At 38.8% G+C, this 57,912-nt stretch overlaps 1 protein-coding gene across 1 annotated transcript; it reads left to right on the top strand.

Moving 5' to 3' along the window:
- Positions 1-15,115: 15,115 nt before the first annotated feature.
- LOC104405108 (actin filament-associated protein 1) lies at positions 15,116-55,515 on the top strand (the record flags this gene model as incomplete). Its single annotated transcript, XM_010013709.1, has 8 exons — positions 15,116-15,242; positions 20,278-20,375; positions 31,960-32,068; positions 37,286-37,497; positions 40,475-40,654; positions 50,107-50,199; positions 51,718-51,802; positions 55,366-55,515. Coding segments are annotated over exons 1-8 (1,054 nt in total), but the record flags the coding sequence as incomplete, so codon positions are not given.
- Between the last annotated feature and the right edge of the window lie 2,397 nt (positions 55,516-57,912).

The following is a 57,912-nucleotide window of genomic DNA, read 5'->3' on the forward strand; positions in this document are numbered from 1 at the left end:
TATATTTTATTATTAGTTATTCCTCATAATTAATTTCTTGATTTGGCTATTAGTCAGTTTTCCTCAGTTTACCATTTGGAATGAAAAGAATGTGCAGACTGATTTTGCCTTTCTTTATATATTTTCTAAGAAAAATTGATGGCAAAAAGTGTAACCAGGGAAAGACAGATTAAAGAAGCATAGAAGAGAACTCTTTACCAGAAGTGCAAGTTTGAACCTTTCCTGTAAAAAAATGTTTAACTGAGATAAACCTTTTTGTTTTCCTTCAACTAATACTGTTAAGGTTCGTGGATGCCAAATGACCCATCTCTTTCTTGTTTTCCTTCTCATGCTCCTCCCTATTCACGGGACAGCCTGGCCTTTCTGAAGCACCTTTCTGCCATTCTCAAATGCTCCAAAACAAAGCCTTATTTAAATAGTTTCCATTTTTCCACTGGCCTTTTCTGCCTTTTTCCAATTGTCTGTCCTTTTTTTGCTGCCAGGAGGTGAAGAAGGTTATCTTGCATTATCTTATTATTATAGTGTGTATATGTCATGACCTTCTGCAAATATGGGGGATAGCACTGGAAAGGACTAGGACGTGATGGAGCATTTTATCCTTTCCTACATGCAGCTTCTTTGCTATAACCATGGTGCTCAAACTATAGTTTGTGAAAAGAATGGTTGCAAACTGTCTTCTTAGAAGTTTCTTCAATGCATTTTCAAACTGCTTTGAATAGGACAGAATGTGTATTTCTTAGATGCATACACTTCTCTAGAATCCCCGTAAAACCTATCAAAGTAGATTTTCCTGCTTGCTTTCTAAATTTTCTAACTTGAATGATGAAAAGTGCATGTAGGGTAAAAATATTTTTACCAAGAGGATTTTAAAAATACTCAATTTGATAATGTTCCTACAAGCAGTTTCCAGCATGTCTTACATGGGAAACAAGAGAACAGATTTCTATCTCAGTTTTTCCTCTTGAAGCCTGTGAAATTAGTTCTTCTCTAAAATCAGTATGTTGCAATTTATATATAGGGGAGAGACTTTCTCTGGATTAAAGGCCACAGACCAAAGATTTGTATGCGTATGCTAACCTCAAGGATTTTATGGCAGTGTATATTTGATTCTTCTCACATTTCTGCTTTTCTTCATGCAGTGCAAATCAGATGCAAATAGGAAACTATTAGGAATAAATGACTGAGAAGATAAAATGCAATTATAGTTTCATTAATGTCCATGATTGGCGAACAGCCCCTAGAAATTGGGCTAGGAGATGTAATTTATACAAGCAATACCAGTCCTGAGTTTTCTGTACATTTGCTTGTGAAAGACCTTTTTATGTTCTTTGAAAGAGATTTACACTTTATTGATTTACTTTTTAGGTCTGATGAAAGTGTATGGGGGAAGAAGAATAAAGGAAAGTAAGGAAACACAGACTAGGAGGAGGAAGATTCAGTCCAATTTGTTTTCAGAGTCTGCAATTGCAAATGAAGTATTTTGATCTCTCTTGGTGAAGGACAGATCCTGTCAGATTACAGGCCACTGTCACCCCATTTGAGTTGCAAAAAGGGTTGCATGTGTAATCTAATAATCTATAATGCTGAGCAAGACAGACATAGCATTAGCTTCTAATTCAAGCAAGCATTGTATTTATTTTCAAGTGAGCAGCAGCAGAAGCAGATGGTGGGGTGAGGCAAGGATGCAAATGTTTGCCACCCATAGCTTTTACCTTTGTGTAATAGCTGTGGCGGATGCTGGCTTGAGCTGGTGGGGCCCCATCGCTGCCCCATTGCTGCTCAGCCACACCAGCTGGTCCTTCCCCAGCCTGGCAGCGGAGCGATGCTGCACAGGGCTTGTCTGCACACGGCTGCAGGCGTGACACGGGCTTTCTGTGCTATGATGCAATGGGATAACTTTTATATAGAGTCAGCACATTTTTGATAATAACTGAGACCAACAGATGCAGCAGTCTGTGGTTTCCTAGTTAGGTTATACGTCTGTGAAAAACAAAGCAAATAAACCTGGGAAAATATGCAAACTTGCTATAAACCAAAATCCTTGCTGTGGTTTTTTTTTCTGGCGGGGGAGAGTGCTGGGGGTTTGCCTGAGTTGGAGAACACTTGGCAGTGCATCTTCTTTGTTACTCAGGAATACAGGAAGAACTGGGAAGCACCTTTTGGCAAATATTGTTAAAGCAGCCATCCAGGACCTTACCCAGCAATGCAAGGCAAAAGATCTATGGCACACCCAACCCTTGGTGAAGTTCATGTTGATCAGCATATTCCCTCAGCTATGACAGAAGTCTGGTGAGGACAAATGGAGTCACAGTGACCCTTCTAGTTATAAAATGTGGCTTCCTTGCCCAATTGATATTGCTGAAGTATGCTCAGAGGTGTAATTTGAATAGAGGGGTTTGTTCTGGGTCCAATGGGCCATTTTTATCTTCATGGTACCCATCAGCTGACACAAGTGGGCAATCATGGGGAGAATACCCTGAGGGATATGTATAAAGAGAATTTTATTCTTTCCTGTAGCCAGATACGAAGTATCTGTAACAGTGAGAAGCTGGGGTTGCTTATACTTACTATTCAGTTCTGTGACAGCACATTTTATGAATGGTAAATTAGCTCATTGACCTCAAAAATGCACCCAGACCCAGGGTGAGAACCTCGGGTAATGGTAACATTTTGGACATACATCCTCTGAAATACTTTTGTATGGAATAACTATTATTATTATCATTGTTATTGTTATTACTGTAAACATCACCTCCCTGTTGGAAAGGGCCAGCTGGGAGAGCGGAGGATGGAGCAAGTGCAACTGGCTGGGCAGTTGCCTTTGCTGGTGCCAGGGTATGTCCCAACAGCTGCCCTGTTCTGTCCTCAGTGCTGCATCCTCCTGTGGCTGGCAGGAGGAACAGATGTCTGACTGTTTGTCGCCTTTTCTGCTGTTGCATAGGAGTGAAATTACTGTCTTTTAGATGTTAATAACTAAAACATGGACTTTTTCTTTTTCTCTGGACTCATCCTCGTGTTGTGAAACCGATCAGAAGGATTGGGACTTTTTTTTTTACCATGGGAAAATGCTTGCAAGGTCTGGCCTAAAGGTAGATAAAAAAACCAGCTGCATGATGAGACACGGCACAACTGTGAGGCGAGGGGGAATGTGAGGATTATTGTTGAACAGACTGCTGAAAGAAAGAGGGATTTCATGGGAGAGAGGGAGGTTGCTTGGCAGGGAGAAGGGAGGCTGTTCCAAACATATGGGGCAGCATAACCAGATGTAGAAAAACTGGATAATGTGCAGAAAGCAGAAAGTGGGGAGGGAAAACCATTGAGGTAATTTTTCCCTGAGATCTTGTAGGTAAGCCTATCTAGCACAGTCTGTACTCCAAAGAGGTGTGAGGGTGATGGGATAAAAGAGGAAAGGTGGCTGGAGCAGCTGAGGAAAAGGTGTTGGCAGCAGTTTATTGCTGTTTGTTAAACACACGTTTTCCAGTCTCATGGTAAATTCAGAGCACATCCATAATTAAAATGAAATCTCTGTAACATACAAGTATTAGCTGTAAACCCTAGGTTGCAATGAATTAGTTAGGCATCAGTGAAACCATGAGAATTACACCATATAAGGACCCAAAGATTTTAATAAGGTTTTTTTCTCCTATTCTGTTGTGAGGAGAGTTTGCTTATTCATTTATTTTTCTCTGTGTCCTTAGAATATGAATATAGATTAATGTTTATTATGTTTGATGAGGGAAATTCAATTTTAAGTCCAATTCTTTGGACATAAATATACAATTTATTTAATATTGATATACAATTCAGGCAGATTATATATTAAAAAAACAAAAAAACCCCTACAAACAGTAGTTAAATAAATTTGTCAGAATCTACATTTTTTCAGGCAAAGGTTTGTGCTGGAATTTTGTACTCTAAAGAAACATCCCAGCAAACAGAACTAAGAGTGCTGTAGTCCACTTCAGTGTCCAGCCTTGCATTTCATCTTTCTGCAGGTCCAGCTCATCCTAAGTCTTCAGAAAAACTGTTGATAGTATGAGAAAGGTGGAGTTTTCTTTGAAACCTTGTACAGTACCCAGTATTTAATGTTTTCAGGATCAGACTGTGCACTTTGAAGGTTACCATAAAGAAATAACTTCAATGGTTTCAGTGGTTCTGTCCATCTTATGACACACTATACAGTCAGCAGTTAAAATGATGTATCACTTACTGGTGATTATAGGAGAAGTTGATGGTTTCTATTTCATGCCATGAAATGCGCAAGTCTTTTGAAATGTAATCGTCTAATACCTTGTTTTGTGCCTGGTCAGTGCTGGAGACAAAACCCACCATATCCGTACTCTGGTTATTGAAGTCCTTTGGCTTTACGGTTAGTGTATTTCATATGGGTCACTGGGTGGCTGTTGGTGACATGATGACAACTTCTTACACCAGATTTGTGGGGTCCAAATTTGTTCATGAAAATTGTTCGAGAGCATTTGTGATCCTTTCTGTATAGCATGCTATGTTTAGGCTCCATCACGATAATACCGCCCGTGTTTTACCAAGGCAGTGAACCTTAGATGAGGAAGTTTCTTCATATTTTTAAAGGCGGCAGTATGAGATTTTGTGACAAGATAGCATTTCGAATTCCAGCACGGTCCTTAGCTCAACTGGCAAAATTCTGTTACTTAAGGAACCAGCTAATTACTAGTGTATTCTTTAGCACCTCTTCTAATATGTAAAAATAACTTTTTTGATTTCTAATTTTCTCAGTTTAAGGAAATAAAACTTAGTTGCTGGGACTTCAATTTTCATGGATTTCTAAAAGGCACTTGGTAAGTTGATCTACTTTTAGAGAGAAAGTATAACCTTCACATTATAAACACATTCATGGAGACAAAAATGGGGCTTTGAAGGTTGCTCTGTGGAGCTGCATTAGCAAGTGTGAATTCCACTCCTGGGCTGATCCCTTACCTCCAGTTAGTGTGTTTGCTGTGGCCCTCCTTTGGAGCAGTCTCTGTCCAAGCCCAGAGGCATCTGGACCTAATCCAGGCTTTCAGCCAGTTGGCACAGCAGGGTTACATAGAGAATCTGTTACATAGAGAATCTTTGGTCAGTCTTGTTTTGCATGCTGTAGGTGAGCTTAGAGGAATAAGGTGCCTCTGGGTGGCTGAGCTTGACTTTTTCTTTTGTCAGAAACTAAAAAATTAAAAGTTTATTTAATTTTCCTGTCTATGTAGTAATGAAGGAGGACCAGAAAACAGAGAAATCAGAGAGACATGGGTAGTTGAGAGAACTAACCTGAGGGCCGAAAGGGGCAAAGGGAATTGTAATTCCCCATTTTAGAATTAGAACATTCCTACATTATCACAACTAGCTAAATCCACTGCTGAAATGCATTTATTTGTTTTCAATAGAGAATATATTTCATGGTTACATTTACAGATCATGTGTGTCAGAGACAGGTCCTAGTAAATGGTATACCAAAGAAGTTCAGCAAAGTGATAGAAATCGTGTGTGTGCATTCTGAATCTACAGATTTATTTTGCTTTAATAAGATCTTGATTTTTATGTTTCTTTACCTATGGGGCTTTACTTTCAAATCTACCTTAAGATCTATTATTTTTTTTTTCTACAATCTACCTCTCACATAAGGAACTGCTCCAAAATAAGAGTAATGGGTGACACTAAAGGAGACAGAAGTTTCTTGGTAAGGTGGGAAATTACATGTTTTCCACATTGAGATTTCAGTTCTCACCATTCTACTGTCTATCAGTGTAAGGTATTTTTCTTTGGTCTTACTTTCTTAACATAAATCTATATCAATGTGTACATCTATTTAAAGAAATTTTCAAAAGCCTGACATAAAAAGCAGAACGTTCTTCTCTCCTTGTGAAGAGCAAGAGAGAGTAAGCAATGTATGGTAGAAGTTACTCATTGCATGATAGAATCATAAAATCATGGTATGGTTTGGTTTGGAAGGGATCTTAAGATCATCTAGTTCTCCATGCAGCCTTCTCCAGGCTGAACAGCCCCAACTTTCCCAGTCTGTCTTCATACAGGAGGTGCTCCAGCCCCTTTACCGTCCTCGTGGCCCTCCTCTGGACTTGCTCCAACAGTTCCATGTCTTTCTTATGTTGAGGACACCAGAACTGTACACAGTACTCCAAGTAGACCCAGAATGAGAACTGTGTCATAGAAGTGTTGTAGGATACAAGAAAAAATTATTTTTTCCATCTTCACATAAAAATGTGAGGACTTCTGAATCTGTTTATACAAAACACAGTATTACCTCATTTCCAGCTTTAAATCAGCTGCAAACTGGAAGCCTAGAGCACCAGATTCACAGAGTGCAATCTGTTCTTGGATTGCACTGCACGTATGGCTGACATGATCAGACTCAGGACTCCTCGAACAGTTTTTAAATTTGGTATTTGGCATGTATAATAAAAATCGTATTGCTAAATAGAAAAAATAACAAATTATGTGCAGTTCCTACCATTGCCATATTTGTATTTCTTTGTCATTGTTTCGCTATTCCGTTTCTCCATTCCCTTAACTTCATTAATTTACCGCCTCACATTTCTGCTGGATATGTAATTATTCGTAACTTTGAAAGAAATCCTAACCTAAAAAGGAATCTGTGTGCACCTGAGGACCTGAGCAAAGAACTCACAAGGTGTAGTGCAACTCTTTGCTTTCTTTTTACTACCGCAGGTTATCTACTTCTGTGTTTCTCAGCCTTAACTGTGCCTCATCTCCTCCTGGGACTTGGAGCCTGGGGCAGACTTTCACCTCCTACCACAGATTTTCTGTCTCCTTTTTACACCATGAGGGAGCTACTTTTCTTCTGTGGAATCAGAGCCCATTTTTAGTTCTGTAGTGGCTGCTTATCTTTTGTGGTTTGGAGTAATGGAGGAGTTGAGCTAATGCAGGAGCCAGCAAGCAAGACCTGGAATGTCTTGTCCTGACGAGATGATGTCAGCTGACACATTTGGAGATGGTTAAATGCAAGAAATTTCCATTTTCTGCCCTAGTAGGGTAATGGGAGCCTGAAAAGAAAACCCAACCTGAATGCCCACAGTGAGCAGAGGCGGGAGGGTGAAACGCTTGCAGGGCATGCAGTTGGAGTGAAATCCGTGTTCCTTTGCTTTACAAGGTATGTTACATTTGCTTTGGAAACAAAAGAAACCTCATGTGGAAAATATATTTTTAGAGAAAGCCTTAAGCCATTTGATAAAGTCCACTGTAAGTTTCTGTAGTTAGTTATCATCTTTTGGATTTTTTGGTGGGATTTGTTTTGGCTAATATGAGTTCAGTGTAGATAAATAGTACTCAAATAAAAAGAAGTGATTTAATACTATTTTTTCCCCTTTTTATTTTCTTCTTTCTTTGTTCTTTTGTTTCTATTTTCTTTCTGATATCTTTTAATTTTTTCTTTTTTCTTTTTGCTTTTATCTTTTTTCTCTTTTTTCTTTTTTTTTCTTGTTTTACAATTTTCCCTTTTAATGTTTTTCTTTTTATCTTTTTCCTTTCTTTTCCTATATTTTTTCTCCTTTTTGTCCCCTTTTTTCCCCCTTTTTTTCTTTTTTTTTTTTTTTTTTTTTTTTTTTTTTTTTTTTTTTTTTTTTTTTTTGTTTTTGTTCTGAGTTTGTGAACTTGGTTAAAAGGAGACATTCCTCCTCTCCAGTCTGTGGCAGTGCTTAAGCACTCGTCTGGCCTTTAAAAAATAAACTCTTTATCCATCTACCTTATGCTAACGGATTACACTCCTGCATTGCTGTCACTCATTGTATGGCTGTAGCTGATTGAGTAGGATTTTTGGCAGCTTGTTTCTTGTCCAAACATTCCTTAATGCTTTCTCACCTCTTGTTTTATCACCCAAGTATTGCTACAGCAGCATTTGGAGCTCTGATAGTTTTTTGGAAAGCTGGTTTTGTAGAAGCCAATTCCTTGAAAACTGAAGCAGAGGGAAGAAAGAAAAAGAGGAATACATGTGGGCTGTGGCCGAAATGATCCCTTGACACTCATTGAGGTTGATCATAAATATGCATGAGACAGGAGGAGTTTTTAGTAGCTGTGTTTTGCTGCTCTTGCCCCAAACCGTCTGGAAACAGAGTTTGTGACAGCCTGGGGAGCTCCAGATTTTAAACAAAAGATGATTGTTATGATTTTTAGAGAGGCTTGAATAGCTTTATTTTTATGTTAAAATACTGATGGCGATCCTTGTATGTATTTTACTTGCTCCATGCTAATTCTTCATCTTCAGGGCTTCATCTACTATTTAGGGTTCACCCCTTTTTCCTACACTTTACCATTCTTAATTAATTAATTAGTTCTGTAATTCCATGTACCCCCAAGATGAGAATCTCTACTTTCTGGAGCAGGTTTTTAGCATACTTAACAGGTAGAGTTCATCACACCTTGTACAATATTATTATTAGGTAAAGAAGGACCAGTGCAACCAACAGAAAACTTGCCTAGTGAAGAGTCTTTTCTTCTCACTCTGTGTTCTTCAGACAGCAAGCCTTTTCATTTCTTGGTGGATAGGATTTAGATACAGTTTTCAAATATGTCATCTAATTTCTGGTAGCATATTGAAAAAGTGAATTTTTTCCTAGTGATAAATACACTATCAGTGTCTGTTTCCAGATTTGATGTATTTCTGTGTGAAATCTTCTTTCCTGGGTAATGATAACATAGTCATGAAAAGAACTTTTTCATTAATTACTGGATTTTTGTTACTACATTATAGGATTGAGTGGAAGTGAGTCAAAGTGATCTTGTGTTTTTCTTCATAAAAACTTTTGTCTCCTTGCAGCTCTGTATTCTTCGTAGTGTCTCTGATATTTATATCTTTATGAAATACAGACATGGTTTCCCCAGTGGTGTTCTGTTATGAGCTTTTAAATAAAATATTCAAATGACGACATCCAAAATTGAGATGATGACACTGTTTCAATAGAAATGGGTACAAACATGCAGTTCACACTCTGTTTTTGATTCAGAACTAGGTCGTCTGTCTGATTTCTCCACTGTTGCTTGTGTACCCAAATGCCAGTAAGGCCTTTTTGGCAGGGTGGGAGAGTCTGTATGTTTCAAAAAGTTTTTATACATTGCATCTTAGTAGGCTTTAATCAGATTTTGAACCAGAATTATTTTTAATCATTCAGCCAACCAGCCATCACTAGCTTTAAGTTTTTTCTGAAGAAAGTCCTAATACTGCTAACAGAATATGGAGGCTTAGATTTTTAAGAGGTGAGAACATAATATGCCTTGAAATTGGCCCATGTGGTTTATGAGTTAGAAGACATCTTTATGTAGTACAAAACTGCAGCATGAACATTTTCAGAGGATAAATTCTATTATAGGCTTAGGTATGTATTTTATTGCAATGCTATATTAAATGAATGACCATAAAGGCAAGGTTGAGGCTGAGACATCAACTTTGAAAACCTCTTCGTGGTTACCAAATATAGTGCTTGTGTGTGTGCGTGTGTGCATGCTTGTATTGGGTTGTAGTTGGATTCAAGCACAGCTATTCTCAATACCTGATATTCATACATAACTAAATTTGTTACAGGAAGTTAAATGGGATCTCCCTCCCCCATGAAGGTAGAGTTGAAAATGCTGACGTAGACTTTTTGCTTTCATGGGAGATGTGCTTTAGGTAAATACAAATCTCTCCACTAACAGAGGAGCAGATGGACGTCTCTGGGCTGTATTGTAGAGAAAGTCAGATTAGATGATTTTTTCTGGTGGATCTCATTGATGTGGTCTGTTCTGGCCTTTAACATCTGTAAATGACAAACTAAACAGAGAACAGAAAATATAAGCCCAGAGAAGTTTGATTCAGCAATGTGCAAGGACCTAATCAAGAAGATCTAAAAATTAGAAGCTCAATTTTAATTCATATTTCTATGATAGATTTGCATACTGACATATTTGCCTACATGCATTTATAGTTGACACTCAAACATGGAAGAGTATTTACTTTGTGTGGGTTCATATTGTATGAACAAGACAATAATTAATAAAAATCCTTCTTGTGAGGTATCCTCACAAGATACCTCACAAGAAATCCTTCCCAGATTTCTTTTACTTTAAAACTTCTTCAGCATATATTAGTCAACTGGAAAACACTTTCGGGTCATTTGTGGTATGGGAAGGTTAAGAGATACTGTAATTGCTGTGAGTGACCAAAAAACAATCTGACCATTCTTTTAATAAGCTCATCCTTGTCTTTTCTTCTAGTTTAAGCAACCTCGAAATCACGTGTGCGATACAGCACTGCTCCTATGGGTTTTTTTTAAATCAATTGGAAGTGAAAACTTTATATTCTTTAAAAAATGGTTATAGGCTAGTACCCATAAATGTAGATTTGGAATAATTGCATCATCATGCTTTTTCAGTCCCAGTTGGTTTTAGTTCTGGTTTGGAACAAAAACTATAGTGTGATGTAATTGCCTTCCTCTAATTATTTTTACCTTGGTGTATTCTGTTGCTGGCTTGTGTATATAGTTTTTATGTGCTGTCATCTGAAAAACTTTAAAACTCTTGAGAGCCAGTCTTGGAAACCCTTCTGGATGTATCATTGTTTTTTTATTTGTGCATGGCAATTGCAGCAGCCCATTAGGGGCCTATAATTCCTGTTGAGCATAGAACGGACTTCTCATCATTTAATATGGAATGTGATTTTGCTCCTCAGTCCAACTAAAATCTGCTTACTGTTGTGATTACCATCCCTGGGCTCCACCCTGCCTTTCACCACCTGCCACTTACAAGTAATTCCTTTGGCAATGAGAATACAACCAAAACTGTCAGATAAATTGGCCCCTTTTTGAGAGCCTTCTGATTATTATTCTTATTTTGTGGTGATGTCAGATTTCCAAGGGTAATCTCTCACTGGAGGAGTATGTTTTTCTTTGGGACTTGCATCACCCTCTCGTTTTTAGTCTCCATTTCAGATGTAATGATTGCTTACTGAAAATATGCATGATGTGGATTTTTTGTTATTCAGATCCATTACTTTTTGTAAGCACATCATTACATTTCTAGGAAGGAGAAAAGGAGACTCTTCAATCCAGAAAATAAGCCAAGGATTCACAACAGGCAAACTTATTTTGTCTCCAAGTACATACAAGTTCATTTGTTGCCATCTTCTTAGAAAAAAAAAGGTTTTAGTTCCTATTTTAAATACTTTAAACACACTTCATGGCAGTGTTTCCAGAGAGATGGAGAGGGACATTTTACAAGGGCATGTAGTGATAGGACAACGGGTAATGGCTTTAACTGGAAGAGAGGAGATTTAGAATGGATATTAGGAAGAAATTCTTTACTGTGAGGTTGATGAGACACTGGCACAGGGTGCCCAGAGAAGCTGTGGCTGCCCCATCCCTGGCATTGTTCAAGGCCAAGCTGGATGGAACTTTGAGCAACCTGGTCTAGTGGAAGGTATCCCTGCCTGTGGCAGGAGAGTTGGAATGAGATGATCTTTAGGGTCCCTTCCAACCCAAAAGGTTCTACAATTCTATGATTTCTGTTCTCTGCTTAAGCAGCAAGCATATTAAAAACAAGTGCGCTTTTAAGACACATGGGAAGAATCACAGAATCAGTGAATGGTTTGGGTTGGAAAGGACCTCAAGATCATCTAGTTCCAACCTCCCTGCCATGGGCAGGGACACCTTGCACTAAGCCATGTCACCCAAGACTCCATCCAACCTGGCCTTGAAGAATGTTTCTCGCTACCTCTGAATAGTGTTTTCCTTCTTTGCTTTTGCATGTTTGATACTGCATATGTACAAAGTTAAATTCAGAGCTTCCTTCACACTTTGATGTTTGTGATGCTATTATCTCTAGAAAAGAAAATACAACCCCAGTTTAATCCTGATGGAAAAATAAGAGAAGTGGTGTATAAGTGTTCGTAACTAGTATTTTACAATACCTGCTGACAATTTTATTCTGTTATCATACTGAAGTTTTAAACTAAGATTTACAACTGCTTGCTTGAAGTCAGTGTCATATACCTGCAAGCTTACAATGTCAGGAAGAGCAATTCTTCTCATGCCCTGGATTAGGATGCACTATCAGATACTTGAACACCAGGTCAAATGTAAATGCAGTTGCAGTGAATGTGTCACAAAGGCAGTGGTTTTGGGATGTTTTAAGCATTGTCTCACTGCTATCAGCTTCATCTTGTCATCCTCTCTCGGTCTTAACCAAGGCTTGTTTTTTAATCCTCAGTTGGGGGCAGTTAAACTGGTTCCAGTAACTTAGGTGGCTTAGTCATTGCAGGTCAGTGGGCTGTGGTCACCAGTGACTGCAATACAGTTTTCCTCCAAAGACATAAAGGAGGCCACACGTTTATGAGATGAAGCCTCAGGAGAAATTTGGGCTGATGCTAGCTTGCAGAAGTCTCTCCAGCAGTGGTTTCCTATCTCCTCTTTTCTTGCTTCCCTGTCTCTTCGCCTCATAACTCCCCATTGCTGTTTTTGCTTCTCATTTTACAATCTATCTGTTTATGTTAGATTATAAACTCCTGAGCACAAGGATCTTATAATTTTTAATAACTGAAAAGTTATGTACACTGTGCACGTCAATGGTATCTGATGCTTTCATCTTTTTCTCTCTTCCTTCTCAGAAGTGAAGGTTCTCATCAAAGAAATTATTGTGGCACAGGGTATTCTTTGGTGAAAGGGAAAGCTCCCTTTCATCCTGCTTACAGTCCCTTGCTTTAAAGGATCCAGAAAGCATGCCATTGCAATGAAATTTTAGTGCAGTAATGCATGCAGTTCCTGATAGTAATTTATATGGCTGTAGAACTACTTAAAAAATAGACATTTCTTGTACCATATACTGATTACGTTTCACAATGACTGCCTAGATTCTATGGTAATGGTAGCTTTTGAGATGCATGTATTATAATAAATATTACAATAAATATAATAAATAATTCCATAATTAAAATAAAACTCATAATAATAGTAATACATCTTATATTCAAAGCATACTTAAAAGCAAGATACCACTATACACTTACTGAAATATACATCTAATTTGAGTATAGTTTTTAAGAAAATTGATATAATGGGGTTTTTTTGGTCATAAGTCCTCCTTCCTTGAGTCTTGTGATCACTTCCCACTTTGCAAACTTGAACCCAAACCTTTTTGCTTCAGGAAGATGTATGCCAGAGGTAAATATGTGGTTGTTCCATAATGTGGATGACTCTGGGAGTAATAGGGTGTTGTGAAATACTTTGGTTTTCTGACAGGTTTCTAGACAGCTTAGACAGCTATAAGCATGATGGCAAAAAAATTTACCTGTAGCCATGGGTCGTGTTTCATGAGCTACATTATGAAGTGATGTTGACAGTTTTGCTGTCATTTTGGATACCTTCTTTCTGCCTATGTATTGTAAAAATCTCTGAGAAACATATTTCCTGAAAATGTGGACAGTTTATATAATGGCAGTGCTGCAGCTCAGTTAAATAGAATAACACATTCACCAAGAAAAATCTTGTGCAGGATGGATGTAAACATACCAATTAAAGGTGTCTTTCAGAAAGCCCAAATGTACTTCTTCAGGGATTTCTTTGTTAAGATGGTATTACAATCTGGCATGTCTTCTCTGCCTGCTAGGCGTATGTTGGGTTTCCCAGAGCAGCCTGAGTGTACTTGCAGGTACAACCAACAAATAAATGGGAAAATCTTCATCCATTGGAGACAAGAAGGGGCCAACAGACGCACCTAGGAGTGTAGCTGACATCTACAGGTTTCCTTGCATGGTGCTCTTTTCAAGCATAGGATAAAACAAATACGTCTTGTCCAAGGGTTGTTTAAACATTCAGACGCATTTTTGGGAATGCAAGAAAGGATTCCAGGCTCACTTGGGTAAACAACTGTATCAGAAAATGTTTTAGGAGTAGGGAAGAGCTGGTAAGGGAGTAAGCAGCAAAGAATGTAGTTTGTTGAGGTCTGAAGAGGCTTAGCAGAAGTCACCCTACTAAGCCTTGAAAAGACTATCAAAACAAATATGATTAAGTAGAGAAAAAATTAAGTAGAGGCATTTTGGAATGAGGATAGGACTAAAACTAATCCTAGCTGTGGCTGAAACTAAATGGATGTTTCTCCTCATCTTTTTATGAGGATAATGTCATCAGATACAGAGAGTATGGAAATGTGAACTGTTCTATCCAAGATGAAAACAAAACTAAGAAGCCCACTTAAGCAGTGGGACCAGAGAATCTCAGAATAATGAGAGAACAGAAGCATGAAAGTGAGGTTCAATACTATGGGCTTCTCATAAACCTGCTGCATAGGTGTCATATGATTAGGCTGTAATGAATGTGTTTACACACATGGTCTGAGCTACTGCAGATATTAAGACAATGCAAGAATTTGCCTAATTTGAAAGGAAAAAAGTAGAAATGTGCCGTATATCAATAAAGTTTATGGATTAAAATTTGAAAAGCGTTTGGAATACAGAGAAGGAATGTAATTTCTTTTCTAGGATTGACTTGGAAATCCTTGAGATCTAGAATAATAGGATGAAATATGAAGTGCATCATCAGGAATCTGGAGAGTAGAAAGAAATTGTGTGGTGGGCTGGGTGCTTGCTTGTCTTTGGAAATTATAAGAAAGACAAATCACTGTAAAAAAGAAATACCTGCTCTTTTTTGCCACAGCAAATAGAACAAATAAGATGAGGGAAAGAAAAAAAGAGACTTTCCCTAAACATTTATGAAAGTATCAATGTGTCTAGAAGCTTTACCAAGCTTGTTTTGCAGCTAGAAACTGTTTGTTAATGAGAGAGGAACCCAAGTGACACTGATAAAAAAGCAGATGACCACCACTCCTGCACTCGCTTTTGCCTAGTGCTGGCTTGATGATGTGCTATGTGAAAAGAACTGTCTTCTCTGCACTAATTTTGGGGTAGCTACTACAAATGCTGGTGGTGCTCACTAATGGGCTATTCTATTGGGTTTACTAGTGAATAGTCCATTTCTAGCAAGGAGGACCATATAGTTTTAAAGAAATACTAGAAAATAACAATGAACATGAATAAATGAGAATTAACTCTGTCTTTTTTCTAATGGGGCTTTTCAGAAAAAGTAATTATGTCTGTCTTTCAGCCATGGAAGAGTTAATAGTTGAGCTGCGCCTGTTTCTTGAACTTCTGGACCATGAATATCTAACTTCGACTGTCAGGGAGAAGAAGGCAGTAATAACTAACATTCTCCTGAGGATACAGTCGTCAAAAGGTCAGTGTCAGGGGTGGGTGTTCTTGCTTGCAGAATGAACAGAATAAGTGAAATAGGTTTAAGGGCTAAAGACAAGCCCTAAATTGAAGCAAAACAGAAAGACAGGGTGAAGCCAAAGTATAATTTTCCTGAACGCTTTCCTTCATGCTCAGCGGTAAAATATAGCACAAGGCATACTGGAAGTATCTTGGGTGCACATGGGTGAATCCAGCCACAGAATTATGTGCTATGTGGAATGTTTTCACTTCTACTGATAGAGTGGTTACTTCATTTTATTTGTGGCAACAATGCTATTTATGAGTTTTGATGGAAAAGTAATACTGTATCAGGGAGTGCTGGCCACAGTACCATTTTGTAGATGTATGGGTGCTGCATCACTGTCAAATGACCCAAATCCATCAAGCGGCTTGATATTAAGGTTCCAAATATGTTTGGTTTGCATTTTGCAATTAGAGTTATACTCACTTTCCCCTTTTCTTCCTCTCTAAAACCATTTTGATTGCGCAATTGCTTTTGTCTTCATGAGGATTATAGAACTGAATGCAATATAAATGATTCGCTGTGTACAGTGACCTTTCCACAGAGCTTATGTGAAGAATATTCCTCAGTATTTTTTTTCTAACAGTACTTTTACTTTTCCTTACAGCACCTTTCCATATGAAAGTGGCATCAGGGTTATAAGATGTCTGACTCTGCTATATTTGACAGAAATACTGTCAGTGTAAACTCTCAGTGCTTAGACATTTGAAAAATACCAGGATGTGTTGAAGAAAAATACCACATTGTGAGCAGCTGCATTTCTCATGATTTGTTTCTTCTCCAGTCGTAAAAAAGTATGGTCTTGTTTGGTGCAGTTTCCCCCCTTCAGTAAAGAAATCACTTTTGCCACAGGATTCAAGTCCAAGAACATCAACTTGAAAATATGATTATCCTCCTTTCTGTTTTGACATTCTTAAAGACCCATCGCTATTTTTGTGTTACTACTGAGAGAAGGAAGCAGATACTGATTTCACGTGTTGCAGAAGGAGGCTTCATGCTCCAAAAGCTAATCACAATATAACAAAGTCCCCCAAACCAAAATCTGTAAATGAGAACCTGCAATTATTTGCTATGTTTAGGAACAGCTATATTTTACAGGAGTTCAGATAACCTCAGTAATCCTGATCTGACACTGCATGTTCTTCTTGTAGTCTTTTCAACTGGATTTATTAAGAAAAACACTAAGACTTCCTCAAGAAGTCAAATGACATTCTGTTGCCAACTTTGCAAACGCAAGGAATGGTTGTCATATCCTTTCCTTCTGGATTGTGGATGGTGTTGTAGGACACAAACAATGCTGGGTATGTTTTTGAACCCTAGAACTCAATTATTTATGCTGGTAAATTATGGAGTGGTCGTTGGCATGGATTTGGCCTGAGCTGACTTGTCTTCTCCATCAGTTCCTAGGCATGATGTGGGAGTTAGCATGGGCAAAGATCTGTTCCCAACAAACGGTTCAAAATCATCACCCTCCACCTTGGTTTTGGGGGGGTGAGATATTTTAACCCTGTGGATAGCAATTTATCCATACCAGAGCACCTTCACAGGCATGTTTAGTTTATGACTCTGGATGTGGCCAAGGATAAAAAGACCCAAAGTCCATAGCTTTCCACCTTTCAGAACCTACCATTCTGTTTTTGAAATATATTAAAGGATATATAACAAGATCCACTGCATTCTATTACAGGATCCATCCATTAGCGAGATCCATATATTAAGTGGTAGGGTTTAGCATAGTGCACTTGTTACTGGAACATTTTACCCACTTCTAGAGCCTGCATTCAAGGAGATGAAATTTAGACATTTCAAAGAAAAGTCATAAAAGTGTTTAAAGGATTCAGAAATATGCCTTCAAATTACCAAAATGAGGTATAATAATTAATCTTAATTCAGAAAAGGAGTGATTGAGAACGAGCTCTTACACAGCAGTAAGTGCAATGGCTGAATGTTTCAAAGTGGAAATAAAGCACGTTTTGAGCACTGAAGCTATGAACTAATGGAAGAACTTTGTAAGCTCTGCATGCCATTGCTGGCATTTTATCAAGATGGAATATTTTACTAAAATATATGCTCTGGTTCAAACAATTAATTCAAGGAAATCCCATAGTTCAGTTAAGCAAGAGGTCACAGAACTGCGCTTTATATGTCTATAAACTCTAGTTTATGGAACTGCAGTTTACACAGTGTTTGAGCCAGCATGGCCTATAAAAAAGCATCCTGTTTCTCTCCCCAGGCTACTCATTCTTGCTCATCATGTATTGCATCTTCCCTTCTGCTAGCACAAGCATTATTTGCCTTTTGTTTTTTTGCTGGTTTAGTTCTAACCAGTGTCACATCCCTGGTCTGGTTCAACCTGAGGCTACACACATGCTTACGCTGGCACGAAGGAGAGGTTAGTGCAAGGACAGGAACAAGGCAGGGAAGGAGAGGAAATGCCTTCTTGGGAGCTCTGCCTTCCCATACCGGCTTCAAGTGTGTGTGAAACTACCCAGGGAGTCATGTACTTTACTGGAGCTGACCCTGCTGCTTTTTTTATCAGTTATAACATTCATTACTCCCATCCCTTTGAAACTATTCATCTCTTCATTAAAATTAAAAGCAATAAAAGATGCATAAACCCACAGTTCTCTGTAACTAAGTTGACCTGTCATTTGCAGTCTGTTTTTCAAAACGTTTTACTCCACCCACGTAACTCCACAAGAACTCTTGAGTCGTTGGCATAGTTTAAGAGGACTGAGGAGTATGCTGAGTTCAGGCTCTTCATATGTATTTGCAAAAATCAACTATGTGAATCCAACAGAGTATTTCAATTGCTGGAGCAAACCATGGGGAATGGTAATGGAGGATCTGGGCAACTGGGAACTGGCTGGGCTCTTCAAAACATCTGGAAATGTACAATTATGCTTTTCTTTGTAAAGGTGTGGAAATTACTATAATGGGCTGGTTGTTTTTTTGTAAAACACTTATAACTCAGTAATTTCTTACTTGGGGAATTCTTCAGAAATCTTTTACCTTGTTTTGTTCCGTCTCCCAAGTGCACGCTGTTTCTTTCATTTTATATCTTATGAGCAGAGAGAACTGGGCCAGGCAGATGTGTTCTTCGGGTCATCGATGCCTGGCCTCAACATGCCCCATGTCCAACTCAGTGGTTACTCTGAATAGTTGGCAAAACTATAAACTTTATTTTTCTTCCTGAGTCTTGGCATGCCCAGTGGATTATAGGTCTGAAGAAAACACTTGGCATTTCCTTCTGAAACTTAGACTTTCTTCTAAAAACAAAGACACAAATAGTTTATTTTGGAGTAAGAACTGTTGCTGGATTTAGTCATTTAATATGACTGTCAATTTTGCCTGTTTTCCTTAAAGGGACCTGATGCTGTAAACCTGTAGTGCACACTTTACTGTATAACTTGATAGAAGAAAATCGGTGTTAGAGCAGGTTCTTGCTTAAATGCACATGGTTTAACCTTGGGGAAAACTAGTTTCCTTCATATTTGACTTCTGTTTGCTATGTAAAGCATGGGAGACTTGGCTATGGATAGCAGTCATTATATGGATTCATCCTACTTAAAGAGTAACAAGTGAAAGTTAGACTGGGGGAAAAAAAAGAAGAAAAGATTGGAATGTTTCCCAAGACTAATCCCCCTTTTGATTTCTAAGAAGAAAGGAGAATCTGTAGCCCTTGGAGGTAGTTTATTTTATCAGTGTTGGTTTTCAATCCATGACTTCACAGCCAGTGGGACTGGTGTATTATGACAAGAAACATTTAATCATTGATTACATTTTCAAGAATTATATGATCTTGACCAAAAGACATCCATTTGACTACATAAATATATATTTTAAAAACTAAACTAAACACTAGGAGCTAAATTCAGTCTAGGGGCAAGCAGGGTACAATCCATTGACCAAATTTTTGCCAGAACATTACGGAGATGCATCTTAATCTGCCTTTTAATATTTAGAAAAATAAACAACATCATGTTCCTATGAAGTGAGTTCAACTGTGATTTAAATTAGTGTGCCAAAACCTCAGAATGAGTGGGTGACTCCTCTTTTCCCCTGGGAGGGAGATGTAATAGTGATACAAAGGACCCTCAAAGCAGCTTTTATGTTAGCTTCCTTTTCCCTTTTCAAATTCACCTGGAAAGCTATAGATTATTTACAAGAAATGAGAGGTAAGTTAATGATGAGTTGGTTAGGGCAGTGTTCCCACCAGCAGCAGCATGCTCCAGGTTGGCGTGTCACACCATCCTGCATCTCCCAGGACTTGTGCAGACTCACACCATGGCTTCATGATCAGACATGGTCATGGCAGCAGGATCATGCCCAGGGAACATGGGCACTGTAAGCTTGGCCATACAGCTGTCACCATCGCTGCCAGGAAGGCAGGCAGGCAGGGTCTCTTTTTCTGCCCTTTTCCTCACTCTTTTGGCATGAAAGGTAGTTTTGGACTTCTTTCTGCTTGATGGCTTTGCCCGTCCAAAATGTGCCATGGGAACAACTGTTGCTCGTCTCCTCTGGTAAAAGGCAGCCAGCCACATACTGCCCACAGGCTGATTGTGTTTTATTCACTGTACAGTGCCTTTGGGGTGTTCACAAGTGTTGTATCTTACCCCCATAAATGATTTTATCTATATGGTAGACGCCTGGCAACGTGTTTGAATTTTAGCTGTTTAAATCTTTCAGTTCCAGATGGATAGGCAGTTCAGAATGATTTCCTGTAATTTTTTTCTGTGTCTGGTATTTGTTGATCCAAATAGCATATATGTCATTGTCATATAGAGCAAGTATGTGTTTGTTCTGCTTGATTAAATTCCTGAATTCCCAGCATTCTTCCAGTCCTGCCTCAGTCACCACACTTGGGAGGTAGGCTATGAGCAGCAGTGCATGGCAGATTTCGGTGTGTGACAGTCAGACATGGTGTCCACATGTGGAAAAAATGTCCTGTTTGCATCCACCAAAGTGTTAAGTGATGCCTGTTGCTCTTCCACAGGTTTAGAAATAAAAGAACATGTACAGAAGCAAGAAGTCACCAACAGTTTGCCAGCGCCTCCTCAAATGCCCCTGCCAGAAATACCTCAGCAGTGGCTGGTGAGTGTTAATCTAAATACATAAATATATTTGGGAGAAAATATATTTGTGATAAGCACTAACAAATTTTTACAAGGGGAAGGAGCCTGCAGGTCCAGGGAAATTATAATTCCTATCACTTCCACTCTGGTTGAAAGAACTGGGTTCAACTTGCAGAAGAGAAGGCAAAAAATGTCCTATGGTGAAATAAGCCTTGGAACAGATCACCTGCAAAGGCTTTGGAAGCACAGACTTTCGCAAAAGTCTGAGCAACTTAATCTTAACTTCAAAGATTGACCTGCCTTATATTGGAGTTTGGCCTAGCTCACAGGTCCCATCAGGTTTCTTATGATTTCAGCTTTTCCTGGAGCAGGCCTTATGAGAAGACTTCCTCTTGATAGCTGAAAAATGAAGGTGCAGAGGTTTAAAATGAAGGAAAAATACTTCTCTCTTAAAAAAAGAAGTCTGTAGTGCCCTTCTATGCTCAGTCTCTGGGTAGGAAATTCCCTGTAGAACAAGTAGAAGTGCATGTTCCTGGAGATGTTTATAGCAAAGATACTGATTGAGATCTGTAATTCAATCCTTCCAGCTGGGAGCAGCTGTCTAGTTATAGAATAAACTATAAACCTATTTTAATGCTTCTCTATTACTGACTTCACAGGAGATTGGAAAAAAACATTTTCAACTTCTTTTTAGAGAAGCATAAGCAAATCATGGGTTAAACCATTGAAAGGTGAACATGGTCTAGCCCTAATACTGAAAAATTATCCATGTTTTTATTCATTTGTAGAAAATCTTGTGCATGGTGACAAAGACAATCCATGGAGACTCTCATTCATTGTCTGAACCAGGAAGTACAAATGCAGCTTACAGGGGCAGAACAACTAGATGGCTGGCATTCTGCTTCATTTTAATGTATTACTCTGTTACCACATTTCTGCCTAGTTCTAAGAGATATATAAGCCAGTAGCAGCTTATGAACTTAACTAATTTATCAGATCAAACTCTTGGCTAGCCTTTCATAATACTTTTGTAATTACCTTTATTTGGTGGTGAATAATGCTGTGTATTGCAGAACAAAGTGAAAAAAAACCCAAAACATATATTATATAGGATACCTTAATCATAGTTTATCCCTCAGCACTGTCAGCTTTTGGTTTGTGATCTGAACAAGATTTTTGATATGCTGAAATTGTTATAGGAAGAGAATGTTTGTGCTAGAAACATTCACATCTAGAGTTGGTATATCTACTGTAGGAAAATTCAACTAAAAGGGATGCATGAAAATAAGTATGCATAGGTTTGAATGGATGCAAAAGTGGTGTTATTAACATGCAGTGAAACCTGGAGAATCCATTTCATGGTTAACAGTGCCTGAAAATGATTATTTTTCTTTGATTCAAGATGCATATAGCATTAATTACAAGGGAATAGGTTGATGAGAGGCAGGAAAATTATGCAAAATGCACGTCTTTGAAATGTAGACTTCAGGTGCTGGCTTCATGAACTGAAGCCAGTTGAGATTCTTCTTCTTTCATGTTTATGTAGGTTCAGTTTAATAAATTGGCTCTGAAGATTCAAGTTGTTTTTCTGAAGACAACTGACCTACTTTTCCTTTCTCATACACTAATGTGTAAATTCCCTTAAAGCTGGTACAGCTGCAGTGAGTGAAATAGTGTGAAATATGAAATAGGTCCAGGAGGTCAACACTGTTTTTTGCAGTAGTTCAGTTTGGATTTTTGAATAACAAAAATACTTCTCTGAGATCCAGTGGGAATTACCATGGAAGTTGACACAGAGCTGGTTGGTCTGGAGCACGGTCTTCCCATGTTAAGCCTGGCAAAGTGGAGCTTGAACACAGCCCTCCCCTCTGACCTGCTCGTAACGCTGCGGACACTTTCATTTCAGTGAAGTCACCAAGCTGAGCTGGTTTTTCCATAGTGGTGGAAGCTGATTTTTGCCAGTTTTTCTGGAATTCTGTTGCTGCTGCTGCCAGGCGGTGGCGGTTTCCACCCCCCTTTCTGGTGTCAGTGTCACTTTGAGATCAGCCATGAAATGTCCCACAGCTCTCATTGTCTTGCATTATCCAAATACAGGTTATGATCTATTTTAAGATGGTAGCACATTGTAATTTGTGAAAAAGATGAGAGACTGCTGCTGTCCTGCAAAAGACCAGGTGCAGTCAGAAGGGAAGGACAAAACCATCAGCTTTTTGACCTTTGAACACTGGGGCGAGCTCAAACCCCAGTCTGACTGTTTAAAAACGTCTCCTGAAGTCATGTTGAACTAATGGAATTGATCATTATCTGTTTATTTGAAACCTTTCTCTAAGAGATGCCTCTTTGTTAGCCCCTCATTATTATTATGATCAGAGCCTCTCATATTGTCTTCCTTTTTATAGCAGGCTGGACATCAGTGGCAGTGGCCAAGACCTAATTTTCTGTTCCATTAATGCTCCTGTGACACAAATAGTGAGTTACCTTTCCTAGCCGCTTTTCATGGACCATGCTTTCATAGTTGAGTGGAAGAAATCTCCTGGACCCAATAGAGGACAGGAAATTCTGCTCCAGATTGCCCTTCTTTGCACAGGAAGTTGGAAGTCATGTTGTATAGCATCTTTTTCCCAGCCATTTAGGACAGAAACATTTTCCACTTGCTGAATAACACCTAGTGGTGGTCTTAGCCTCCAGTGGAAACACAGTGGGCTGGTGAAACATAAGAAATTACTGGAAGTGGGAATCAATAACTTTAAATGCACTATGCACTGTTATTGAGCATAATGAAAGTTAAAGTTTCATTTACACCAGTGTTTCCCTTTACGGCACTCAAGGGATTCTGCATTCAAAAATGTTTAGTTTGAATTGATGTTTAAGCTTTTACTTATGTAAAGATGTGTGGGTGGGAAGGAATTCAATACCCCTTAAAGTAGTGCCAGGAGACAGAATTATGTGTGGGCAGGTGCTGTGCAAGGTTTCCTTTGTAAATCTGTAAATAGACCTGCATATTTGCTCAGGCCAAATCTTGTATCAGTTTTGTTATTCATCAGCCCATGAACAAAGAGTATAAATTTAATTTGATTTAGGAACATGCTGTTAATAGTTTAAATGAAGTCTCGAGTTATTAAAACACATTAAACCCTGGAGAGTTTTCCTGGACTCAGTGGGCTTTAGACTAGGTCTTAAAATTGAGGGACAAAGTTGGACCTTGCATGGACTTGAATGAAGTGAATCACTAAACACACATTCTTTTAGTAATTCTCTTTTTCTCTGCACACATCTTGCCTACATCTGGTCTACCAGACTTTCTGTCAGGCTTAGAAAGCACAAACCCTCACTTGCTTTAGCTTTTGCATACAGCTCCTTCAGATGGCTGGCAAAGTAAAAGCTGCAGATAAAGAATGTGAGCTTAAGGGCAACCTCGGAGTCTTGCTGCAGAACTGAGAGGCCACTTGCCTGGGTGCATTAAGTTGTGCTTGTTAGCATGCATGCAGTGCCAGCAGCTAGGGAAGCTTTGCTAGCTCAGCAGCAGAGGAGATCACCCTGTTTGAAATAGAGTTGTACTGGTTCTCCCCTCTTGACCCTGCTTTACTGTGAGGGCTTGTGTCTCTTAGCCTGCTTTCTCCCTCTCCACACCAGCAGGTGCTGTTATGGTATTTCCTTGCTCTTGACAGGCAAGTAACAGTAGTAGATGATGGGTTTGGAGGAATAACAGAGCCGAGGCCCTGTGTGTACCTCGAAGTGCTGCTGGTGGTTTAACACCTGGGATCTCATCTTTGCACTATCACCAAGTTGCCTTGAAGTACATTTTCCACTGAGGCGGTAGGGTAACATCCGGTGTGTCCTGCTGCTCGGTTGCACCCGGGGATTACTGGCATGAATTATCCTCAGCATGACAGTGACAGAATACTTCTAGCCTCCAAGCATTTGGTTGTCATATTACATCTGACAGTTCGGGATTTCAGTGCACTGTGCAGTCCAACAAAATCAAATACAAACAGCACGCTTAGCTATTTTTCATGATTTTCACAGTAAAATTGAGTATAGGTTTTGTTTTTCCTGGAATATTGTCAATTTAATAATTATTTAACCACAACAAGTGTCCAGCAAGATGCCAGAACCCCTGTAGGTATAAATCAGAAGGATAAGTCCTGCAACATACACAGTCACTCTGTAGGAGTGTTTCATATAAATGGGTTTCCTATTGTGGAGAAGTGATTTGACAGCCTCCCTTTATCTGGCTGCCTGTCAGGTATACTTTTAGGTATTTATTAGAAAATGCTGAAAGGAGAGAGTGTCTTTGGAGAAGAAAAAAATCATCCAGAAATCAAAAGGATTTTTGAGGTGCTATATCACCGATTACATTAATCATTCATTGAACAACAACCAAAATAGTGACAGTCTTTAAGCTTCTTCTAAAATGTGCAGTGAGGCTAGTGCCATATCTACAGCAAGGGGCTCGTGCTAGGTGGGTACTTATGAATCTTTATTTCATCTTGCTTTTTCTTCTAACACTGAAAAGCAGTTGTTGCTATTCTTTGTTTGTCTGAAAATAAAATCTTAGGATAGTATTAGCCTTGGAGTCTTTTCCTTGCAGGACATTTTTAAAAGCCACCAAAAAAAAAATCAACAAAAATTCAGTTGTTTAATTCAGAGCTGGCTAATAGCTTCAGCTTGAACGAGCTCAACAAGTTCTTCTATAATGAAGGAATAACTAAAGGGGCCTTTTTGATTACTCAGTGTGGTCACTCTTACTGAAGGCAATTATAAAATATTAACCTTTCAGAAACATACCAAAATCTATTTACTAGAATGTAGGGGTTTTTAACCCACTATTTCAATTTGAAGGACTGTTCCACCATCCCAGAGTTGGTTGCCAGCCTTTGTTCTTGTGTTTAAGTAGCCTTTTCTTTCCTCACCTTCGTACCTGTACCTTACATATCTTTTGAAAATGCAATTGTATTTCTCTCAGTTCCATTTCAGTCCATTTGTATAAGAAAGGATGTATCAGTTTCATTTTGATCTGTAGTTTAATTCTAGTGAACTATATCAGTATTTCTCCCATGCACCTGCTGAAAGGTTCGTGTTCAAGTTTGAGCATGAGTGACCAGAACAGCAGAGTCTTCAGGATGTGGAATCATAGAATTACACAATCATTTAGATTGGAAAAAGGCCTTAAGATCATAGAGTCCAACCATTAACCCAGCACTGCCTCTAAACTGTGTCCCTAAATGCCACATCTACACATCTTTATATACCTTCAGGGATGGCGACTTTCCTGGGCAGCCTGTTCCAATGTTTGATAACCCTTTTGGTGAAAAAGTTTTTCCTAATATCCAATCTGAACCTCCTGTGGCACAACTTGAGGCCGTTTCCTCTTGTCCTATTACTTGTTACTTAGGAGAAAAGACTGACCCCTGCCTCACTACAGCCTCCTTTCAGATAGCTGCAGAGAGAGATAAGGCCTCCCGAGCCTTCTCCAGACTAAACAACCCCAGGTCCCTCAGCTGCTCCTCATCTGAATTGTGCTCCAGACCCTTTACCAGCTTCATTGCCCTTCTCTGGACCCTCTCCAGCACCTCAATGTCTGTCTTGTAGTGAGAGGCCCAGAACTGAACACAGCATTCAAGATGCGGCCTCACCAGTGCCAAACAGAGGGGGACAATCACTTCTCTCTTCCTTCTGGCCACATTTCTGATACAAGCCAGGATGCTATTGGCCTTCTTGGCCACCTGGGCATACTGTGTGGAATACTTCTAATCATCATGTGTAATTAAATAAGGAATATGGATAAAGAAATGTTTACAGCCTCTTTTTTGTGTTGGTCATGTCTTGCAGGAATTGTGTTCTTGTTGGAGTGTTGTTGCCATTCCCATTTCCCCTCGGTGGTATTGGTACATTATTGTTGATCGTTTATTTCACATTTGCGAATGGTATCACAGAAAAGTTTCAGTTAAAGTAATTTCCTTCTCAGTTCATTTATAGTATGCCTTTATAACAATGTACATCACCTTATTTCAGAGCTTTCGTGATGTCCAAGCTGCCAGAATAAGCAGTTCCTGACTGCCTTTAACTAGAATTTGCACTTAAACCAGATGAGCACAGGTCAGGTTTAGAGTAGAATTGAAATGTTTTTTGATATACTGTGTGGGTTTCTTACTATTTCTGTTTGGTCCTCTTCACTGCCATCTTTACCTTACTGTTGCTTAAGTCAAAAGGTTATGGAGTTATCTAAGCAGAAATCTGATGTGTTGTGAAATGTTTGTGTTTGTGAAATGGTAACTCAGTTCTTGCTGAGGTTACTGTGTAACTGATCTCTAGACAATCTTCTGATCAAGCTGTACACCCATTGTACACCCTGACTCATTCTTTAATTTTGAGGAAGTCTGTTCAGATCTCTCTCCCATCATTAGGCTGTTCTTTGTGAGGCTGTGATCTGTTTATGATCACTGTACTCTACCTACAAAGCACTTTTCCAGCGATACCTTTAATTAGCCATTCACCCCTGAGTCAGCCAACACACTCTTAGGCTGTGTCAGATCTACCTCCACTCCCTGGAGGACAGTATGCAAAGTGTGTACTTCCTTTTTAGTCTTTGTTCAAGTCATTATTTAGACTTTGTTCAAGTCATTGTTCAGGAAAAGCTAAGGAAAACCTTTGCTTGTGCTTGTACTCCTCTACTACCTCATAACCCCTTCCACTAGCATTTCCTCCTTGCTTTCACCTGCTCAGCACTGCAGCAGGAGCTGATGGGTTACCCATCCAGCTCTTCGTAGGATTGCTGTGGGGTGCTGGGCTCCCCTCGTGTCTGACTCTGGCTGTTTATTTCTTGGCCAATTCCTTTAGGTTTTTTTTCTGGGTAGCACTGGTGCTCCAGAGGCATGTGCTGTAACTGGAAGGGTACACTCAGCGGTGGTTGGGTGGGACTGTACCAACAGCCTGCCGTGCAGCTGTGTTACCCACCTCATGGTGGGACTCACAGGGTTACTCTGATTAAAAAAGCTGAGTTTGATGTCTGGCTGGCTGACTGGTTTGCTGTCTTTTGTCAGATATGCTCAGAAGAGGAAAAGAGAAGTTCTTACACTTCTTTCACATTATTCGGTGCCTGGTTTTGTGGAGTCCAGCTGACAAGCTGAGAAATTAATAACCTTAGAATACAGAGTTGAGGTCAAATGAAGAATTCTTCTCAGCTTCTGCTTGTCTACCCTCAGGCTAGTATTTCCCTCCTGCACAGTTCAATATGGTCTTAACACCCCGTATAGTCAGCGCTTTTGTCCTGAATAAATCAAAGTTCCATTCAGATCCTCAGCTGCTGGCAATAAACAGGGACTTCCATTTATTGCCTGAGCAATTCTGAGTTTATCTAATTGCTTTCATACCAAGTCCATGGCAAGTACTAGTGCCCAATTTCCAGCTTTTACAGCAGTATGACGAAGCCTAGTTGAAATCTGCAGTCAGTAATTTTGCCAATTGTATTGATACTCAGATTTTTTATTAATCTTGCTTTCTGGACATCCATTTTTTTTACATGTGGGGAGAGGGATCATAAATGTGTGAGCACTCAAGGATGTGGTGGGGTTGTACAGAGGTTAGGTCTAAGTTTCTCCAAAGCAAATGGCATGTGCATGTGTCAAGGTTTCTTCTTGACAGCCCACATTTGCCTGCTGGCTTCTGAATAGCTTTATTATGCATCACCAGTGTGTGACCACTTTTCCAGTCTCATGTTGCAGCTTTCAGTGTTGAGGGCTTACGTAGCAGCTGGCTTCATAGTCCGGCTGGATCCAAACTGGTGGTTGATATAATAACACACATGCGAGCATGGCCCTTGAATTGCTGGCAGCCTTTGCCTGCAGCACGGGTGTACTGAAAATCTCTGCTAAAGTCACTGCTTTGCACTGGAAATCTCCACATCCTAAATCATTGCATAAAGGGAGGTGTTTCTTTCTATTTCCTATAGAATGTAAGTCTTCCTTGGGGTGTAAAGTGATTTTATATCCTCAGGCCCCTATATGATGACATTTATTTTCCTCTCTTTCATACTGCTTTCCACACTATATACTTCCATATAGTCAGCAAATATCAGCTAGACTATCCCTAAGAAAAAGTTACTGCTATCTTGCTAGGCATCCTTGGACAGAATTAAATTTATCTCCTAGGATAAAGAATGAAACAGTTTATTTGTGGTCTGTGGAACACAAAGGGGCAGGTGGAGGGGAACAGCCTAGTATGTCATAAAATTAATATTTCCACTGAATCTGTTTCATAGTGTCCAGTAGAAAAATGAGTATTACTATCCAGGTAAATACTGCTTATTATATGGAGATATTTGTGTGTTTCTTGCAACGATCCCTCCTGTAAACTGGAGTTGAGCATCCCATGCACGAATCCTGTCTTAGCATTTGTGCTAATGCCTCTTTGCAGGTTGCCAGGTCTTTCCTCCTGATACCACTCAAGCTACATGTGCTCTAGGGTTTTTTTCAGATTTAATCCTTTTATAGAATATGTAAATAGTTTTGTGGGTTTCACATCCTTTTTATTTTCCAGGCAAAGTAATGAAAAGTTATTGAATAAGAATTATTTCAGTTCATAATTCATAACTTCATCAAAATTCTTCCACTGAAAAATTGCCAAGTTGAATGAATTAAACAATACAGCTAGCAATAGTAAAAAAAAATAAAGCACTGTAAATATTAGTAAGTAATACCAGAATGCTCAGATGTACTTTTTACATTTCTTGATGCTCAAACTCTTACATATTCCATAGCTCCCAAGAGATTTAATTGTTTATGGTAGAGATTTTAAGTGAGATACTTGTATTTTGTGTTTAATCAGCTGGATTTTCTTTCAATATTGAAGCAGCCTTGCTTTAATCAGAAAGTATTTAATGTTTGATGTTTCTGTTTCTCCTAATAATTTTTTCTAAAAAATAAAATAATTGTTTTCAACATTGTTATGGCAGGCACTGCAAAATGCATTTCAGAGAGGAGGGCCCAGTTAATTCAGCAATGGATTCCATCTGTGTTGATGTTGGCTGCACAGTCCAGCCCGCCCCAGCTGTATGAAGTAACTGGTGCTCCAGCAGGGTTGAATTCAGACAAGCACCATTTGTGTTTCATTTCCTTTTTTCTTTCTTTCTGAATAACATTTTGTCTAAAAACAAGGATTTCTCCCCCCCACCTCCCACCCCTGATCCTTATTGGAACTTTTATTTGTTTCTGGATAAAAGACAGCTTTGAAACCCCAGTGCTGTCAGGTCAAAACCGAAATGACTCTTGGGATGGGTATTTCCTGGGTGAATTAGATTTAATAATGATAGGAATTTCATATATTGTATATACACCTGACTGGAAAAATAGTCTAAGGCTAGACCAAGATATTAATACGTCTGTCTAATAAAAGGGGTGGTATGAATCTGCACTGCCCCAGGAACCATCCTTGACCCCAACTCACTTGAGCAAGACTCTGCCCACCTGTGTGAAGGGAGCAAATACAAATTCATTGGAGGCAGTTCCCCATACTGTGTCTAGCGGCTCAGGATACACAGAGCTGATGCAGGTGTGTAGGGTAAAATTAATAATTGCTGACTATTTTCCAATAGGATGTTTTGATGTCCCTTACACCTGTTTCACAGCAGCAGCTATCCTTGAAAGATTCATTTATTTTGGGATGATGTGCAGATTTGCAATTTGAGGATTTTTTTTCAGCAGCATTACAGGGACACTACACTAAAAGTAATATTTTTTTCACTATTTTGCTTCTTTGACAGATAATTCCTCTGGCAAAAGTGGTCTGTGGGGAAAACTCATTTGGTTCACATTGCAGATAACAGTAATTTTCATCTCTTATCTGTAACTGAGTGTGACATATGAAGTTGGCTGTATCATTTGATATAGAAGTAGTATTAGTGTAATTCTCAGTCTGACCAAGAATGTCTGTATTCAGTCATGAATTGGTTCATTTTTCATGAGGAGGTTTCTGATTTTACTTAGTGCACAAAGGGAAGTCAGTGCTGGATGAGGTTGAAGTGCAGGTTTAAACACTAGCTCCTTGCCTTCCTGCGCACTGGGAATACACAAGCACTTACTTGTAAGGTGGAATAACCTAGTGGATACGAACTTAACTACAGAGCATACTAAGGGTGGGACTTGTCTTGCTGATTTTGTTAAGAATTTGGTGTCTGGCTTAGGTTCATAATCAGTAATGAAATTTGGAGATGTCTAGCTTTGAAAGTGCCCACAGAAGTAGTTTTATTACAGCTAATGCCACATTTTAATAAAGCTCAGGTTCCTCCTTGGTAACTTTAGATCTATAGCAAAAGAGGAGTACAGTCACTATGGCTTCACCTGTATTATGTGGTAGAAGGCTCTATATCTCTGCTGGACTGTTCAGCCCACCTGAATTGCAGTCCAGAAGTATCTGTATCTGACCATGAGCAAAGCCCACCCTGGCTAGTTTCTTACTTCAGTATCTCTGTTCATTTCCCACGTTTAGACTGGGTCAGTCCAATGCAGCCGAACACTGTTACGTCTCTTTCATTACAAGAAAAAAAGAGAAAGATGTATTGGAAAAAAATGTTACTGAAGAAATGAGACTCTACTTATGAGTTATATTTTTGTAATCGTACAATAAACCACTTATGCTGGAAAAAGACTTCAGTATTTTCTCTAATATGAAAATACGGAACTAAAAACCTGTGGTAAATGTGAATGAGCTCTATAAAATACAGTTGTTTTGGTACTTGTTAGGGAAATAGAACAGCAAAGTCATATGGAAGAAGTCACAGAGTACTAAATTTACTTTGTTACTATATCAACATACCAGCAGTCAGTCAGTTTTAAATTTAAAACAGGTTTATATTTAGAAAAGAAACATTTTAGAATTTGACCTGGTATTTGAAATATTTTTTTTATCATATAATAGTTTCTTGATGTTCCAAACTTTTCATTGATTGTAGCTCAGTTTTCATTATGTAGAAATAGCATTTCTAAAATTAATGTCTGTATTAAGGATTGATTTGCCGTTGAAAACCAAAATGCATCATGAAAATATGGTCTAAATTATCTGTCATTGATCTCTGCCAGCCCAGGCTATTTAACTTTGGTAAAGTGTCCAGCCAAACGGTTATTTGCTGCTGTTATCTTGATTTTGCCGTTGTTAACAATGGCAAGTGGGATCCTACTGTGTTTGTATCTCCAGAGGACTTGGTGGATATGCAAGAAGCTTCTGCATCCTTATCATGAGTAGAGGTAAAGGTGTTGACAATAATACTACATTTTTAAATGTATCACTATGGTATGAAGCATAATTAAGTCACTTATTGCATCAAATCTCAGCCTTTACTTATTATTAATTAATTATAACAACTTATGAGGAAATTAAGATTTAGGCTTGCTTACCCTGAAAGACACACTTTATTCAAAGGCCATCTAATTCACCCTTTCAGAGCCTCACCTTTAGAGATAGTTAGCATAAGAAACAGTCACAAAAGCAGCGATTGGGTTTATAGCGCTGGTAATATTAGCACTGATCCTGAGCAGATGTTCCGATCATGTTTAATTTAACACTTTGTGGATCTGTAATCACTTTTTCTTTCTTTTTAATTTATTTAGCCACCAGATAATGGGCCTCCACCGTTACCAACCTCTTCCCTTCCTGAAGGCTATTATGAAGAGGCAGTGCCACTTAGTCCTGGGAAGGCTCCTGAGTACATCACTTCCAGTGAGTAATATATTTCCAGATCAGTTTCTGAGCAATTGGCAGTTCCAGTGTCCTTCTTTTCTAGTTCTCAACAGCTGCATCTCTATTAGTGCTGTGGTGTCATAAGAGTGGCTTTGACCATTTGGGGATGGTTCTGGTTATTCTCCCTGGCCATGCATTGGTTTGGTTTGCAGAACTGTTTTGATGTGCATAAACCAGGCTCCTTAGAGGAAACTGAACCTGGAGGTCAAGCTAGGTGCACATAAACATGTTTCAGCTGCTTTTGGAGACAGAGTCCAAATCCATAACTTTGAACCATGAATGTGGTGGGAGCATTGGACCAGGAATCCAGAGTTAGGTATCATCCAGAGTAAACCTCTCCAAGCTGGCAGTACTGTAAATGTAGAGGTCCCAGAAATTGGTGCTGATCTGCAGATCTACTGGTATGCTTTTATTGCACTGAATTGCTTGCTAAAGTAGACAAATAAAAACAAAAAAGGAATTATCAAAAAAAATGTCATTTGCAGCATTTCCAATAACAAATTGTGGCAAGGGATAAAACCGGTCATACTGATTCCCACAAACAAAGTTTGATGCACGTGACAGTATTTTTGTGACTACTCGTTTAGTGCAAAAGGCAGAGGACTGCCTCTTAACTGACCACCAAAATGTCGTTCTGCAACACACGCTTTATCTCATGTCCAATACTTAACCAATGAACTGAAGTGGAGCTATGCTGAGAGCACGCTGATGGAACGCTGAAATGACTGCTGTGAGCAATTACACAGGGTCAGTCAACGGGACATTATGTACCAAAACATTGCAAAGATTTTTCTTTTTGCTGTGTTTTTTTCTTGGCTGGGGTAATTTATTATGCATGTATAGATGATTTATCATTAATCATTATTTTCTGTGGCCCAAAGTTTAAAGGCATATCTTCCCCCATTTTATAGCCATTTTTTATTATCTGAACAAGTGAATAAAATATCTCTGTTCTTAAAACATGCATAGGAGTCACCTTAGAAAATTAATTATCCGTTTGTACACTGCACAAACTGAGGTTATCAGGCAGCTCTTAATTTACCTAAGAAATTCAAGGTAAGAGGGAGTTTTATATACTGTATGAAGGAACATTAGCAGAGCAGCAGAATCACTCCTCTCTTCATTTCCTCCCTTGAAATGCTGCAGGGTGGTCCTCCTACACCCTGTAATCCAGCGAACTGCTGATTTGTGTTTTGTCATTAAACAAGAGCTATGCTTGTGCATAAAAATATTAATAGTACAAATATTAATAGCTAAAGGATTGCCTAAGGAGGAAAAAAAAGACAAAATATGAAACTGATTTATTGTACTTAGCCATTCAAATCCATAAAAATATTTAAGATACCAGCCTTGAATTTCATTAATAATTCCATAATTTAAGTGTATATATATACAGACATTAAAAGTTCTGTTAGTGTAGCTTATCACAGCCCACTAGCTGTGATTTTGCTTGGGTTTATTATGTCCTGAACTCCTTACCATCTCTTTCAATTTGTGTTAAAAGTATTCCACTCTTCATCGATAATAAAGTTGCTTTTAAATTCAATATGCCATTAGTGGTATATCCCCAGTCAAGCAAAACTTGAAGATAAGGATGAAAAGGCAATGCCAAAGGAAGCTTGAATAATCAGAAAACACAGATCCAAAAAAAAAAAGGTAGATTAGCAGCATTGGAACATGTTGTATCAGTGCATCTTAAGTCTCTGAGGCTTCAGTAGACTTAATAAAACCACTTTAGTTTGGAGAGAAATTTTTCACTTTTTCTACACATTCTGGTTTGTGTCTCAGAGCCTGAAAGCCTTGTTTTGGATGTGATACAGCAGTTTGGAGAGACAAAGAATAGAAGCGGGATGTGGCGACGGGCAGCATAGTTTCAGCCAGGATGATATGAGTGCTCCAAGGTGGTCATCCTTCCTGGCGTGAGTCACACAGCACAAACCCAAGAACAGAAACATAAGGAGTAGTTAATGGGCAGGATATGGCAACGTTTCCCCAGAGGTACCATTAGACTGTGTGAGGATGGGAGCCTCCGAAGTTCCAGTTGGCTTTCATCCTCCTATAAACAGAGATTTGGATGAACCTGCAACTGCTGTGCCAGCAGAGTCCCTCTGCTGATCATACAACTTACGGCTAATGTGAAATCTGCACTTGGACTGCTTGTGAGCCATACAGGAAGTACCTGTGAGATATTTAACATGCAGAATTTCAATCTCTACTTCAAAGTCTCAATCAGCACGTTCTACAGTTAACTTTTTTAGAAACTGGTAAAACTTGTGGTAAGAACAAAAATAGTAAATGTAATGCTGTGAGGCAAAAGCAATGATTTAACCCAGTAACTTTGCTGAAAAGAATGCAAGATTGTTGTATGATATGAAGAAAACAACTTTCTGATATGTGGCCAAGAGATGACTAAGAATTTTATCCAAGGTGAAACCTTATTTTCTGCAATATGAAAAAGTTAAATCCTGTCATAAAGAGGAAGGAAAAGCAATGTGTAAAACAGATTCAGTTTTTGTATCCTTTTGATTGATGCACTTAAAAATGCAGATGGGGAATATACCTATTTGATAGACCATCTTCTGATAGAAAGGTCTTTGACTCTGTCATGCAGCTGTCCCTTCTTCACAGTGTACTCAGAATGTAGAAAAATGACCTAGGTCCACTCTCTCGAGAAGACTGTATTTGAGGAGTGTCCCTCCTGTACAGTCATGGTTCAAGTCGGTCTGATGAAAATTAACCCTTGGACAGTCTTACTTTGAAAAGGTGTTTTTTGGAGGAAATATCTCATTAGTAATTAAACAGAAAAATGGTGCTAGAATAGTATTTCCATATGTCAATATGTGGCTAGTGACTTCTTATGCTACTTACCTCAAAAAAACAAACAAACCCCCCCACAAAACAAAACAAAAAAAAAAAGAGGGAAATTTCTGAATAATATTATTGCCAAAACTAGAACAGAATCACAAATGAGGTAAAAGAGTACTGCAGAAATGGAGCAAACATCAACATGAACACTGTGACAGTGGCATAGCTGCAACAGTGATCATTGCTGAATTGAAGAAGGAATGAGGAGGTATGGGCCTCTAAGTACTTGAAAAGGGAAAGGCTGGTGTTAAAGATGAAGTTCCCAGAGAGACAGCAACTTCAGGTTATGGCAGCTTGTCCCTTAGCCCATGCCTTTGGGAGAAGGCATTCTTGAGGATGCCGATTTAACACCACATGAGTTATTCTGACTCTGTTTCAAAAGGCTGGCATGCCACTGTGTGTTTGAGACTGGTCAGTGATCTCTCAACCATTTCCTGATGTTTCTGTGTGAAAGTTTGTGGATAGCCACTCCAAAAAGAGATCTGAGGGGGGAGAATGTTTTGGTTTGGTTCTGGTTTTGATGGGGGTTTTTTTAGACTTTTTTCCTGCTTTATGGGGAGGAAGGAGGAAGAGATGGATGAAGCAGCAAGTTCTGCCAGATCTTACACATTCTTTTAAACAACTATACAAAAATAAATACTCTGGAACAAATGTTTCCAAATCTGTCAGTTTAAACATCTACCCTAAATTTTTCCATCTTTCTCTTGACTTTTATAAAGCAAGTGAAAAATTGTAGTGTCTTCGCATGGATAATCATTTACCACTTGCCCATATGGAGCTGCCCCAAACCAAATGCTCAGTAGCAGAATTGACCATTAATTGGCAATTAATTAAAATAAATAATAAGTTAAAAAAAAGTTTCCAGAGCTTCAGATTTTACATTCATTTCACTTTGGAATGAAGAAACATTGTTTTGTACACTTCTGTGGAAACACAAATGAGATCAGACTACCTAGTCTTGATTCAGAGATGTGAGGTCTGACTATGCACGAGGGAGGGAACAGATGTAGAATGAGCTTTCCAGTGATCCACCCTTTTGTCCTCTTCCCAGTTGTCCCAGGTTTCCTTCCTACATCCCACCTGTGTCCTAAATACCTAGCTAAAGTTAATAAGAGATTTTTCTTCCACCCTCTGGCCTCTGGAGAAAAAAAAGACAAAATATGAAACTGATCTATTGTACTTAGCCATCCAAATCCATAAAAATATTTAAGATACCAGCCTTGAATTTCATTAATAATTCCATAATTTAAGTGTATATATATACAGACATTAAAAGTTCTGTTAGTGTAGCTTATCACAGCCCACTAGCTGTGATTTTGCTTGGGTTTATTATGTCCTGAACTCCTTACCATATCTTTTAATTTGTGATAAAGTAAAGATGTATCAAAGTCTACTTGAAATTTTTGGATTAAATTTCAGATGTTAAAAATACTCTAATCAATTCTCCTCCATAGGAGCATATGCCAGTGGATAACAGGCATGCCTTCAGGTGTTAGTATCTGAAGGGCTTTACATATGTGTATATATACGTATATACCCAAATAAACAGATAAGTAAGTATGGATGGAGTAAGAGAGGGTTCTTTGGTAATGGTAATGGTTTTGTAGTTGAGGTTGAGAGGACTGCTAAAGCTGACTGAAAATGAAAAGCCTGAACACAGATTCTTTAATTAAAATGGAATCTTGCCATTCCATCACCAAACTTGGAGCAGGATTAAGCTGTTTAGGCTAAAAATATAACAAAGCGTTTTTTTTACAGAATGTCTTTAGCAGAATCTGTAGTTCAGGGAACAGCACTGTCTATTCAATGTTAATTGTATCAGTGCGGGTACTGTATTGGAAGACTGTGTGAAATGTTATGGTAGGTAGATAGTGCCTCATAATGTATTCTTGTGACCTTTGTCATATTCAGTGTTTGTTTCTTGATATGCTGTACTAATATTGATATTTCTGTGCCTACATTTTGCATTATGCAATAGGGCAAGATGTAGATGTTTCTCTGTAAAAGGATTACAAAAGATGGTATCTGCCAAATAATATTTGAAAGATAATAAAACACTACCTAAAATTCTAGCTGTGTATTCCCAGATATTCTTTCAATTAAAATTCCCAAGGTGTCAATATGGGTCTTCTATAAAGTTTCATAATGGAACTGCACCTCTTACTCAATTAACTTAATGTATTGATACTCCTAAGCACTGAAACAGTTGATTTGTTCATGGCTGACTTTCAAAAGGCTTAACTTAAAATGAAGCCTGTTGAGATTTTGAGTTATTTCAGCACAGTTCATGGCTAAATGTTTTAACTTGACACTTTTACACTTTTCTTAAAGACTATGACTCAGATGCTATGAGCAGCTCTTATGAATCCTATGATGAAGAGGAGGAGGATGGAAAGGGGAAGAAAATGAGACATCAATGGCCTTCTGAGGAAGCCTCTATGGATCTGGTGAAGGATGCCAAAATCTGTGCCTTCCTCCTTAGAAAGAAACGATTTGGGCAATGGACCAAACTACTGTGTGTTATCAAAGAAAACAAACTACTGGTAATTTTTATTTTTATGTAGCTGTATTTTCTTTGTACCTTTTAGATGATGTATTTATTTTTACAGGACTCTGGTTTGGAATATATTCTGCAAAGAGTGGCCAAGTCTACAGTAACCTTACCAAAGAGTTTGGTCGTGATTTACTGAAGAAGCACTGAAATTATAAGTGCATCATTATGCCACTTAGAACTTTGATTTTTAGTGCACTTAAACCCAGGCAGTTCCCTGATATTGGAAAGAAAGTCTGGCCTATTATCTTCTAACACACTTAATTTGGAAAAAAAATGCTGAAACTGAAAATCCAATCTTTCATTCCCTGAGGACAAAAAATCTCATAGGGAGATTTGTGTATGAACTGTTAGATCAGACTGCTGGAGAGAAAAGTCCCTTGTTAGACTGAGAATTCACTTGGCAGCATATGCTGTGGTAATGTATACACTTTAAACTAAACCTTTGCCATCTGTTCTGCAGTAATTACAGATGCAGTATTCACATGATGCACAGCTGCAGTATAGAAAGAAGAGAAACAAGTGAATGTATTTGTTCCTTAAGCAAATCTGTTATGTTTCTTTCTGATTGGAGGCACCAGTAAAAGATTCCATAAGTTAGTAAATTATCTACTCGTAGAAGTCTTTTTATTTTCTGAAAAGAGAGACTAATTGAGGGAAAGATGTAAGTGAACTAATGCTTACAGTAATAAATAAGTTGGGTTCTTAGGCGGTCCCTGCCTTCCTATCTGGTGTTTCCAACAGTTGTAACTAATTATGTAACCAGTAATTACTGCAATCTCCCAAATGTTAAAACGCTGATGATTGATAGAATATTTTCTTTAAAGCCTTGTTTTCTATGCTGATACAAAGTAGCTTAGCTGTGTTCACTTTTCAAGTTCATTTGTGCTTATGGCAGTGTAGGGAGTAACAGGATATGAAACAGAGGTAAGTTTCTGAAAATATAGTTGGAATGAATTTGCTAGTTTTCTGTGGTTAGTCAGGATTTAATTTTTGTATGTGCCTCTATTTAAAAGTCAAAAAGAATGCTGATTCTGATTCCGTTTTTATTATATTGCTATAATGCCATTATACTTAGTTCACATTTTCTCACCATGTATCAAGATCAGCTTTCAGGACCATCTGATAACAGCTTGAAGAAAAGAAAGAAAGAAGAAAAGAAACAGATTTTTCCCTGAAGTCATACAATATTTCTTCTACAATTATATTTGTCGTTCTGTATAGAAATACAGGGGGTTTTCTATGTTTACTTCCTTTAGCCACATGTGTGGTCTGAAAAGGTTTTTTTTCCTTACAGGGATTGTCTTTCAATAATTCAGTAATGGGGATTAAGAAAATAAAAATCACAATAGGAGTCTAACGACCAAGTTACACAAGATTGGTTTATTGTTTGAAGGAGGACTTAGACATTTAACATATGAGATATGCAAGTAAAACAAATACATGTTCTTAGGGATTAGTAATTGCTTGTGTTATAAATGCAACTGTCATCATAACCCCAAAATATTTTAATTAGAATTAGACATCAGAAATAACTTTTAGTAGGGAATCATTTTTCACTTAAAGACCTTTAATATCGAAGTACTTCAGATTTAGTAATGTATAATTATAAATAAAATCTATAAATTAATATAAAAGAAATTATATGCTCTTTATTTCTTCTTAAAGTCACTAATGTTGCATGAAAGCTTGAAAGCTTAATGTATTTTTAATGTTACAAATTTAAAATCTGTGACCAGGCTGGAGAAACTTTGAATTAATGGGCTTTGGAGAGGGAAGGCAGATTATGAGTGATTTGCAGAGGCTGGGTTAGAGTGTCTGTGTTTTCTCAGTCTAAGTTGTAGTGTTTATGACACGCTTTTAACAGCTACTGTCTTCCTGACAGTTGCATCATGATATGAATACTGCTGAAGACCTGCAAAAGTTCATGTGCTTTTCTCTGTTCATATTTATACTTGACTATTCTATGTATACATATACTAATTAGTCGCCTTTGTTAGCAGATACATTCTTTATTATCGGATACCTTTTTAGCCTTCATGCTTATTTGAATGAGTGAAAGCTTGATTTACATAAGTACCTAAAATAAGTTGACATTCATATACACAGTTAAATGTTGTCTATAATCTAGCACTATGACAGCTTTAGGAACCACAGCTGTACTGATGTTTTGGAAGGTGGGAAATAGGGACTGGGTCTATAGGATAAGTGTTGTAACCCTTCATCTTTAGATCACCAGTTCAGATACAGAGCAGGTCATCAGACATCCAACATGAAATGGCATTGGCAGCATTTACTAAGGAGGGAGAAACCCATCGTATAAGTTACATAGTTTTAGCCAGGAGCTTACAAAGTGAACTAACATGGAGATCTGTGCGGTTTTATGCAGTGACTGTTAAACCACTGAAAAAGTGGGACTTTGCCCCCTTTCTACACTGTGACAATTTTTTGGTTTTACTTATCTTAAGAAAAAGAGCAGCTGAGTCAAGCCTGTGCCAGTGTCTTTGGAACTGCAGCTGTAGGCACTAACGCAGTTGACCTAGATAAGTAGGGCTGTTGCTGTAGGGCAGGGTAAACATCTGGGCTTTAAAGTCATTAACTTTATAAGTTTATTCTGCTGCTGTGTGTGAACAGATACCCTAAATCACTCTTTTCCTACCTGATCAAGGTCAAGGTTGAGTCAGAAGGTTAACCTAGAGAAGCTTAATGCTCTCCATATGTTATACCTGTTCTGCAATAAAAGATGTCTATTAATGTTAGTCTGGAAGTAATTTTGCTTTACAGAGGGGATGAGAAGGAGAAATGCAAAGTTGGCATTGGCTGAACTCTGTGGTATGTGGGTAAAGGTACTCTGTGGTAAAGGGGTGCATGAAAAATATTAAAAAATAACATTTCTATATAATAAAATCTTTTCCCTGAGGTTCAGAAAGGTGATATCTAACTTTCAAACTTTCCTTACCATTTTTTAGTGTTACAAAAGTTCCAAGGACCAGCAACCCCAGATGGAGCTTCTCCTGAATGACTGCAGTATCACATACATTCCCAAAGACAGCAAAAAGAAGAAGCATGAGCTGAAAATATCACACCAAGGAGCAGATGCCCTGGTTCTGGCAGTGCAGAGCAAAGAGCAGGCAGAACAGTGGCTAAAGGTAAGTTCGGGATTTCTGACCAGGAGCTTTTCCACCCACAAAGTGCTTCCACTGTCTGTTCAATTGCTGTTAAAAACTGAGATAAGACAACTTCCAGGCAAATCCAGACCATTTAAATCCCATGTAATTTGGGACTGCAGGTTCAGGCCTCAAAGCAACTCCTTCGGCAGCCAGTAGCTCAGGATTACACAGATTCTGCTGGTGTGTATGGTTTTCACTACTAATTGCACAATAATCTGGAACTGAGAGGAGAGGTGGGAAATTCCCTTCCGTCTTATTGAGCTGAAGATTGAAATTCCCTAAGGCAGAGGTGACTGGCACCCAGGTTGCTTTCTGAAGTAGTGTATTGCACAGCTGTCATAATGTACCCTGCAAAAACTGGGATAATAACATCACAGTCACCTTTCTCAAAAGCAGGATCTCTGAGGAGATACCTGTTTGAATTCCACTGGATGGAGAAAAGTCCTTCAACTTCCTGAAGTCACCTCAAGTTTGCTAATCCTGGTTCAGTAGCTTGTCATCTGTTATGGTTTGTTCTGGGAATGCAGACTTCTGAGAAATGGGATTTTGTCATCTTCTACTCCTTTCTGTTCACTGTCTGCAAATGTGGAAAATCCCAACACAAGGGCTGCAGTTTTAGATCCTAACCAGAATACTAGTATTTATGTTGGACTTTGCCAGTTTGAAATGTGGAGGTCAGTGAAGTAGTGTGGGAAACCATCACTGCAGTTTCAGTAGCTTGTTTTAAAACCTTGAAATCCAGCCTTTTAAAAGCATGTAAAAGTCTGAATGCATAAAACTCATCAGGCATTCTGCATGCTGTGCTCTGATCTAACCTTATATGGTACTTATTTTTCTAAGAATAAATTGTATTTTTCCAAATACAATTGAATTAAAGACGTAGGAATTTCCTGATGGCAAGTAGTTTTTCTGCAGAAGAGGGAGACATAAAATGGCACTTAAGAGTTATGAGGTCTGCTGTGGGCTAATTTGCTAAATGGAAAATTAATCTGTAATTTCCTATTTATTTTGCAATACTGAATATACTTTTTAGGGGTTTGCAGTTTGTGTGTGTGTTTGGTTTTGACTGCAAATTTATCTTAGAAAATGCACTCTCTATTGTCTTTTCTAATAGAAACTAACTGCAGCCGTGTATTGGTGAGGCTTCTTCCAACATCAGTATCTTTTTTCATGTTTTAAAATCCAGCACAATCCAAGTGTCCCACTAACTCACCTAGAGTTTCAAAAACACTGATTGGAATGAAAAGAGTCATAAGTCATATTCTTTTCCAAGGGAATTCCGCTGTCATTAGATCATAGTAACTGCATCATAATTTCCCGTGTTGTTCTAAACTTGGGTTTAATAATGCTGAATTCATTGGCATTTATCAGACTTTCTTTCATAAAAATGGTTGTCTTCCTTTTTAATTGTACATAAAGCATTCCCGGACAGTATGTTATCTGCAAAGCATTTGGAGACAGTCTGACAGCACTTTATTTAGCTCCATGCTGCAAAGCTCTCTGTTAATAAAAACTTCCAAATACATGGCAGTGCTACTGTACGCTCACTTCCAAGCCCTTAGCACTGCTACAGCACGCTGTTCTGTGCAGTACAACTTGCCTATCCAACAATGGCTCCAATGTTTTCAAGAAGTACAGCTTTCTGCAGAAAAAAAGCTTTGAGCTTTGTATTTTAAAATTTTAAAAATGAAGAAAATTTAAAGGGTGTTTTATTATTATTGTGAAAATAGCTGTTTTTTGCTCATTTGAGCCTTACGTAAAATGGGCTTCTGAAAATCGTGTGGCTTTGTGTAGGAAGTTCCTATAATACTGAGAAAGAAATCACTGCTTTGTCCTGGGAGAAGTATTTCCCTACCTATCACTCAAGAGGACCCCAGCATTCTGTCACCTACATGTCATTTCCACAGTTAATAGAAGGGGCAGAGTCAGAGATGGACGAGAAAGGTTTCTGCAACCACATTTTTAAATACTAAGCTGTGTCTTCTGTTGAAGGTACTGTACCAGTACGTGCCACTGGCGTCAGGTTATCGCTTAGGAGCAATGGGTTCTCATAAATTCACATGTAAGTGTCAAATGAAAGCTTTATTTTTGAGCCTGAAAAGCTCAGAATGGCTTTGGAGGCCAGATTTTCCCATGAAAGCTAAACCAGATCTTTTTTATTTTTTTGAGTCAGATGTAATCAGTATAAAATACATTTACATAAGCAAGGAATTTTAAAATATCAGTTGGAACACACGGGTGAAATAAAAGCAGAATATTTTAGACCTTTTTTGTAAAGATGACACCAAAAAACCCCAGCTGATAAACCTAGTGTAAATTGAAGTCTAGACTGGAAACCACAAAGGGAGTTTCAGTTTTACCAGCTAACAAATGCTTGTTGAAAAGAAAGATAGCTGATGTCACCAAAGAGCCTGTCAAGATTTCAGAGCAAGGAGAATAAGTAGTATAAATTCAGGCTAGAGCTGAGATCATACGTTAGAGCTGTAATATGGTGGGCAACATGAAGTGGTGGAATTTTCCAGACTTGAGTCCTAAATTGTTCCCGCAAAAATGTACACAAAAAAATGTGTGCAGTTACACACCCTGACCCAAAAATGATCTTTTTCCATGCGCACTTGAGTATATGTGCATCTGTGTGTGCTTTTGTGCATTTGTGGTCAAGTAAGGTCTTAAATCTGCCTGTTTGTCTCAGCACAGCCAACAGACTGGTGAAACTACACCTACTTGTCAGCATCCCTGGGAAACGCTACATTAAAAATAAAGGACTATTAAGAACATGACATTACAAGAAGATGCTTGTTTAATGGCTTCATTCATACAGATGAATGTCTTCTGTGTGCAGGGCCTTCAGACTAGGCCACATAAATCTGCTCTTAAGAATACTTGGATGCCAAAGAAATTAAGTTCTGAAGTAGCTTCTTGTAGAAAACCAGTAGAAGGACATGGTCATGGTGTCCTGGTCCCAAGTCCTGCTCTTCCTCTTAGCATTGCCTCCAGCAAAAACGTATTTCTGATTTATCACGCATGAGAGGTAATGACTCATTTTGTTGTACTGGCCTTGACTTCCATATTTCCCTAACATTAGGCACTAACTTTTCTTCATTTTGTGGCGTGCAGCCATTTTGCAGCAATCTCTTCAGTGGAAGGTCTGTAACTGAGCAGTGACTCAGGCATACATTTCTTCATCTATCATTTTGACAGTGTTCAGTTCTGAACTTGTAATAAGAGGGATTTTATGCCCTGAAGAGAGAAGAAAATCAAGGTTGTTACCATATCTTAAGTGTGCAAAGACCCTGCAACACTCCTTATAGAGCTGTTAATCCTGTTGTCCCACCCAGTTTCCATCTCTAATAACTGCATGCTGTCTCTCGTAAAAGTCTTTTGAAAACCACTTTTTGTTTTCACTGCCCTGAGCTTAGTGAGGGGAGTCAAGTAACTTCTGGGCTCCAGTCTTGATGTGGACTGAGTTTTTCTGAAGTATAAACTACTGACAGAGCTCTTCTTTTACCAGTTTAAATCGGCGCAAAACTGAGCTTGTAACTGTAAACATTGTGTGGCTGCTTTTACTTTCTATGGGAATTTCCAGCTAGAGATCTCAAAACACTTCAAACGTTACTTTCTTGGCTTAAGTAATGTTCCCCAAAGAGGTTATTATCTCTATTTTATAGCTGAGTAGAGTCAAGTGCTGAATGATTATGCCTTAAAAACTGACTGGAAAAACTGTGCTTGGGGATGCATACTTGGTACAAGTGATTTCCATTTAACGTTTGTTGGTTTGTAAGTATATATACAGTGTCCCAAGACAGTCGGGCTGGGTTCTGGGTTCTTTCTCTCACATCAGCAGCAGTGAAGGCTTTGCAACTAAATTAAACCTCCCAGAACTTACACCCCTGTTGTCTCAAAGAGATGGTTTTAGGTAACTGGATTCAAGTCATGGCAAGGTCATTCTGTTTGCATTGGTCCTATTCAGGGCCAAACCTGGAGATGTGATAGACTAAGCTGTGAGTGAGAGCTTTGACCAGCCTGCAGGACTGCTTCCAGTGTACTTTGACAAAACCAGAGGACCCCAACTTGGCTGCAAATCAGCATGTGTGTGTGTGTGTGTGACCAGCAGATGCATACGTAAATTAAAATAAACAAATAAATAAATGAGCAACAAAGAAAACCAATTAATACAGAACCAGAAACATCCCATTTGCTTGTTTTCTCAGTGATAAGTTTTCTTTAGGTTCCTGGCTAAAACCACGAATATAAGCTATAGCAGATCTCAGAGCAGAAACCAGGAGTGCTGAGACTTGGTTCCCTACTTTCTCTACTAGATAGTGTTCCTCCTCTCTCATACTTGCAGTTTTGGATGGAAAATTACTTAAATCATAGTTAGCTCAGATTTATAGCCTAAAGTGTGGTCTTGCATCTCCACACTGGGCTGGGGATGCAGCTCCCTTTGCACAGTGCACCTCTGGCCTAGCAGCCACCCAGCACCTCCTTCCCTGGGCTCTGTCTGGTCCATCAGCCATACATGCCAATGTTCATGTTAATAATACTGGAGGGCTAATACAGGGGTTGTCTTGGTTGAATATGTCCAAAAAATATTTTTAAGTTGTTATAAAGACACTAAATATATGCTTGCTGTCCTCTAGTCTGCTAGAATCTCATCCCCACTTTACTCAAACGGCAGTAAGACTGAAAGATGAATCATTTCAGGCTAGGGGGTGGTTGAGAATGATGTTTCCCGGTACGGAAGGTAAGGGGGATTTCTTTTTGAGACTTAAAGCACAGGCTACGATGTGGATAATTTCTGCTTTCCCTCTAATTTATCTAGGTAAAATCACTGGAGCATTTCTTCTGTACAAAATCCTAAGAGAGTTTTGGTGCTCTTTTAAGGAGGAGGAGATTGGCACTAACATATGTAATCTGTAAGGGTCCAAAAGAGAGAAAATGAGAATTTAGTCATGTCAAAATGACAGAGTCCCAGAAAGTTAGTATTCCTCCAGCACTGAAAAAGGAGTGTTTCAGGAATGAGAAATAAAGGGTTACACCTGGAGCCAAACCTTTTTCCCTGTGCTGTGTTATGCATAAGATTTCAGCTTTACCATATTAACCTGTAGAGACAGGGGATACAGCCTGTGCCATTTCTAGCAGTTCCTGTATTTCCAAAACACATGAGTAGAGGAGGACAAGCTGGGTGGTTGGCTGTATGGATTTCTAGCCTGGTTACATACAGAAGTGAATCAAATGTGCAGTCAGGCCCTCAGCTTTCTCCCTAATCACCTTTGAACTTAATTTTATTAAAAGGGTGAGCTTCTCCTGTGAGTTTCAAGAAAACACGAGATGATATACTGTAATCACATCGGCCTGAACTCATCCCATGGTATCCATCAGGAGAGAGGTCTGCAAGCTCCTCAAATGCAGGATGACTTTCAGTCTTATTCCTTATCAGGTCCAAAAGAGATCAACCATAAGGACCCATCTACAAATTCAGTACTTTTACTCAGAATTTGCTGGGTTTCTGTGTGACAGGATCTGGCTGGCAAGCAGCAGGCCTTCTGGTATTACTGTCTAGCCTTGTGCTTTTCATCTAAATCCTGGATCTTTGAAGGTAGCTGAAAAACCTAATTTCATTCTTCTGACTTTGCATGTAGAAAGAATAAGTGGAGGGCAAGTATTTTACCTCCTGTCCTGGTGTAGTGTTTAAAATCAGACACAAGAATGATAGAAATTTGTAGGTGAGTGCAGGTCTGAAGGTTTTACTTTAAATGTTAGTGCTTGTGTAGAAAGATAGCTTTTAAAGAGAGAAATATTCCAGACCACACCACGTGGCAGAAATTCCACTGACTTCACCCGTCACTGTCAATGGCTCAGAGCAGGGAATCTTTCCAGCTTTCTACCTGCAAATATTTTCCCTCTATTTCTCATGTCACTGCACTCAGTGTGATACACTGGTGTATACCTGATCCAGCTGGTGATTCAAGATGTTTCTATAAAGGTCTAGAGCACATGTCTTATGAGGAGCAGGTGAGAGAATTGGGGTTGTTCTGCCTGGAGAAAAGGAGGTTTAGGGGGGGACCTTACTGCTGACTACATCTATCTGAGAGGAGGTTGTAGTGAGGTGGGGATTGGTCAAGTGACAAGTGATAGGACAAATGGAAATGGCCTCAGGTTGCACCAGGGGACGTTTAGATTGGATACTAGGAAAAAGTTCTTCACTGGAAGGCATGTCAAGCATTGGAACAGGCTGCCCAGGGAATTGTCACCAATGGAGTCACCATTCCTGGAGGTATTTACAAGATGTGTAGATGTGGCACTTAGGGGCACAGTTTAGTGGTGGACTTGGCAGCACTAGGTTAATGGTTGGACTCAATGATATTAAAGGTCTTTTCCAAACTAAATGATTCTAAGATTCTATAAATAAAAAATAATAATATAGTTCAGGCTGCACGAGTTTTTTCCAGGTCTGCATTTGAAAGTGGCAGTTCTGAAATCTGCTAATTGTAACACTGTAATGGTAATTGTGGTATTTAAAATTCTTGCAATGGAATAACAGAAGATTATTTTAAATGTATTTAATTTTGAGGCTATCCAAAGAAATGACAGGTCTTCAGTTTTCTGATTACATTTGCTCATGTATTTTAAATATTTGAGTACATAGTCTGTTTATGATCTCAGTTTGATTTTCCTGGCAGATCACTTTCCATGTGTGTATATGTAATGTACAAAGGTATTTGTGGTGAAAAAAAAGGGAATGATTTCCCTTTTCTAAAGTGTGAGAAAACTTAAAACTATTAATGGACTATGCACCATTACAAAGTATTCTCAGTACAGCCTTCCAGATTATGCCATTTTATTAAAAATAACACATTTGGGTATTCCTTTAGTTTGGTTTCTAGTTTTGGAACCATTGAGACACACTTACTCATATTTTCACACATTTCATTGCAATGTATAAAAGTTTGCTGACCTCCTTTCCCCATTCTCACAACTATTTTTTAATGAAAATAGTGATCTTTTGTTTTTCTATGAGTCCAGGAGATGGAACGTAGAAAAAACTGACAAGAACTCTGAGTCTTGTGATTGAAATTATGCAGGCTGGCAACACTGGTGGAATGTTTTATCCTTAAAATTTTGAGTTAAAGCTATAAGCATGTGAAAACCAGATTTATAATGGCAGCTGTCTGCAAACGTAATTATAGAGAGTGCATCCAGGCAACCATTATATAGTAAAGGCATTTCATCCTGGTGAGCTGTAGAACTATGAGTTTTATGCTGTGTGTTGAACATAATTATATTGCGCATAGAAGGTGATGAGCAAGTCTCTGCCAGTGAACCCCTTGAACCCAAATAAAGTGTTGGATCCTTGAATATGCATTTACTGCATATTCAGTAATATTCATATTCAGATCCTGCCCCAAACTTTCATTTAATAGTGTGTCATTTTTTTAATCAAAATTTAATTACAACCCAATTAAACACTTTAACTTCTCTTTAAATATGTGAGGTATGATAAGAACCGGATTTACTTGAGTGCATGACTTTGCACATACTATTCAGTTAGTGCTGCCAAATCATTTCCCTCTGTTCTGTCTGTAACTCCCATTACTATCTGCCTTTGCCAAAATTAACTAACTGTGTGGTGTGAGCAGATGCTGAAAACATGAGCCGTTGAATCAGGGTCATGCAGGAGACAGAAATAAATGTTCCCAGAAACTGTACAGTCACTTTTCTCTAGGAAGAAAACAGCAATGTATTTACACCATACTGAGGACCAGCAATTGAAAATAAAACAGCACACATGCAAATAATTCTTATGATTTTAGTGAAATTAGGGCTAGATTTAACTGAGGTACAAATGCTCTGCAACAGATATATCTAAATTTTCTGTTACAAATGATGACAAGTGCCATGAAATACTATGCTTTTGTTTCTGGGACAAGATATAGGGAAGTTCAGACAGTCAAGAAAGGAGGTGGAAGTGTTTTAAGATACTAGTTCAGGAATAAATACGTAAGCTCATCTCCCTGCTCTGCTCAGATTTTTTTATGTGACATTGAGTGAGTGATTTAATCTCTGTTTTGTTCCTGAGTTCTCTATCTGTAAAATGGGGTTGCTGATCTTTCTTTATGACAAATAATGCCTTTAATTTATGATGTGCTCATGATTGTAGCAATAGAGTCTTTGTAAGCCCATAAGCATTTGATTTGTTTAGCGTCACCCTTAAAGGGAACTTCTATACTGTGTAAAGACTGTTTGGTGCCGTCTTTAGCTCTTTACTAGTTTCTGCATCAAGATAGTTCAGTTAGAAACTAAAAAGAGATTGTTTGCTGTGCTTTTCCTCTCCTTGAAAGAGGTCTGGATTTTGACAATTAACTTGACTGCTGTTTTCCCTGGAACTAAGAGTTCTCAGGCCAGATCCTCCTTTCTGGCAGCTGGGCTTGTTGTAAACAGTGTAATGGAAGGAGCTGGATATGTAAACATGTACATGTAAAGGGGAGAGTTTGCATGTCTACAGTAATGCTTCCAGCAGAGTAGGATGCTTTTCCTTCTTAGCTTGCTTGGTTCTGCTGTCCTTGCATGGCTGCGTGGCTGCATGGCTATAATCAGCTCAGCAACCCCTTGAGGTGAGTCTGGATGGAGAATCAGGACCTGCTCTCATCAGCACAGGGAATTTCAGACTGATAATGGGCTGGTGGTAACCTCATGAGAGGTAAAAAACTCGATTATGTCCATGGGGAGTCATCAAATGTCTTTACTCACCATGTGTTTTTTTTTACATTCAGACAGCTTTGGATTTTTAAATTCTTCAAATTCTATCAAAATTTCAGTGAATTCCAGGTTATGGATTTTTCTTTAATTTTTAAGAAGCAGACAATGCCATTCTCATTTCCTACAAACATCTTTACAATTTGACCTATACCTTTATGTCAGTGTGCAAGTATAATACAAAATTGCCACGAAATACCACTGCACAGTATTAACCATAAATTGATCAGCACTTTGTTAGTTCTCCAATAGCAAAGAAAGAGCAGCTGGGTAGTGTAGCAAAATTCTTGTTCTTTGACTTAAGCAACCTTGGATTTAATACCACTTTTTCATCATTGCAATGAAATTAGTTTGGTGGTGTCAGCTGAGTTCATATTGCAAACTAGCACATGAAATCAGCAGCACTGTTAGTTTCTTTACCCAGGAGAGCCTTGGAGCTTAGCTTGTCTAGAAACTGAAACCTTCCACCTCCAGACATTGTGTCTCCTCCAGGTGATATGTGAAATGACTGAGGGAGGCAGCATGGAAAAGTTGGTTTGGTGGCAGCCCACCTGACACCTGCCAGCCTAATAAATGTCTGTGTGATTCTGCTTCCCATCTCTCTTCACATTCATATATAAATTCTCTGATTTGTACCTTATGAATAGTTAACAAGTCTTGCCTTGTCTCCTTAGGTTATAAAAGATGTGTGCAGCAACTGTACGGGAGCTGTAGACTCTGATGGTCCATTGTCTAGTTCTCCAGTACACAAGATGGAGCTGGAGAAGGTAAAGTTATCAAACTTTTTTGAATGCAAAACTCCTTATGATTATTTATTAAAGAGGCACTGCTTCTACACTGAATGTAGATACTGGCTGACTTGTGCTATTGGCTTAGACTGTTTGTCCGGTGTTGTATTTGTTTTGATATGTGCACACATCCTACAGAGTTAAGACTTCTGCTACATGTATTTATTTGGTCAAGAACTAGCAGGCTGGCTCGTATCCATTAGCAGCTTCACTTTAGCCATTTAGAAGGGTGCAGACTAAGCGGGTCTGGTACATGTGCTGTGGTGCAGAGGTGCTCTCCATCAAATGCAAAGAGCAAGCAGGGATGTGGCTGAAGCTGAAGATTATAGAAAAGATTTCAGGGAAAATCTTTTAATTTGGGGAATTGAGTACTTGAAGAGCTCCCCGTGCATGCTGAGGTCATTGTTTTGGCAGACACTTTCAAGCGTTTGTGCCTCAGTACAGAAACTTGGCTATTCATATATGGTTGTTTCTGCTGCCTTGACTCAGCAGGATATGAGAGCAAGAATTAGCAGGGAGAGCAGCTCTGCAGTGAATGATCAGTACATTGCCAGCACCAGTTTAAGCTCCTGCTCTATTAAGACATCCATGTGAGCAGACCCTGTGCTTAAAACTCCCACTGACAAAGGTTTCATCACCAAATTCCCAATGGCGGGTTCTACCCCTATGGTGGGAGGATGCCACTGTCAGTAGCGTTATGTTGCTTTGCACCTGGGAAACTAAGAGCAAAGCATGCTCCATGATAGCTCAGACCTCCTGATTTCACATGCAAAAGCATGCTGGCATACACCTGCACAGTATTAACAAGATACCTGAAAACGTCATAAAAGGGTTGTTTTCTAAAATGCTTACCATAAAAAAGTGTAGCAGAGCTTCTCATTTGTTTATTTTGTGATCATCTGTACATCTTCTTCGTGGCTTCACCACTCATGAGTAATGTGGTTACCAAGACTGTGCTGGCATAAGCTGTATATTGCTTCATCCCATTATCTGATACACAACCATTACAGAATAATCACTGCAAAAATTTTATTTCAAAAGCCTCTTTTTAGCACATATTGAATATTAAAGCACCTTGTAGGAATGCACTATCTTCTGATAAGCTGCAATTGTAAATGTATATATGAAGCTTTATTTAAAGAAATAATTTTAGAATTATTCTTATCTGATCCATGTAATTTTTCATTGCTTAGCAGATTAATAAACAGCAACATTTAGAATCTAGAAATTCATTAAAGACATACAATAAGAGGTATTTAATTATGATTAGTTCACTGTTTTGACTATACTTTTAAATATCAACCTATTTTGTTGTTTATGTGCTTTTCTAAAGCCTCTAAAACTGAATTTTTTTATTACCTCCTATTTGTCTTGCAAGTAGGTGAGAGCTTGATATGTGTTTTATTTCATAGTAAGCATCCTTTTAAGTTGGCTCATGACACTTGATTTGGTGAAGGTGCCAACACTGTATGTCAACTGCTTTCTTTGCTCCTGCAGAAGTTGTCATTTGAGAGGCCAAGCTCGGATGGGGAGGGTGCCGTGGAAAACGGCACCACTACTGTGTGCAATGGGAAAGAACAAGGTATGTCTCGGATCCAGAAATGTTTGATATAAATGATAATGTGTATATAGGGAGTGATACGTAGTGAAATACCTGGCTTTTGTCTTCTAAAAACAGGCAGTAAAGCTTTTGAATATTTTTATTAGGATTTAATTTAACTTGAAAGCTGAATCATGTCAAGAGTGATTCCTTAAAATTTCACATTAACAGAAGGCATTTGATGTTATTGTGAAGTTAAAATCAATACAATTATAAGGGAACAGAAAATAGAAATTTCAGCTTGGCCTTTTGTGTGTTCAAAAGTAGTTTTTCAGAGCTTGGGCGACCACTAGAGGCAACTAGCAGTTGCTTTTGTAATTGTAACTGTATAGTGGCAACATAAATAGTGGGTGTACAGCTTCTAAGCAAAAAAGCTATCAATGAGTACTAGAAGGAAAGAATCATTCATATATGAGTATGTATACACATAGATACACAGTTTATATATGTGTGAATGCACAGATACATGTATAAATATGTAAAACTATTCTACATGATTAGATTAAGATACTGAAATGTATATAATTATCAGTGGATTTGTGAGTATATATGTATAAAATTTTACATATGCTACTTTGGAGCCATGCATGTTTTGTAGTCCTTATAATCTAACAAAGGCAAATCCTAAACCATGGGGAATTTTGTCTGAGTTGTACCTAAAACACTCAACCCCTCTGCTCTATTCCTCATCCCCTTCCCTCCTCCTCAAAGCAGAAGAAAATCTGTGACTTTGTTAACTTACCATATAGCAATGGTATCATTTAGATAAGGCATTCTTCTGCAGCTGTCAAGATGAAGGGTAATGTGAGCTGCAGTGAGCACGATGTCAATACTGGCCTTGGTGCCAGTGCTCTCTCGCCTACTGACTGATTTCCTTTTGTATTCTCCCTGGGTCGTTTTCCAACACTTTCTGACTATACAGATCTCTGACATACCCAATAATATAAAACAATGTCAGGCTCTGTGGTTTCTAGAAGTTGTGGTACATGGTTAGATTCCACCCTGTAAAATCTTCTACTAAGCTTTGAAAAAGCGAGGTACTGTTTTAGTCTCTGAAACCTGCTGAGAAACATCTGTGATCCAAAAGCTGTGTTGTCCAAAAGTGCCTGGTGGCTCAGGTGCCCTGCGGAGGGCATGCTGATGGATCGTGTGCTGCTGGAAAGCCAGCCCAACTTCAATGTCTCAGGGAGAGTAATTAAAAGTATAATTTCCTTTTGAAAATTGTGACCTTTAACATGTTTGAATAAAAATAATAGGCATTAATGACTGCAGGAAGATTAAAATATCCCTGGTATCATTTTAGAGGGATCTGGATGAAGTTATGCTATTTTTTAAACAATAGATAGGAAACACTTAAGGGAGTACGTGGGAAGGGAGACGCTAGAGACGTGTCATCTCCAGCCATCACCCAGTGACCAGCCTCTACTCTGCTCTTAACCAGCTGCTTGTTTTGTAGTGAGGAAGGAAATGAGAAGAAAAAGCTATTGTGAAAAAAATCACTGCTAGTCAGGCAGCTGCCGGTGTATTCTTTAGACTCGAAAAGATTAAGTCATGATGGCCTTATTTCTGTTGCCTCTCACTTCTGCAGGAGAATAAAACAGCAGTGTGAAGGGATGATAGGACAGAAAACAAAAAAAAGCCCACTGAAATGGGCTTATTCCACTGTATGTTCATGCTCATTAGAATCATAGAATCATAGAATAGTTAGGGTTGGAAAGGACCTTAAGATCATCTAGTTCCAACCCCCCTGCCATGAGCAGGGACACCACACACTAAACTATGTCGCCCAAGGCTCTGTCCAGCCTGGCCTTGAACACCTCCAGGGTTGGAGCATTCACAGCTTCCTTGGGCAACCTATTCCAGTGCCTCACCACCCTCACTGTGAAGAACTTCTTCCTTATATCTAACCTAACATACTCATGATTCCTTTGGACTTCTGTGTCAGAGAGATGAGTTTTTCTCAGTCTCTGGCTTTATTCAAAGGTTTTCATCTCCTCCCCACTCAACAGCCACAGTTGATCATCGTCTGCTGCTGGTGGGATGGAAACCTGTCTGCAGGCTGGTGCTACCTTCAGGTTGTCCCTCAGGCAGGGGGTGACATGAGCAGGTGGGATGGCTGGCCTTCCTCCCTTGAACATGGGAGTTTGTTACATGTTTAGAGAGCATAAGATAAGTTGTGAACATCCTTCCCTTAGGAAGTGAGAATTAGACCTTGCACACACATGTTGCTGACTGGAGTTTGCTGGTGAACAGCTATCTGCACCTGAAAAGCCGCCTTTCCCCCTCAGCACTGCATGCAGCAGGTGACAGATGTGTACAGTCTGAGCTACAGACAGCATTTCTAAATCATGTGTCATGATTCCTAATGATTAAACTAAATATGATAAATTATCCCGTTGTGAGTCCCAAACTGCTTCTCTATTTCCCATGCATTCTTCCTAGTTCATCAATTCATACAGTCATTTCTCATACAAACATTGTGTCCTTCCTCAGTTTACACAAGTCCATGAGCACTAAATGTTCTGTGTTGCAATGGGAATTGATATGTCAGGGATAAAGTTACAGCAGCTCAATCAGTAACTATCTTAAATGTATTTTTCATCAAAATCATGTGTCAGGGCAAGTTAATGGATATTTTTGCCACTGTCAGTTAGCAGAGAGACTTCTGTTCTGCTGAGGGAATCCAAATTAGGCTACTAAGTGCAATTTCTGAAGGTCTATGTCATTTGTTCCATTTTGCAAATTTTTTTTTTTTTTTTAAATCCTGTTTATTCCTGGGAAGTTGGGGTTTTCTTTTAAATTTGTTAGGATTTTAGTCAGGTAGATACTTTTAAAAATGATATTCATAGTCCTTACTGCACAGAGCCATAATACTCGTGGTATCATATTGAGTTAATGGAAGCATAGGCTGAATGTTAGCAAAATACCAGAGCTTTTTCTTGAGAAGACCTCATGAGTGCCAACTTCTAAGATTGAATGCTTATACTGATCCAACTAATTTAATTGTTAGTAGTTGATTTGTAAGTCTTATCTTTCTAAAAGCTCCATTGTTATCATTGTGATAAGATACCTTAACCTAATTGTATATTAGGACTATTTTTGCTAGGCAAGCATATTCTGCCTTTATTGTGTACTTAAGCACTGAAGTATTTTGAGGTGGATGTCTAGGAACAATGAAAGATTGGCTGGATTTTTATTCTTGTGTATATGAGCTTAATTTATATGCAGGTACCTCAGTCATACTGATAAATTAGGTGATGACTAGTCTGGAAAGAGACTTACAGCTTGATGAGACTAAATTAAATTGATTTGTGCTTGATTTTTGTTATCCTTCTGAATGCCACAATTTTCATAGCACAGAGGTTATTTGTAGGCATCTGCATTAGAGACGGCATGTAATGTTTATCTCACTGCAGTCTGCAGCTCTTGTACAAATGTTCATCTTGCACAGGATTGTTTGAATGAACTACTATTTTTATGCAGGTTCTCACTATTTGTTGGTTGATTTAAACACACTAAAATACACACTTTTGCTTTCTTAATAGTGAAGAGGAAAAAAAGTTCAAAACCAGAAGCCAAGGGCACTGTGACTAAAGTAACAGGGAAAAAAATAACGAAGATCATTGGTTTAGGAAAGAAAAAGCCTTCAACAGATGAACAGACCTCATCAGCTGAAGAAGATGTTCCAACATGTGGTAACTGATTTTTCTCCTTGAGTCTTAAATGCACATTGTGACTAAAATTTTATAAAATTCTAGCCTAGAAATTCCTATAAGATTGCTTTTACTGCTGTAATTCTTCCCCCAGCATCAGAAGGATGCGCTCATTCTGAGAGAGGAGTAGAATAATCGAGAGCTTATCACCTGAAAAGAGACTCGAAGTACTTGACTTTTAAAATAAAATAGTAGCATGAGCTCAGAAGGAGTATCATTGCTCTTTGCAAAGGTTAGGGGGAAGAGAAATGTGGGCAAAAAGCAGAAAGAAACTAGTTGTTTTCAAACAAATGGATATAAAATGAATATAGGCTGGCCCATAAAATAAATTTAGGCTAGGAATTAGAAGAAAAAGTTCTCGGGAAAGGGTCAAGTCTTTCATGATGGATCATGGTGAGGTTCTGTGGGATAGCAATCAAGACAGCAGCCAACTGGCCTCAGCCAAAGTGATTTGAGTTTGTTTAATTGTGGGTTCCTGAAGTGGTACATGTTGGGCAAAACTTAAATAAGTAACAAATTTCTAATAAGCTATTTTAACTCCTAATGGTGATCACTCTATGACAGCTGTAGTGCTTGGCAGCACCAAGGAAGTATGTAAAAAGTTATGCAGAAACGCTTATGTTTTGTATCTCAGCTGTTAATGTTTGCTCACAATTTAGGACTTTGTGCACTGCACTTAGTTGATGTCCTCACAGCTCTGGTATTTTCAAACAATGCAATGTGTTTACGTTCTCCTGTTTGCCTTTTGGTACTCCAGTATTAGGTAACACTTCCATATGTGAATAAGGTTGAACCCACCGTTGTCTCAGTCCCTTCCAAAAAGAGGCTCCATAGAAATCAAGCTGTGAAGCAGCTGCACCAGGTTCTGAATTTGGAGTTGCTTTTTCCCCTTTAACTGACTAGGAAAACTTTGGGAAACCCAGAAATCTGTGATTCAACAGCAGTTGGCAGAAGTAATGGGCACATGAAGTGTAACAGATGCTTACCCAGTGTGAAAGGAGCAGACCAATGGACCACCAGTGAGAACTTCGTAGATCACAGGTGGCTTTCAAGCCACACTTTGGGAATTATTCACATAAGCAGTCTTTGATTAAATAAGTGTGTGTATATATGTCTATGCATCAGCTAAGTACATATGTGATTTCTCAACCATAAGAACAGCTGGGAAAAGCTGTGTCCAGCCAGATGCATTGTCCGAAGCATCTGGCTTCCATAAAAACTCAGACTTCCGGGCTTTCATACTCCGTTGATTATTCTGTATTATGTGAGACGTTAACCACAGCTGTATAATCTAATTCTTAGTATTTCTATCATTATTTCGGATATGAACATAAATACAGCCATTACTGTTGCCTGTATTTGGCTCTACTCAACACCACTTGCAGATTTTATAGGAAAATATGTAAGTGTCTAGGCTTTGGTCATTGCAGGAAGTTATTGCAGAAAAGTTTCTCACCACCAGAAATTTGGCTCAGTTCAATGCCCTCTGGGAGGCTGTTCCATAGTTGAAGGTTTTTACACTTTAGAAGGCTCTACCTCCCATGAACAAAGGGAAAAGCCCAGTGGGGGATGCAGGGGACACCCAGCTAGGTTGGAAACTAAACCCCATCTGCACTTAGAGTTGTGGCAAAGCTCTTCCTTACAACATTTTGCAAGTAATAGAGGAACCAACAAGGAGAGGTGCCATGCTTGACCTTGTGCTCACCAACAGGGAGAGGCTGGTGGGCAATGTGATGCTCCAAGGCAGCCTTGGCTGTAGCGACCATGAGATGGTGGAGTTTGAGATCCTCAGGACAGTGAGAAGAGCATGCAGCAAGCTCACTGCCCTGGACTTCAAGAGAGCCTCTTCAGGAACTTGCTTACTAAGGTTCCATGGGATAAAGTCCTAGAAGGCAAGGGGGCTCAAGACTGCTGGTTGATATTCAAGGATGACCTGCTTCAAGCTCGGGAGCGTTGCATCCTGACAAGAAGGAAATGCGTCAGGAAGGCCAGGAGACCTCCATGAATGGATAAGGAACTGATGAGAAAACTCAGAAGGAAAAAAGAAGCTTATAGAAGGTGGAAGCAAGGACAGGTGGCCTTGGAAGAATACAAGGAAGCTAGGGATCAGGCAGGAAAGCTAAGGCCCAGATAGAATTGAGTCTGGCCAGAGATGTCAAAGATCACAAAAATGGCTTCTATAGGTATGTTGCAAACAAAAGACAGAATAGGAATAATGTGTGCCCTCTCTGGAAGTAAATGGGAGAACTGGCTTCCCTGGATTTGGAGAAGGCTGAGGTTGCCAATGACTTTTTTGCCTCAGTCTTCACTGTCAAGTCCACTAGTCATGGTATCTAATCTGAGCCTCTACACTGCTCAAGTCTTGGAAGACAAATGCAG

This window comes from Nestor notabilis, unplaced genomic scaffold, assembly GCF_000696875.1.
Source record: "Nestor notabilis isolate BGI_N333 unplaced genomic scaffold, ASM69687v1 scaffold6294, whole genome shotgun sequence".
NCBI classification, from domain to species: domain Eukaryota; kingdom Metazoa; phylum Chordata; class Aves; order Psittaciformes; family Psittacidae; genus Nestor; species Nestor notabilis.